We start from the raw sequence: 70,401 nt of genomic DNA, 5'->3' as shown, positions 1-70,401 counted from the left end.
TAATGGAACACTGGTCACTTTAATAATGGAACACTGGTCACTTTAATAATGGAACACTGGTCACTTTAATAATGGAACACCGGTCACTTTAATAATGTTTACATACTGCTTTACTCATCTCATATGTATATCATGTATTCTATTCCACTGTATATTAATCAATGCCACTCTGAAATTGCTCAATCTGATATAACAGTTGAAGTCAGAAGTTTACATACACTTAGGTTGGAGTCATTAAAACTAGTTTTTCAACCACTCCACAAATTTCTTGTTAACAAACTATAGTTTTGGCAAGTCGGTTAGGACACAAGTAATTTTCCCAGCAATTGTTTACAGACAGATTATTTCACTTGTAATTCACTGTTTCACAATTCCAGTGTGTCAGACGTTTACATACACTAAGTTGACTGTGCCTTTAAACAGCTTGGGAAATTCCAGAAAACAATGTCATGGCTTTAGAAGCTTCAGATAGGCTAATTGACGTAATTTGAGTCAATTGGAGGTGTACCTGTGGATGTATTTCAAGGCCAACCTTCAAACTCACCTCTGTGCTTGACATTGTGGGAAAATCTAAAGAAATCAGCCAAGACCTCAGAAAGATAATTGTAGACCTCCACAAGTCTGGTTCATCCTTGGGAGCAATTTCCAAGCACCTGATGGTACCACGTTCATCTGTACAAACAATAGTACGCAAGTATAAACACCATGGGACCACGCAGCCGTCATACCACTCAGGAAGGAGACGCATTCTGTCTCCTAAAGATTAATGTACTTTGGTGCAAAAAGTGCAAATCAATCCCAGAACAACAGCAAAGGACCTTGTGAAGATGCTGGAGGAAACGGGTACAAAAGTATCTATACCCACAGTAAAACAAGTCCTATATCGACATAACCTTAAGCTGCTCAGCAACGAAGAAGCCACTGCTCCAAAAGTGCCATTAAAAAGCCAGACTACGGTTTGCAACTGCACATGGGGACAAAGATCTTGCTTTTTGGAGAAATGTCCTCTGGTCTGATGAAACAACAATAGAACTGTTTGGCCATAATGACCATCGTTATGTTTGGAGGAAAAAGGGGGAGGCTTGCAAGCCGAAGAACACCATCCCAACCGTGAAGCATGGGGGTGGCAGCATCATGTTGTGGGGGTGCTTTGCTGCAGGAGGGACTGGTGCACTTCACACAATAGGTGGCATCATGGGGAGGGAAAATTATGGGGAAATATTGAAGCAACATCTCAAGACATCAGTCAGGAAGTTATAGCTTGGTCGCAAATGGGTCTTCCAAATGGACAATGACTCCAAGCATACTTCCAAATTTGTGGCAAAATGGCTTAAGGACAACAAAGTCAAGGTATTGGAGTGGCCATCACAAAGCCCTGACCTCAATCCTATAGAATATCTGCTAAATTGTGTATGTGACCATTAACATTGGTTTGAAGTTGCAGAATCCACTAATTTGAAGGCGTGTACTTTTGGCAATGTAGTGTATGTTTAGGGGGGTGGGAGAGCACTGACATGTGGAGCCTGTCAACAATTTAATGTTATTTGGATAGAGCCTGCCAACAATAGAATACTCTGACATACACTGTCAACTGTGGGACCTTTCCAAATAATGTCCAATCAATTGATTTCACCACAGGTGGACTCCAATCAAGTTGTAGAAACATTTCAAGGGTGATCAATGGAAACAGAATGCACCTGAGCTCCATTTAGAGTCTCATAGCAAAGTGTCGGAATACTTATGTAAATACAGTATTTCTCTGTTTTTTTAATACATTTTCAAAAATGTCCAGAAATATGTTTTCGCTTTGTCATAATGGGGTGTGTCGATTGCTGAGGAAACTGTTTCATTGCATCTGTTTTAGAATAAGGCTGTAACGTAACAAAATGTGAAAAAAGTTGAGGGGTCTGAATAGTTTCCAAAGGCGCTGTGTTCATGAATGAATGAATTGGTTGTTTTTGGAAATGTGTGTCTGTGTGTGGGGGGGCAGCATTTGTTAATAGCATAGGCGTGGGAGCAGAGTCATGAGAAACGGGACCATTCTCTTCCAGATAATCTCCCTCCGCCCCAATCTTCATTCCACCGTTATTACAGCTACGTGTGTGTGTGTGTGTGTGTGTGTGTGTGTGTGTGTGTGTGTGTGTGTGTGTGTGTGTGTGTGTGTGTGTGTGTGTGTGTGTGTGTGTGTGTGTGTGTGTGTGTGTGTGTGTGTGTGTGTGTGTGTGTGTGTGTGTGTGTGTGTGTGTGTGTGTGTGTGTGTGTGTGTGACTGTGTGTGTGTGTGTGACTGTGTGTGTGTGTGTGACTGTGTGTGTGTGTGACTGTGTGTGTCCTTCCTGTTACACACCATTACATAGGCCTATTTTTGGTTGGTTGTTTGTTCGTGTCTGCTCCCAGACGTCAGTCGATTCTGTTTCCAGAATATTGTCATCAGCGATCAAATATTTGCCCCTTGGTGTGAGGGAGGGAGGGAAGAGAGGGAGGCAGAGAAGGAGGGGATTGAGAAAGGAGGGGAGGGAAGGGAGGGAGGGAAGGGTGGGAGGTGGGGAAGGAGAGAGGGAGGCAGAGAAGGAGGGGATTGAGAAAGGAGGGGAGGGAAGGGAGGGAGGGAAGGGTGGGAGGTGGGGAAGGAGAGAGGGAGGCAGAGAAGGAGGGGATTGAGAAAGGAGGGGAGGGAGGGAGGGAGGGAAGGGTGGGAGGCGGGAAGGAGAGAGGGAGGCAGAGAAGGAGGGGATTGAGAAAGGAGGGGAGGGAAGGGAGGGAGGGAAGGGTGGGAGGTGGGGAAGGAGAGAGGGAGGCAGAGAAGGAGGGGATTGAGAAAGGAGGGGAGGGAAGGGAGGGAGGGAAGGGTGGGAGGTGGGGAAGGAGAGAGGGAGGCAGAGGAGGGGATTGAGAAAGGAGGGGAGGGAGGGAGGGAGGGAGGGAAGGGTGGGAGGCGGGGAAGGAGAGAGGGAGGGAGAGAAGGAGGGGATTGAGAAAGGAGGGGAGGGAAGGGAGGGAGGGAAGGGTGGGAGGTGGGGAAGGAGAGAGGGAGGCAGAGAAGGAGGGGATTGAGAAAGGAGGGGAGGGGAGGGAGGGAGGGAAGGGTGGGAGGTGGGGAAGGAGAGGGAGGCAGAGAAGGAGGGGATTGAGAAAGGAGGGGAGGGGAGGGAGGGAGGGAAGGGTGGGAGGTGGGGAAGGAGAGAGGGAGGCAGAGAAGGAGGGGATTGAGAAAGGAGGGGAGGGGAGGGAGGGAGGGAAGGGTGGGAGGTGGGGAAGGAGAGAGGGAGGTGGGGAGGGAGGGAAGGGTGGGAGGCGAGGGAGGCAGAGAAGGAGGGGATTGAGAAAGGAGAGGGGAGGGAGGGAGGGAGGGAGGGAAGGGTGGGAGGTGGGGAAGGAGAGAGGGAGGTGGGGAGGGTGGGAGGCGGAAGGAGAGAGGGAGGCAGAGAAGGAGGGTATTGAGAAAGGTGGGGAGGGGAGGGAGGGAAGAAGGGTGGGAGGCGGGGAAGGAGAGAGGGAAGCAGAGAAGGAGGGGATTGAGAAAGGAGGGGAGGGAGGGAGGGAGGGAGGGAAGGGTGGGAGACGGGGAAGGAGAGAGGGAGGCGGAGAAGGAGGAGGGGATTGAGAAAGGTGGGGAGGGAGGGAGGCATGGAGGGGAGAATGATTTTTGGTGGGAGGATGGGTTGTGTGTACTGGCGTTTTGCTGCTCCACTGTAGCTGGCCACTCATCACATGATGTGCAGCCATTTGCAAACTACTGGCAGCCCTATTCAGTAATATATCAGCCATTATTTCATAAAGCCTTTTTATCACACAACATGCAGGCAGGCAAGGTGAGACCGGTCCGACAGGGACTGACAGTTTCAGTTATGAAGGCAGAACATTTTGACACACATCCAGCTGTATGCAAAGTACAGGCAGCGCCGTTCAGGAATATGTCAGCCATTATTTCAAATAGGCTATGATTTTACACACACACACACACACACACACACACACACACACACACACACACACACACACACACACACACACACACACACACACACACACACACACACACACACACACACACACACACACACACACCTCTCTCTACCTCTCTCTCTCGCTCTCCCTCTCTCTTGGGGTCATGCAAGTTCGTCCTGTCAACAGATACACCAGCTGTAATCTAGATAACCTCTGCTCCTGGAGATAATAGACCGTGCAGCCTTTTGTTCCAGCCCAGCACTGACACAAATAATTAAGTAATCATGGTGCGAGATCCACCCACACTGCAGGGCCTGTTTGGACCAGAGTTGCCAGTCCCTGCTCTAGAGGTTCATCAAGTTTTAGTAGACAGTCAGTGGAACACAGAGAACTCTCTTCTCAGGAGGGGTCAGTGAGGGTTCTCTCACTGTTGATGATTCATTCATAAACACCTGAACTTTGACCCCGACCTACCTAGACCCATGTGGTTACATGAACACACACACACACTACGAGCACTGCCTTCTGTTCAACGGCTAATGTTCAAGTCATATTCTGGTTGAACACACTGTGTAACCCACTCAGCTTGATGTTCCCCGTGTGACCTGATCATAATGTTCAACTAACCATATCAATTGAGGCTAAATGTATTATGGTGTTCCCAGCTATCATTAAATGTCTCATAATGTGTAATGCGCTGCGTGTATTGCACTGTAAACCACACCTGGGTTCAAATCCTGTTTGAAATCTTTTACATACTTTGAGCCAGATGGGCAGAGTTTGCAGTTTTGGGACCATTCTGTTGATTCATTATGCCAGACAAGCTCAATCAAGCACAGATAAAGTATTTAAATGATTTTGAACATATTTGAACCCAGGACGTGTGTGTGGGGGGGGGGTGTATTGTGAATGCTGATGGCTGGACATGTAGAGCAGGTCAGACTAGAATAGTGTCTAGCTTTTCACCCCTCCTGTCTGGTTCTATTCTTTCTCTCTCTGACCTCCCCTACTTTAAACATACCACACATGGTGTGGAGGTGTGTAAACACGTGTCCTTTGTATACTCTGATGGTCTATTCAAGGGCTGTATGTCCTTTACATAGCTGAGCTGGGTCAGAGTGGCTGAGGAGGTTTCTGTTCTGACAGAGATCTGAGCTGGGTCAGAGTGGCTGAGGAGGTTTCTGTTCTGACAGAGATCTGAGCTGGGTCAGAGTGGCTGAGGAGGTTTCTGTTCTGACAGAGATCTGAGCTGGGTCAGAGTGGCTGAGGAGGTTTCTGTTCTGACAGAGATCTGAGCTGGGTCAGAGTGGCTGAGGAGGTTTCTGTTCTGACAGAGATCTGAGCTGGGTCAGAGTGGCTGAGGAGGTTTCTGTTCTGACAGAGATCTGAGCTGGGTCAGAGTGGCTGAGGAGGTTTCTGTTCTGACAGAGATCTGAGCTGGGTCAGAGTGGCTGAGGAGGTTTCTGTTCTGACAGAGATCTGAGCTGGGTCAGAGTGGCTGAGGAGGTTTCTGTTCTGACAGAGAGCTGAGCTGGGTCAGAGTGGCTGAGGAGGTTTCTGTTCTGACAGAGATCTGAGCTGGGTCAGAGTGGCTGAGGAGGTTTCTGTTCTGACAGAGATCTGAGCTGGGTCAGAGTGGCTGAGGAGGTTTCTGTTCTGACAGAGATCTGAGCTGGGTCAGAGTGGCTGAGGAGGTTTCTGTTCTGACAGAGATCTGAGCTGGGTCAGAGTGGCTGAGGAGGTTTCTGTTCTGACAGAGAGCTGAGCTGGGTCAGAGTGGCTGAGGAGGTTTCTGTTCTGACAGAGAGCTGAGCTGGGTCAGAGTGGCTGAGGAGGTTTCTGTTCTGACAGAGAGCTGAGCTGGGTCAGAGTGGCTGAGGAGGTTTCTGTTCTGACAGAGATCTGAGCTGGGTCAGAGTGGCTGAGGAGGTTTCTGTTCTGACAGAGATCTGAGCTGGGTCAGAGTGGCTGAGGAGGTTTCTGTTCTGACAGAGATCTGAGCTGGGTCAGAGTGGCTGAGGAGGTTTCTGTTCTGACAGAGATCTGAGCTGGGTCAGAGTGGCTGAGGAGGTTTCTGTTCTGACAGAGAGCTGAGCTGGGTCAGAGTGGCTGAGGAGGTTTCTGTTCTGACAGAGATCTGAGCTGGGTCAGAGGAAATTAATTGCTGACAGAAGTTAAATCTGTCATTCTAATCCTAATTCTTAATCCCTCTCCTCTCCTGTCTCTTTCCATCCCCTCCTCCACCTTTCCTCTCTTCTTTCTCTCTCCTTCCCTCTCTTCTTCTATCTCCTTCCCTCTCTTCTTCTATCTCCTTCCCTCTCTTCTTCTCTCTCCTTCCCTCTCTTCTTCTCTCCTTTCCTCTCTTCTTCTCTCCTTTCCTCTCTTCTTTCTCTCTCCTTCCCTCTCTTCTTCTATCTCCTTCCCTCTCTTCTTCTCTCTCCTTCCCTCTCTTCTTCTCTCCTTTCCTCTCTTCTTCTCTCCTTCCCTCTTTTCTTCTCTCTCCTTCACTCTCTTCTTCTCTCCTTCCCTCTCTTCTTCTCTCTCCTTCCCTCTCTTCTTCTCTCCTTTCCTCTCTTCTTCTCTCCTTCCCTCTTTTCTTCTCTCTCCTTCACTCTCTTCTTCTCTCCTTTCCTCTCTTCTTCTCTCCTTTCCTCTCTTCTTTCTCTCTCCTTCCCTCTCTTCTTCTCTCTCCTTCCCTCTCTTCTTCTCTCTCCTTCCCTCTCTTCTTCTCTCCTTTCCTCTCTTCTTCTCTCCTTTCCTCTCTTCTTTCTCTCTCCTTCCCTCTCTTCTTCTCTCTCCTTCCCTCTCTTCTTCTCTCTCCTTCCCTCTCTTCTTCTCTCCTTTCCTCTCTTCTTCTCTCCTTTCCTCTCTTCTTCTCTCTCCTTCCTCTCTTCTTTCTCTCTCCTTCCCTCTCTTCTTCTCTCTCCTTCCCTCTCTTCTTCTCTCTCCTTCCCTCTCTTCTTCTCTCTCCTTTCCTCTCTTCTTTCTCTCTCCTTCCCTCTCTTCTTCTCTCTCCTTCCCTCTCTTCTTCTCTCTCCTTCCCTCTCTTCTTCTCTCCTTTCCTCTCTTCTTCTCTCCTTTCCTCTCTTCTTCTCTCCTTTCCTCTCTTCTTCTCTCTCCTTCTCTTTTCTTCTCTCTCCTTCTCTCTCCTTCCCTCTCTTCTTCTCTCTCCTTCCCTCTCTTCTCTCTCCTTCCCTCTCTTCTCTCTCCTTCCCTCTCTTCTCTCTCCTTTCCTCTCTTCTCTCTCCTTCTCTCTCCTTCTCTCTCCTTCTCTCTCCTTCTCTCTCCTTCTCTCTCCTTTCCTCTCTTCTTCTCTCTCCTTCCCTCTCTTCTCTCTCCTTCCCTCTCCTTCTCTCTCCTTCCCTCTCCTCTCTTCACCTCTCTCCTTCTCTCTTCTTCACCTCTCCTCTCTTCTTCTTCTTTCTCCTTCCCTCTCTTCTTCTCTTCTCTCTCCTTCCCTCTCTTCTTCTCTCTCCTTTCCTCTCTTCTTCTCTCTCCTTCCCTCTCTTCTCTTCTCTCTCCTTCCCTCTCTTCTCTCTCCTTTCCTCTCTTCTCTTCTCTCTCCTTTCCTCTCTTCTTCTCTCTCCTTCCCTCTCTCCTTCCCTCTCTTCTCTCTCCTTTCCTCTTTTCTTCTCTCTCCTTTCCTCTCATCTTCTCACCACTTCCCTCTTTTCTTCTCTCTCCTTCCCTCTCGTCTCTCTCCTTCTCTCTCCTTTCCTCTCTTCTTCTCTCTCCTTCCCTCTCTTCTCTCTCCTTCCCTCTCCTGCTCTCCTCCTTCTCCTTTCCTCTCTTCTTCTCTCTTCTCTCTTCTTCACCTCTCTTCTTCTCCTCTCTCCTTCCCTCTCTTCTTCTCTTCTCTCTCCTTCTCTCTTCTTCTCCTCTCTCCTTCCCTCTCTTCTTCTCCTCTCTCCTTCTCTCTTCTTCTCCTCTCTCCTTCCCTCTCTTCTTCTCCTCTCTCCTTCCCTCTCTTCTTCTCCTCTCTCCTTCCCTCTCTTCTTCTCTTCTCTCACCTACCCTCTCTTCTTCACTCTTCTTTTCCCACCTACCCTCTCTTCTTCACTCTTCTTTTCCCACCTACCCTCTCTTCTTCTCTTCTTCCCTCTCCTCCCTCTCTTCTTCTCCTCACTCCTCTCTCTTTCGGTCTCTTCTTCTCTCTCCTTCTCTTCTTCTTTCTCCTGCCCTCTCTTCTTCTTCTCTTCTTTTCTCTCCTTCCCTCTCTTCTCCTCTCCTTCCCTCCCACTGTTTAGAGGGTTCCAGGGTCAATGTTGTATTTGAGTAAGGAATATGAGCGGGGGGAATTAACTGTGCTGTGTTGCTGCAGTTCACACATTCCTCACCTACTCTCCCCCCCCACAGCACCTTACCCTGCCAGCTCTGTGACAACACCATAGAGGCCTCCTCACCCTGTCTGTCTTTGTCCATCTACCTCTCTCTCTCTATTCCGGCCATCTCTCGGTGACGACACATTCAAAGAAGTCTGGGGTTCACGCCCTAAATCTCCTTGTCCCGTCCAGCCAGCTCTGTGACGACACATTCAGAGAGGTCTGGGGTTGTTCTTTGCCCCTAATCCGTTGTCTGTGTTTCCCTGTGTGTCGCTCAGGGTCGGGTGGAGGTGGAAGCCGGGAACGAGAACATGAAGTTTGAGACGGGACCCTTCTCCTACTACGGAGTCATGGCCCTCAGTGCTCCCACGTTAGGTGAGTCCTCTCTCTCTCTTCCATTACTCTGTCTGTTTCTCTTCTATCTCTCTCTCCTCCATTACTCTGTCTGTTTCTCTTCTATCTCTCTCTCCTCCATTACTCTGTCTGTTTCTCTTCTATCTCTCTCTCCTCCATTACTCTGTCTGTTTCTCTTCTATCTCTCTCAAACTCTGTTCTCTCTCTCCTCCATTACTCTGTCTGTTTCTCTTCTATCTATCTCTCCTCCATTACTCTGTCTGTTTCTCTTCTATCTCTCTCAAACTCTGTTCTCTGTCTGTTTCTCTTCTATCTCTCTCTCTTCCATTACTCTGTCTGTTTCTCTTCGATCTCTCTCTCCTCCATTACTCTGTCTGTTTCTCTTCTATCTCTCTCAAACTCTGTTCTCTCTCTCCTCCATTACTCTGTCTGTTTCTCTTCTATCTATCTCTCCTCCATTACTCTGTCTGTTTCTCTTCTATCTATCTCTCCTCCATTACTCTGTCTGTTTCTCTTCTATCTCTCTCAAACTCTGTTCTCTCTCTCCTCCATTACTCTGTCTGTTTCTCTTCTATCTATCTCTCCTCCATTACTCTGTCTGTTTCTCTTCTATCTCTCTCTCCTCCATTACTCTGTCTGTTTCTCTTCTATCTCTCTCTCCTCCATTACTCTGTCTGTTTCTCTTCTATCTCTCTCTCCTCCATTACTCTGTCTGTTTCTCTTCTATCTCACTCTCCTCCATTACTCTGTTTCTCTTCTATCTCTCTCTCCTCTATTACTCTGTCTGTTTCTCTTCTATCTCTCTCCTCTGTTACTCTGTCTGTTTCTCTTCTATCTCTCTCCTGTGTTACTCTGTCTGTTTCTCTTCTATCTCTCTCTCCTCCATTACTCTGTCTGTTTCTCTTCTATCTCTCTCTCCTCCATTACTCTGTCTGTTTCTCTTCTATCTCTCTCAAACTCTGTTCTCTCTCTCCTCCATTACTCTGTCTGTCTCTCTTCTATCTCTCTCTCCTCTATTACTCTGTCTGTTTCTCTTCTATCTCTCTCCTCTGTTACTCTGTCTGTTTCTCTTCTATCTCTCTCCTGTGTTACTCTGTCTGTTTCTCTTCTATCTATCTCTCCTCCATTACTCTGTCTATTTCTCTTCTATCTCTCTCTCCTCCATTACTCTGTCTGTTTCTCTTCTATCTCTCTCAAACTCTGTTCTCTCTCTCCTCCATTACTCTGTCTGTTTCTCTTCTATCTCTCTCAAACTCTGTTCTCTCTCTCCTCCATTACTCTGTCTGTTTCTCTTCTATCTCTCTCTCCATTACTCTCTGTCTCCTATCTCTCTCCTCTGTTACTCTGTCTGTTTCTCTTCTATCTCTCTCTCCTCCATTACTCTGTCTGTTTCTCTTCTATCTCTCTCTCCTCCATTACTCTGTCTGTTTCTATTCTATCTCTCTCCTGTGTTACTCTGTCTGTTTCTCATCTATCTCTCCTCCGTTACTCTGTCTGTTTCTCTTCTATCTCTCCTCCATTACTCTGTCTGTTTCTATTCTATCTCTCTCCTGTGTTACTCTGTCTGTTTCTCTTCTATCTATCTCTCCTCCGTTACTCTGTCTGTTTCTCTTCTATCTCTCCTCCATTACTCTGTCTGTTTCTATTCTATCTCTCTCCTGTGTTACTCTGTCTGTTTCTCTTCTATCTCTCTCTCCTCCATTACTCTGTCTGTTTCTCTTCTATCTCTCTCAAACTCTGTTCTCACTCTCCTCCATTACTCTGTCTGTTTCTCTTCTATCTCTCTCAAACTCTGTTCTCTCTCTCCTCCGTTACTCTCTGTCTCTCTTCTATCTCTCTCTCCTCCATTACTCTGTCTGTTTCTCTTCTATCTCTCTCCTCTGTTACTCTGTCTGTTTCTCTTCTATCTCTCTCCTCTGTTACTCTGTCTGTTTCTCTTCTATCTCTCTCTCCTGTGTTACTCTGTCTGTTTCTCTTCTATCTCTCTCTCCTCTGTTACTCTGTCTGTTTTAGTCTTCTATCTCTCTCAAACTCTGTTCTCTCTCTCCTCCATTACTCTGTCTGTTTCTCTTCTATCTCTCTCTCCTCCATTACTCTGTCTATCTCTCTCCTCTGTTACTCTGTTTCTCTTCTATCTCACTCTCCTCCATTACTCTGTCTGTTTCTCTTCTATCTCTCTCAAACTCTGTTCTCTCTCTCCTCCGTTACTCTGCCTCTCTTCTATCTCTCTCAAACTCTGTTCTCTCTCTCCTCCGTTACCTCTGCCTCTCTTCTATCTCTCTCAAACTCTGTTCTCTCTCTCCTCCGTTACTCTGCCTCTCTTCTATCTCTCTCAAACTCTGTTCTCTCTCTCCTCCGTTACTCTGCCTCTCTTCTATCTCAAACTCTGTTCTCTCTCTCCTCCGTTACTCTGCCTCTCTTCTATCTCAAACTCTGTTCTCTCTCTCCTCCGTTACTCTGCCTCTCTTCTATCTCAAACTCTGTTCTCACTCTCCTCCATTACTCTGTCTGTTTCTCTTCTATCTCACTCTCCTCCATTACTCTGTCTGTTTCTCTTCTATCTCTCTCAAACTCTGTTCTCTCTCTCCTCCGTTACTCTCTGCCTCTCTTCTATCTCTCTCAAACTCTGTTCTCTCTCTCCTCCGTTACTCTCTGCCTCTCTTCTATCTCAAATTCTGTTCTCTCTCTCCTTCACTCCAGTAGCATTTTACTCCCTTGGTTTCAGTGGCTTTCTGTTGTCAGTTGTCATGACTGTTGAGGATTGCCAAACTTCAGTGGGTAATGTGTTGAGATGTCTCACTGCTAACATCTAGTGGCCAGGAGATAGATTGACTATGCATATGTGGCCAGGAGATAGATTGACTATGCAGATGTGGCCAGGAGATAGATTGACTATGCAGATGTGGCCAGGAGATAGATTGACTATGCAGATGTGGCCAGGAGATAGATTGACTATGCAGATGTAGCCAGGAGATATACACTGATTATTCAAAACATTAGGAACACCTGCTTTTTCCATGACATAGACTGAACAGGTGAATCCAGGTGAAAGCTAATGATCCCTTATTCATGTCACGTTGTTAAACCCACTTTGATCAGTGTAGTTGAAGATGAATCGCATGAGTGGAAATGAAAACTGCCCTCAGAACAGTCTGTTGTGTTGCTGCCATGTTGTTGTCATGTTGTGTTGCTAACATGCTGTGTTGTCATGTGTTGCTGCCTTGCTGTTGTTGTCTTAGGTCTCTCTTTATGTAGTGTTGTGGTGTCTCCCTTGTCGAGATGTGTGTTTTGTCCTATATTTATATTTGATTTTTAATCCCAGGCCCCCAGTTCCGGCGGGAGGCCTTTTGCCTTTTTGTAGGCCGTCATTGTAAATAAGAATTTGTTCTTAACTGACGTGACTAGTTAAATAATGACATTTTGAAAGAAAACTTAGTCTCGCTGATTGGTCAGTTCACAGCACTGCTAAACCCTTGTTTCTGATTTCAAGGGGAGGAGGATTTCTAAGCATTGAGGCAATTGAGACATGGATTGTGTGTTTGTGCCATTCAGAGGGTGAATGAGCAAGACAACAGATTTGAAGTGATCAGTGTAGTTGTCAGTAGTTGAAAAGTGGTGTAGTTGAAAAGTGGTGTAGTTGTCGGAAGTTGATAACTGTGGTAGTTGACCCGTGTAGTTGACCCGTGTAGTTGACCCGTGTAGTTGACCAGTGTAGTAGTCAGTAGTTGGTGAGAGTAGTAGTGGTCGGTAGTTGATCGGCGTAGTGGTCTGTAGTTGATCAGCGTAGTGGTCGGTAGTTGATCGGCGTAGTTGACCAGTGTAGTTGACCGGTGTAGTTGACCGGTGTAGTTGATCAGTGTAGTAGTCAGTAGTTGGTGAGAGTAGTAGTGGTCGGTAGTTGATCGGCGTAGTGGCCGGTAGTTGATCGGCGTAGTGGTCGGTAGTTGATCGGCGTGGTCGGTAGTTGGTGATCGGCGTAGTGGTCGGTAGTTGATCGGCGTAGTGGTCGGTAGTTGATCGGGCGTAGTGGTCGGTAGTTGATCGGCGTAGTGGTCGGTAGTTGATCGGCGTAGTGGTCGGTAGTTGATCGGCGTAGTGGTCGGTAGTTGATCGGCGTAGTGGTCGGTAGTTGATCGGCGTAGTGGTCGGTAGTTGATCGGCGTAGTGGTCGGTAGTTGATCGGCGTGGTGGTCGGTAGTTGATCGGCGTAGTTGTCCGTAGTGGTCGGTAGTTGATCGGCGTAGTGGTCGGTAGTTGATCTGCGTAGTGGTCGGTAGTTGATCGGAGTAGTTGTCCGTAGTGGTCGGTAGTTGGCGTAGTTGTCCGTAGTGGTCGGTAGTGATCGGCGATCGTAGTGGCGGTAGTTGATCGGCGTAGTTGTCCGTAGTGGTCGGTAGTTGATCGTAGTGGTCGGTAGTTAATCTGCGTAGTGGTCGGTAGTTGATCGGCGTGGTGGTCGGTAGTTGATCGGCGTAGTGGTCGGTAGTTGATCGGCGTAGTGGTCGGTAGTTGATCGGCGTGGTGGTCGGTAGTTGATTGGTGTAGTTGATCGGCGTAGTGGTCCGTAGTTGATCGGCGTAGTTGTCCGTAGTGATCGGTAGTTGATCGGCGTAGGTGTCCGTAGTGGTCGGTAGTTGATCGGCGTAGTGGTCGTAGTGGTGTAGTTGATCGGCGTAGTGGTCGGTAGTTGATCGGCGTAGTGGTCGGTAGTGGATCGGCGTAGTGGTCGGTTGATCGTAGTTGCGTAGTGGTCGGTAGTTGATCGGCGTAGTGGTCGGTAGTTGATCGGCGTAGTGGTGTAGTTGATCGGCGTAGTGGTGTAGTTGATCGGCGTAGTTGTCCGTAGTGGTCGGTAGTTGATCGCGTAGTTGTCCGTAGTGGTCGGTAGTTGATCGGCGAGTGGTCCGTAGTGGTCGGTAGTTGATCGGCGTAGTGGTCGGTAGTTGATCGGCGTAGTGGTCGGTAGTTGATCGGCGTGGTGGTCGGTAGTTGATCGGCGTAGTGGTCGGTAGTTGATCGGCGTAGTTGTCCGTAGTGGTCGGTAGTTGATTGGCGTAGTTGATCGGCGTAGTGGTCGGTAGTTGATCGGCGTAGTAGTCCGTAGTTGATCGGCGTAGTAGTTGATCCGTAGTGGTCGGTAGTTGATCGGCGTAGTGGTCCGTAGTGGTCGGTAGTTGATCGGCGTAGTGGTCGGTAGTTGATCGGCGTAGTGGTCGGTAGTTGATCGGCGTGGTGGTCGGTAGTTGATCGGCGTAGTGGTCGGTAGTTGATCGGCGTAGTTGTCCGTAGTGGTCGGTAGTTGATCGGCGTAGTGGTCGGTAGTTGATCGGCGTAGTAGTCCGTAGTTGATTAGATCGTAGTTGATCGGCGTAGTTGTCCGTAGTGATCGGTAGTTGATCGGCGTAGGTGTCCGTAGTGGTCGGTAGTTGATCGGCGTAGTGGTCCGTAGTGGTCGGTAGTTGATCGGCGTAGTTGTCCGTAGTGGATCGGCGTAGTGGTCGGTAGTGGATCGGCGTAGTGGTCGGTAGTTGATCGGCGTAGTGGTCGGTAGTGGATCGGCGTAGTGGTCGGTAGTGGATCGGCGTAGTTGTCCGTAGTGGTCGGTAGTTGATCGGCGTAGTGGTCGGTAGTTGATCGGCGTAGTGGTCGGTAGTTGATCGGAGTAGTTGTCCGTAGTGGTCGGTAGTTGATCGGCGTAGTGGTCGGTAGTTGATCGGCGTAGTTGTCCGTAGTGGTCGGTAGTTGATCGGCGTAGTGGTCAGTGGTTGATCGGCGTAGTGGTCGGTAGTTGATCAGCGTAGTTGTCCGTAGTGTTGATCGCGTAGTGGTCGGTAGTTGATCGGCGTAGTGGTCGGTAGTTGATCGGCGTAGTTGTCCGTAGTGGTCGGTAGTTGATCGTAGTTGCGTAGTGGTCGGTAGTTGATCGTAGTGGCGTAGTGGTCAGTGGTTGATCGGCATAGTGGTCGGTAGTTGATCGGCGTAGTTGTCCGTAGTGGTCGGTAGTTGATCGGCGTAGTGGTCCGTAGTGGTCGGTAGTTGATGATCGGTAGTTGATCGGCGTAGTGGTCGTAGTAGTTGATCGGCGTAGTGGTCGGTAGTTGATCGGGTAGTTGTCCGTAGTGGTGGTAGTTGATCAGCGTAGTGGTCGGTAGTTGATCGGCGTAGTGGTCGGTAGTTGATCGGCGTAGTTGTCCGTAGTGGTGGTAGTTGATCGGCGTAGTGGTCAGTGGTTGATCGGCATAGTGGTCGGTAGTTGATTGATCGGTAGTTGATCGGCGTAGTGGTCCGTAGTGGTCGGTAGTTGATCGGCGTAGTGGTCCGTAGTGGTAGTTGATCGGGCGTAGTGGTCGGTAGTTGATCGTTGCGTAGTGGTCGGTAGTTGATCGGCGTAGTTGTCCGTAGTTGATCGGCGTAGTGGTCCGTAGTGGTCGGTAGTTGATCGGCGTAGTGGTCGGTAGTTGATCGGCGTAGTGGTCCGTAGTGGTCGGTAGTTGATCGGCGTAGTGGTCCGTAGTTGATCGGCGTAGTGGTCCGTAGTGGTCGGTAGTTGATCGGCGTAGTTGTCCGTAGTGGTCGGTAGTTGATCGGAGTAGTTGTCCGTAGTGGTCGGTAGTTGATCAGCGTGGTCGGTAGTTGATCGGGCGTAGTGGATCGGGTAGTTGATCGGCGTAGTGGTCGGTAGTTGATCGGCGTAGTGGTCGGTAGTTGATCGGCGTAGTGGTCGGTAGTTGATCGGCGTAGTGGTCGGTAGTTGATCGGCGTAGTGGTCGGTAGTTGATCGGCGTAGTGGTCGGTAGTTGATCGGCGTAGTGGTAGTGTTGATCGGCGTAGTGGGTAGTTGATCGCGTAGTGGTCGGTAGTTGATCGGCGTAGTGGTCGGTAGTTGATCGGCGTAGTGGCGGTAGTTGATCGGCGTAGTGGTCGGTAGTTGATCGGCGTAGTGGTCCGTAGTTGATCGGCGTAGTTGTCCGTAGTTGATCGGCGTAGTGGTCGGTAGTTGATCGCCGTAGTGGTCGGTAGTTGATCGGCGTAGTTGTCCGTAGTGGTCGGTAGTTGATCGGCGTAGTGGTCCGTAGTGGTCGGTAGTTGATCGGCGTAGTGGTCGGTAGTTGATCGGCGTAGTGGTCGGTAGTTGATCGGCGTGGTGGTCGGTAGTTGATCGGCGTAGTGGTCGGTAGTTGATCGGCGTAGTTGTCCGTAGTGGTCGGTAGTTGATTGGCGTAGTTGATCGGCGTAGTGGTCGGTAGTTGATCGGCGTAGTAGTCCGTAGTTGATCGGCGTAGTTGTCCGTAGTGATCGGTAGTTGATCGGCGTAGTTGTCCGTAGTGGTCGGTAGTTGATCGGCGTAGTGGTCCGTAGTGGTCGGTAGTTGATCGGCGTAGTTGTCCGTAGTGGTCGGTAGTTGATCGGCGTAGTGGTCGGTAGTTGATCGGCGTAGTGGTCGGTAGTGGATCGGCGTAGTTGTCCGTAGTGGTCGGTAGTTGATCGGCGTAGTGGTCGGTAGTTGATCGGCGTAGTGGTCGGTAGTTGATCGGAGTAGTTGTCCGTAGTGGTCGGTAGTTGATCGGCGTAGTGGTCGGTAGTTGATCGGCGTAGTTGTCCGTAGTGGTCGGTAGTTGATCGGCGTAGTGGTCGGTGGTTGATCGGCATAGTGGTCGGTAGTTGATCGGCGTAGTTGTCCGTAGTGGTCGGTAGTTGATCGGCGTAGTGGTCCGTAGTGGTCGGTAGTTGATCGGCGTAGTGGTCGGTAGTTGATCGGCGTAGTGGTCGGTAGTTGATCGGCGTAGTGGTCGGTAGTTGATCGGCGTAGTGGTCCGTAGTGGTCGGTAGTTGATCGGCGTAGTGGTCGGTAGTTGATCGGCGTAGTTGTCCGTAGTGGTCGGTAGTTGATCGGCGTAGTTGTCCGTAGTGGTCGGTAGTTGATCGGCGTAGTGGTCAGTGGTTGATCGGCGTAGTGGTCGGTAGTTGATCGGCGTAGTGGTCGGTAGTTGATCGGCGTAGTGGTCCGTAGTGGTCGGTAGTTGATCGGCGTAGTGGTCGGTAGTTGATCGGCGTAGTTGTCCGTAGTGGTCGGTAGTTGATCGGCGTAGTTGTCCGTAGTGGTCGGTAGTTGATCGGCGTAGTTGTCCGTAGTGGTCGGTAGTTGATCGGCGTAGTTGTCCGTAGTGGTCGGTAGTTGATCGGCGTAGTTGTCCGTAGTGGTCGGTAGTTGATCGGCGTAGTGGTCCGTAGTGGTCGGTAGTTGATCGGCGTAGTGGTCGGTAGTTGATCGGCGTAGTGGTCGGTAGTTGATCGGCGTAGTGGTCGGTAGTTGATCGGAGTAGTTGTCCGTAGTGGTCGGTAGTTGATCGGCGTAGTGGTCCGTAGTGGTCGGTAGTTGATCGGCGTAGTGGTCGGTAGTTGATCGGAGTAGTTGTCCGTAGTGGTCGGTAGTTGATCGGCGTAGTGGTCGGTAGTTGATCGGCGTAGTGGTCGGTAGTTGATCGGCGTAGTTGTCCGTAGTTGATCGGTAGTTGATCGGCGTAGTGGTCAGTGGTTGATCGGCATAGTGGTCGGTAGTTGATCGGCGTAGTTGTCCGTAGTGGTCGGTAGTTGATCGGCGTAGTGGTCCGTAGTGGTCGGTAGTTGATCGGCGTAGTTGTCCGTAGTGGTCGGTAGTTGATCGGCGTAGTGGTCAGTGGTTGATCGGCATAGTGGTCGGTAGTTGATCGGCGTAGTTGTCCGTAGTGGTCGGTAGTTGATCGGCGTAGTGGTCCGTAGTGGTCGGTAGTTGATCGGCGTAGTGGTCGGTAGTTGATCGGCGTAGTGGTCGGTAGTTGATCGGCGTAGTGGTCGGTAGTTGATCGGCGTAGTGGTCGGTAGTTGATCGGAGTAGTTGTCCGTAGTGGTCGGTAGTTGATCGGCGTAGTGGTCCGTAGTTGATCGGCGTAGTGGTCCGTAGTGGTCGGTAGTTGATCGGCGTAGTTGTCCGTAGTGGTCGGTAGTTGATCGGAGTAGTTGTCCGTAGTGGTCGGTAGTTGATCGGCGTAGTGGTCGGTAGTTGATCGGCGTAGTTGTCCGTAGTGGTCGGTAGTTGATCGGAGTAGTTGTCCGTAGTGGTCCGTAGTTGATCGGCGTAGTGGTCCGTAGTTGATCGGCGTAGTGGTCCGTAGTTGATCGGCGTAGTGGTCCGTAGTTGATCGGAGTAGTTGTCCGTAGTTGATCGGCGTAGTGGTCCGTAGTTGATCGGCGTAGTGGTCGGTAGTTGATCGTGTAGTAGTTGTCAGTATTTGATCAATCTAGTAGTGAGTAGCTGATCACTGTAGTCGTCAGTAGTTGATCAGTGTGGTAGTCAGTAGTTGATCTCTCTCGCTCTCTCTCTCTCTCTCTCTCTCTCTCTCTCTCTCTCTCTCTCTCTCTCTCTCTCTCTCGCTCTCTCTCTCTCTCTCTCTCTCTCTCTCTCTCTCTCTCTTTACCTCTCTTTACCTCTCTTTACCTCTCTTTACCTCTCTTTACCTCTCTTTACCTCTCTACCTCTCTTTACCTCTCTACCTCTCTTTACCTCTCTTTACTCTCTCTCTCTCTCTCTCTCTCTCTCTCTCTCTCTCTTTACCTCTCTCTCTCTCTTTACCTCTCTACCTCTCTTTACCTCTCTACCTCTCTTTACCTCTCTTTACCTCTCTCTACCTCTCTTTACCTCTCTTTACCTCTCTTTACCTCTCTTTACCTCTCTACCTCTCTTTACCTCTCTACCTCTCTTTACCTCTCTACCTCTCTTTACCTCTCTCTCTCTCTTTACCTCTCTACCTCTCTTTACCTCTCTACCTCTCTTTACCTCTCTACCTCTCTTTACCTCTCTCTCTCTACATCTCTTTACCTCTCTCTCTCTCTTTACCTCTCTACCTCTCTTTACCTCTCTACCTCTCTTTACCTCTCTCTCTCTACCTCTCTTTACCTCTCTCTCTCTACCTCTCTTTACCTCTCTCTCTCTCTTTACCTCTCTCTCTCTTTACCTCTCTCTCTCTCTTTACCTCTCTACCTCTCTTTACCTCTCTACCTCTCTTTACCTCTCTCTCTCTCTTTACCTCTCTCTCTCTCTCTCTCTCTCTCTCTCTCTCTCTCTCTCTCTCTCTCTCTCTCTCTCTCTCTCTCTCTCTCTCTCTCTCTCTGTCTCTGTCTCTCTCTCTCTCTCTCTGTCTCTCTCTGTCTCTCTCTGTCTCTGTCTCTCTCTGTCTCTCTCTGTCTGTCTGTCTCTCTCTGTCTCTCTCTGTCTCTCTCTGTCTCTCTCTGTCTCTCTCTGTCTCTCTCTGTCTCTCTCTCTCTCTCTCTCTCTCTCTCCTCCTTACAGATTATTTTGTCTCTCACTCACGTGTCTCTGTTTTATACTTCTCTCCTTTTTCATTTTCTCTGTTACCTGTTTGTTTTTTATCTGAGAATAATGTATCACTCATCTACAGCTCAAATCGAACAGAGATTCTCTCTTTGACTGTCAAATGTGAACATTGCATGCGACCTGTCAGTGTCTGTCAAACAATGGTTTATCTAAGTACTTTAACGTGTATATTTTCCACCTTGTTTACTCAAAACCACACCAGCCTGTGCTGTCGTTAGTGGGCTTTATGGATCTCTACTATCGTCTGGGCTTGATGTGGCCAGCTGGTAATACACTTGTGTCCCCCGGCGGCCGTTTCGTACATAAACCGTCCTCCATTCAGGCTGCAACAGCTTCGATTTCCTCCTTAACTAGATTTAATGTTGTGAAGGCGAGAAAGAAACAGTGAAAATATGCGTACTTTCCTTATGAAGCACAGTTTTCCACCACAATACTAGAGTGGCTAATGCCTAGGAAGGCCACTTCCTGATTTTTGCACCCCGCGTTCAGCTAGAGGTACAGACTGCTGTATATGTGAGACGTTTGGGACTAGCGTTCCTAGTTCGGGAGGAAATTGAATCCTTTGCAGCCTGAATGGAGGACGTTTTACGTACGAACCAGTCGCTGGGGGACATCAGTATAGTAATCCAGACTATAGTGAAGATCCCAAATCCCGTTTGGAGGTTTCCCGGATTCAGGAGGGAATTAGCAGGAAATACCGAATCCTCCAACCAGGATTTCTGGAAAACCAGGGATTTTATTGACATTTTCTAGAATTTGTAACCTTACTCATGTCCTCTGTCTGTCTCTCTGTGTCTCTCTGTGTCTCTCTCTTTCTCTCTGTTTGTGTCTGTCTGTCTGTCTGTCTGTCTGTCTGTCTGTCTGTCTGTCTGTCTGTCTGTCTGTCTGTCTGTCTGTCTGTCTGTCTGTCTGTCTGTCTGTCTGTCTGTCTGTCTGTCTGTCTGTCTGTCTGTCTGTCTGTCTGTCTGTCTGTCTGTCTGTCTGTCTCTGTCTGTCTCTCTCTGTCTCACCTCTCTCTGTCTCACCTCTCTCTGTCTCACCTCTCTCTGTCTCACCTCTCTCTGTCTCACCTCTCTCTGTCTCACCTCTCTCTGTCTCACCTCTCTCTGTCCCCTTCTGCCTCTCCTTCCTCTATTCTTCTTTACCTTCCTCTGTCTTCTCTATCCTCTTCTCCCTCCATCTTTCACTCCTTTCTGTCTTTCATGTCCTGCCTCCATCTCTCTTCTTTCTCTTTCATCTCCTACCTCCATCTCTCTTCTTTGTCTTTCATCTCCTGCCTCCATCTCTCTTCTTTGTCTTTCATCTCCTACCTCCATCTCTCTTCTTTGTCTTTCATCTCCTGCCTCCATCTCTCTTCTTTGTCTTTCATCTCCTACCTCCATCTCTCTTCTTTGTCTTTCATCTCCTACCTCCATCTCTCTACTTTGTCTTTCATCTCCTGCCTCCATCTCTCTTCTTTGTCTTTCATCTCCTACCTCCATCTCTCTTCTTTGTCTTTCATCTCCTACCTCCATCTCTCTACTTTGTCTTTCATCTCCTGCCTCCATCTCTCTTCTTTGTCTTTCATCTCCTGCCTCCATCTCTCTTCTTTGTCTTTCATCTCCTGCCTCCATCTCTCTTCTTTGTCTTTCATCTCCTACCTCCATCTCTCTTCTTTGTCTTTCATCTCCTACCTCCATCTCTCTTCTTTGTCTTTCATCTCCTACCTCCATCTCTCTTCTTTGTCTTTCATCTCCTGCCTCCATCTCTCTTCTTTGTCTTTCATCTCCTGCCTCCATCTCTCTTCTTTCTCTTTCATCTCCTACCTCCATCTCTCTTCTTTGTCTTTCATCTCCTACCTCCATCTCTCTTCTTTGTCTTTCATCTCCTGCCTCCATCTCTCTTCTTTGTCTTTCATCTCCTACCTCCATCTCTCTTCTTTCTCTTTCATCTCCTACCTCCATCTCTCTTCTTTGTCTTTCATCTCCTGCCTCCATCTCTCTTCTTTGTCTTTCATCTCCTACCTCCATCTCTCTACTTTGTCTTTCATCTCTCTTCTTTGTCTTTCATCTCTCTTCTTTGTCTTTCATCTCCTGCCTCCATCTCTCTTCTTTGTCTTTCATCTCCTCCCTCCATCTGTTTCTCTCATTTCTGTATTTCCTCTCCTTCATCTGTCTCTCTCAGTGGTGTCATCTCGTCCTCGTCACCTCTCTCTAAAGCGGTTCTCTCTGTTCTCCAGGTTGCCAGGTAACCTCCGGCATGTCTGGGCACTGGGGAAACATTTAACTGTAACACCCACTACTTTATTCTACTTTATGTAGTTGTTTAATATAAAATGGTAGTGACTAGTGAGTAGTCTACAGAATCATCAGCATCAGTCACACACAACCCTTCACCAATCAAAAACGCTAACAAACACTAACGATGCGAGGAAATGTCCTAAATGACTTCTGTTTCTAGCCTTCATCTGCAATTTAAATCAACAAATCTCAAGCTACCTGCTGACTCTCACTAGCTTTGGTGGAGTGTGTGTTGTACCAAAGGACAACCGACACCCTCTTGATAATACCAGGTAATGTGTCTTCCTGCCTGCAGAGGGCAGTGGCGGGCAGTTTGATGTTATTAGTGGTTACCTACCTTTTTAAGGCTTTGGGGTTGGCAACTGGGCTAAGACTGGCACTGCCCCTTCTCTACCTGGCATCACAGGCCAGAGTTTATGTCGCAGAAACTGGAAGCTGGGTGTCTTCTCTACCTGGCATCACAGGCCAGGGTTTATGTCGCAGAAACTGGAAGCTGGGTGTCTTCTCTACCTGGCATCACAGGCCAGGGTTTATGTTGCAGAAACTAGAAGCTGGGTGTCTTCTCTACCTGGCATCACAGGCCAGGGTTTATGTCGCAGAAACAGGCCAGGATTTATGTCGCAGAAACTGGAAGCTGGGTGTCTTCTCTACCTGGCATCACAGGCCAGGGTTTATGTCGCAGAAACTGGAAGCTGGGTGTCTTCTCTACCTGGCATCACAGGCCAGGGTTTATGTCGCAGAAACTGGAAGCTGGGTGTCTTCTCTACCTGGCATCACAGGCCAGGGTTTATGTTGCAGAAACTGGAAGCTGGGTGTCTTCTCTACCTGGCATCACAGGCCAGGGTTTATGTTGCAGAAACTGGAAGCTGGGTGTCTTCTCTACCTGGCATCACAGGCCAGGGTTTATGTTGCAGAAACTGGAAGCTGGGTGTCTTCTCTACCTGGCATCACAGGCCAGGGTTTATGTTGCAGAAACTGGAAGCTGGGTGTCTTCTCTACCTTGTTATTGACTGAGTGGTCGACAAGTGGATCTTCAGCTATTGGACACTGCATTACTATGTGTTCACGCCACGCCATGCACCTCATCTTCCACACACACACACACACACACACACACACACACACACACACACACACACACACACACACACACACACACACACACACACACACACACACACACACACACACACACACACACACACACACACACACACACACACACACACACACACACACACACACACACACACACACACACACACACACACACACTTCTTCAGACTGGTTGGTGTGTATTTGCCAGCTCTGAAGGTCAGGTCCAGCTGTGGGACGTCTGTAAGGTTTTTAAGAAATCCACGTGGATACATTTTAGTGAGGCACTGACATGGCATCATGTTATTCAATGTGTGCCAAATATTGTGAGCAGTGTGAAATTAACAGATTTCACATTTTTGAGGTGTGTAGAAACTGGTATTAAATATTCTGTCTCTAACAGGTCTGTCTCTCGCTAACAGGTCTGTCTCTCGCTAACAGGTCTGTCTCTCGCTAACAGGTCTGTCTCTCTGACAGGTCTCTCTCTCTCTGACAGGTCTCTCTCTCTCTAACAGGTCTGTCTCTCGCTAACAGGTCTGTCTCTCGCTAACAGGTCTGTCTCTCGCTAACAGGTCTGTCTCTCGCTAACAGGTCTGTCTCTCGCTAACAGGTCTGTCTCTCGCTAACAGGTCTCTCTCTCGCTAACAGGTCTGTCTCTCGCTAACAGGTCTCTCTCTCGCTAACAGGTCTGTCTCTCGCTAACAGGTCTGTCTCTCGCTAACAGGTCTGTCTCTCGCTAACAGGCCTGTCTCTCGCTAACAGGCCTGTCTCTCGCTAACAGGTCTGTCTCTCGCTAACAGGTCTCTCTCTCTCTGACAGGTCTCTCTCTCTCTGACAGGTCTCTCTCTCTCTGACAGGTCTCTCGCTCTCTCTGACAGGTCTCTCGCTCTCTCTGACAGGTCTCTCTCGCTCTCTCTGACAGGTCTCTCTCGCTCTCTCTGACAGGTCTCTCTCGCTCTCTCTGACAGGTCTCTCTCGCTCTCTCTGACAGGTCTCTCTCGCTCTCTCTGACAGGTCTCTCTCGCTCTCTCTGACAGGTCTCTCTCGCTCTCTCTGACAGGTCTCTCTCTCTGACAGGTCTCTCTCTCTGACAGGTCTCTCTCTCTGACAGGTCTCTCTCTCTGACAGGTCTCTCTCTCTGACAGGTCTCTCTCTCTGACAGGTCTCTCTCTCTGACAGGTCTCTCTCTCTGACAGGTCTCTCTCTCTGACAGGTCTCTCTCTCTGACAGTCTCTCTCTCTCTCTCTGACAGGTCTCTCTCTCTCTCTCTGACAGGTCTCTCTCTCTCTCTCTGACAGGTCTCTCTCTCTCTCTCTGACAGGTCTCTCTCTCTCTCTGACAGGTCTCTCTCTCTCTCTGACAGGTCTCTCTCGCTCTCTCTGACAGGTCTCTCTCGCTCTCTCTGACAGGTCTCTCTCGCTCTCTCTGACAGGTCTCTCTCGCTCTCTCTGACCGGTCTCTCTCTCTCTCTCTGACAGGTCTCTCTCTCTCTCTCTGACAGGTCTCTCTCTCTCTCTGACAGGTCTCTCTCTCTCTCTCTGACAGGTGTCTCTCTCTCTCTCTGACAGGTGTCTCTCTCTCTGACAGGTGTCTCTCTCTCTCTGACAGGTCTCTCTCTCTCTGACAGGTGTCTCTCTCTCTCTCTGACAGGTCTCTCTCTCTCTCTGACAGGTCTCTCTCTCTCTCTGACAGGTCTCTCGCTCTCTCTGACAGGTCTCTCGCTCTCTCTGACAGGTCTCTCGCTCTCTCTGACAGGTCTCTCGCTCTCTCTGACAGGTCTCTCGCTCTCTCTGACAGGTCTCTCGCTCTCTCTGACAGGTCTCTCGCTCTCTCTGACAGGTCTCTCGCTCTCTCTGACAGGTCTCTCGCTCTCTCTGACAGGTCTCTCGCTCTCTCTGACAGGTCTCTCGCTCTCTCTGACAGGTCTCTCGCTCTCTCTGACAGGTCTCTCGCTCTCTCTGACAGGTCTCTCGCTCTCTCTGACAGGTCTCTCTCTCTCTCTGACAGGTCTCTCTCTCTCTGACAGGTCTCTCTCTCTCTGACAGGTCTCTCTCTCTCTCTGACAGGTCTCTCTCTCTCTCTGACAGGTCTCTCTCTCTCTCTGACAGGTCTCTCTCTCTCTCTGACAGGTCTCTCGCTCTCTCTGACAGGTCTCTCGCTCTCTCTGACAGGTCTCTCTCTCTGACAGGTCTCTCTCTCTCTCTGACAGGTCTCTCTCTCTCTCTGACAGGTCTCTCGCTCTCTGACAGGTCTCTCGCTCTCTGACAGGTCTCTCTCTCTCTGACAGGTCTCTCTCTCTCTGACAGGTCTCTCTCTCTCTGACAGGTCTCTCTCTCTCTGACAGGTCTCTCTCTCTCTCTCTCTGACAGGTCTCTCTGTCTCTCTAACAGGTCTGTCTGTCTCTCTAACAGGTCTGTCTGTCTCTCTAACAGGTCTGTCTGTCTCTCTAACAGGTCTGTCTGTCTCTCTAACAGGTCTGTTTCTCTAACAGGTCTGTCTCTCAGGTCTGTACTCTCTCTAACAGGCCTCTCTCTACTAACATCTACTAACAGGCCTCTCTCTACTAACAGGCCTCTCTCTACTAACAGGTCTCTCTCTACTAACAGGCCTCTCTCTACTAACAGGCCTCTCTACTAACAGGCCTCTCTCTACTAACAGGCCTCTCTCTACTAACAGGCCTCTCTCTACTAACAGGCCTCTCTCTACTAACAGGCCTCTCTCTACTAACAGGCCTCTCTCTACTAACAGGCCTCTCTCTACTAACAGGCCTCTCTCTACTAACAGGCCTCTCTCTACTAACAGGCCTCTCTCTACTAACAGGCCTCTCTCTACTAACAGGCCTCTCTCTACTAACAGGCCTCTCTCTACTAACAGGCCTCTCTCTACTAACAGGCCTCTCTCTACTAACAGGCCTCTCTCTACTAACAGGCCTCTCTCTACTAACAGGCCTCTCTCTAACATGGATGGATATGTGTGAGTTTGGTTGTGTGTTAGCTCTGACTAGTTCCTTCTCCAGACCATGTCTCTTGTCTCTCTCTGTCCGTCCCATTGACATGTCCGGTGCTGAATGAACTGGCCTCTAGAAGGCAGCTTTGCCTGGTTCTTCCATTATTCACAGTTAGCCTTCCATTTCATCAACAGTTTTACCTGTGTTAGTGTGTTTACATTTTTTGCCATACCTTTTTGTTTGTGTGCATCTGCACGTGTGATTATTTTCTCACTCTAACGCTACGAGCCTGTGTGTGTTTCAGAGTTCTTCTTGTTGCTCACTCTAACGCTACGAGCCTGTGTGTGTTTCAGAGTTCTTCTTGTTGCTCACTCTAACGCTACGAGCCTGTGTGTGTTTCAGAGTTCTTCTTGTTGCTCACTCTAACGCTACGAGCCTGTGTGTGTTTCAGAGTTCTTCTTGTTGCTCACTCTAACGCTACGAGCCTGTGTGTGTTTCAGAGTTCTTCTTGTTGCTCACTCTAACGCTACGAGCCTGTGTGTGTTTCAGAGTTCTTCTTGTTGCTCACTCTAACGCTACGAGCCTGTGTGTGTTTCAGAGTTCTTCTTGTTGCTCACTCTAACGCTACGAGCCTGTGTGTGTTTCAGAGTTCTTCTTGTTGCTCACTCTAACGCTACGAGCCTGTGTGTGTTTCAGAGTTCTTCTTGTTGCTCACTCTAACGCTACGAGCCTGTGTGTGTTTCAGAGTTCTTCTTGTTGCTCACTCTAACGCTACGAGCCTGTGTGTGTTTCAGAGTTCCGCTCCCCATCACACATCAGTGGTTTGAACAGGACATCGTCTCTCAGCGCTGCAGATCGGACGGAGTCTGTGTCTGTCGGCGGCAGTAACAGCCAGCTCAACACTCAGTTCACTGTCCCCTCACCGTCATACACACCCGACTTTTACGTACGAGCTCTCTCAGACCTGCAGTTCGTCAAGGTGAGGATACCCGACCATACATTGATACCTCCTGCACTGAGCTTTAATGATTTGTTGAGGAGACAGACTGTGTGTGTAGGCTTTTGTCCTATCACTACATTACAACACCTTGATACTCTCCCTCTTCTCTCTCCCCCTCTCTCCCTCGCTCTCCCCTCTCTCCCTCGCTCTCCCCTCTCTCCCTCGCTCTCCCCTCTCTCCTCGCTCTCCCCTCTCTCCTGCTCTCCCCTCCCCTCGCTCTGTGTGTGTAGGCCCTCACTACTCCCTCGCTCTCCCCTCTCTCCCTCTCTCTCCCTCTCTCCCCTCTCCCTCGCTCCTCCCTCTCTCCCTCGCTCTCCCCTCTCTCCCTCGCTCTCCCCTCTCTCCCTCGCTCTCCCCTCTCTCCCTCGCTCTCCCCTCTCTCCCTCGCTCTCCCCTCTCTCCCTCGCTCTCCCCTCTCTCCCTCGCTCTCCCCTCTCTCCTCTCGCTCCCTCCCTCTCTCCTCGCTCTCCCCTCCCTCCTCCCTCGCTCTCCCCTCCCTCCTCTCTCGCTCTCCCTCCTCTCCCCTCGCTCCCCCCTCTCTCCCTCGCTCCCCCCTCTCTCCCTCGCTCTCCCCTCTCTCCCTCGCTCTCCCCTATATTTTTACCTCGCTCTCCTCCTCCCTCCCCCTCTCCCTCTTTCTTTCTCTCCCTCTTTCTTTCTCTCCCTCTCTCTTTCCCTCCCTCTCTTTCTCTCCCTCTCTTCCCTCCCCCTCTCTCCCTCTTTCTCGTTCTCCTTCTCTCTTTTTATCTCTTTCTCTCTATCCCTCACCGTATCCCTCTTCCCTCTCTCTCAGATCACACGTGCCCAGTACCAGAACGGTCTGATGGCGTCTCGTCTGGATTCCTCCCCCCAGTCACCTGATTGCGGCCACCCCCGTCTGGAGGGTACCCCGCCCCCTGTGGGCACCGCCAACGTCTTCTTCCTAGCTGACGACAACCCCACTCCGGAGAAAAGCCCCCTCCTGGCTGACGAGACCACCTCTCTCCTCAACGAGCAGAACTCTCTGCCTCACAACCACCACCACAACCCATCAGAGAACAGCATATGACACACACACTAGTACACACACTTATATATGTGCGTTTACACACACTACCAGGGACTGAGGAGACTGTGTGTGAGCGCGCGCTAACACACACACACACACACACACACACACACACACACACACACACACACACACACACACACACACACACACACACACACACACACACACACACACACACACACACACACACACACACACAGACATTATGCCAAACTGTCTTGAGGAACGACTCTCTCCCCCCATTTTAAAAGTCAACCCTGTGGCTGGTAGTGTGTACAGTGTCAGCTATCCCCACTGTACCCCCTCTTCCAGCATGGTCAGCTATCCCCACTGTACCCCCTCTTCTAGCATGGTCAGCTATCCCCACTGTACCCCCTCTTCCAGCATGGTCATCTATTCCCACTGTACCCCCTCTTCCAGCATGGTCAGCTATTCCCCACTGTACCCCCCTCTTCCTGCATGGTCATCTATTCCCCACTGTACCCCCTCTTCTAGCATGGTCAGCTATCCCCCACTGTACCCCTCTTCCAGCATGGTCATCTATTCCCCACTGTACCCCCTCTTCTAGCATGGTCAGCTATCCCCACTGTACCCCTCTTCTAGCATGGTCAGCTATTCCCCACTGTACCCCCTCTTCCAGCATGGTCATCTATTCCCCACTGTACCCCTCTTCCAGCATGGTCATCTATTCCCCACTGTACCCCCTCTTCTAGCATGGTCAGCTATCCCCACTGTACCCCCTCTTCTAGCAGAGTCAGCTATCCCCACTGTACCCCCCCCTCTTCCAGCAGAGTCAGCTATCCCCACTATATCCCCCCCTCTTCCAGCATCGTCAGCTATCCCCACTGAAACCCCTCTTCTAGCATGATCAGCTATCCCCACCGTACCCCTCTTCTAGCAGAGTCAGCTATCCCCACTGTGTACCCCCTCTTCCAGCATCGTCAGCTATCCCCACTGTACCCCCTCTTCCAGTATGGTCAGCTATCCCCACTGTACCCCCTCTTCCAGTATGGTCAGCTATCCCAACTGTACCCCTCTTCTAGCATGTTCAGCTATCCCCACTGTACCCCCACTGTACCTTCTCTTCTAGCAGAGTCAGCTATCCCCACTGTACCCCCTCTTCCAGCATGGTCAGCTATCCCCACTGTACCCCCTCTTCTAGCAGAGTCAGCTATCCCCACTGTACCCCCTCTTCCAGCATCGTCAGCTATCCCCACTGTACCCCCTCTTCTAGCATGATCAGCTATCCCCACCGTACCCCCTCTTCCAGCAGAGTCAGCTATCCCCACTGTACCCCCTCTTCCAGCAGAGTCAGCTATCCCCACTGTACCCCCTCTTCCAGCATCGTCAGCTATCCCCACCGTACCCCCTCTTCTAGCAGAGTCAGCTATCCCCACTGTACCCCCTCTTCCAGCATCGTCAGCTATCCCCACTGTACCCCCTCTTCCAGCATCGTCAGCTATCACCACTGTACCCCTCTTCTAGCATGGTCAGCTATTTCCCACTGTACCCCCTCTTCCAGCAGGGTCATCTATTCCCCCTGTACCCCCTCTTCTAGCAGAGTCAGCTATCCCCACTGTACCCCCTCTTCTAGCAGAGTCAGCTATCCCCACTGTACCCCCTCTTCCAGCATCGTCAGCTATCCCCACTGTACCCCCTCTTCTAGCAGAGTCAGCTATCCCCACTGTACCCCTCTTCTAGCAGAGTCAGCTATCCCCACTGTACCCCCTCTTCCAGCAGAGTCAGCTATCCCCACTGTACCCCCTCTTCTAGCATGATCAGCTATCCCCACTGTACCCCCTCTTCTAGCAGAGTCAGCTATCCCCACTGTACCCCCTCTTCTAGCATCGTCAGCTATCCCCACTGTACCCCCTCTTCCAGCATCGTCAGCTATCCCCACTGTACCCCCTCTTCTAGCATGATCAGCTATCCCCACCGTACCCCCCTCTTCTAGCAGAGTCATCTATCCGCCACTGTACCCCCTCTTCTAGCAGAGTCATCTATCCGCCACTGTACCCCCTCTTCTAGCAGAGTCAGCTATCCCCACTGTACCCCTCTTCTAGCAGAGTCAGCTATCCCCACTGTACCCCCTCTTCTAGCAGAGTCAGCTATCCCCACTGTACCCCCTCTTCTAGCAGAGTCAGCTATCCCCACTGTATCCCCACCCCTCTTCCAGCATGGTCAGCTATCCCCACTGTACCCCCTCTTCTAGCAGAGTCAGCTATCCCCACTGTACCCCCTCTTCTAGCAGAGTCAGCTATCCCCACTGTACCCCCTCTTCCAGCATCGTCAGCTATCCCCACTGTACCCCCTCTTCTAGCATGATCAGCTATCCCCACCGTACCCCCTCTTCTAGCAGAGTCAGCTATCCGCCACTGTACCCCCTCTTCTAGCATGGTCAGCTATCCCCCACTGTACCCCTCTTCCAGCATGGTCAGCTATCCCCACTGTACCCCCTCTTCTAGCATGGTCAGCTATCCCCACTGTACCCCCTCTTCTAGCAGAGTCATCTATCCGCCACTGTACCCCCTCTTCCAGCAGAGTCAGCTATCCCCACTGTACCCCTCTTCTAGCAGAGTCATCTATCCGCCACTGTACCCCCTCTTCCAGCAGAGTCAGCTATCCCCACTGTACCCCCTCTTCTAGCAGATTCAGCTATCCCCACTGTACCCCCTCTTCTAGCAGAGTCAGCTATCCCCACTGTACCCCTCTTCTAGCAGAGTCATCTATCCGCCACTGTACCCCCTCTTCCAGCAGAGTCAGCTATCCCCACTGTACCCCCTCTTCTAGCAGAGTCAGCTATCCCCACTGTACCCCTCTTCCAGCAGAGTCAGCTATCCCCACTATACCCCCTCTTCCAGCATCGTCAGCTATCCCCACTGAAACCCCCTCTTCTAGCATGATCAGCTATCCCCACCGTACCCCTCTTCTAGCAGAGTCAGCTATCCCCACTGTACCCCCTCTTCCAGCATCGTCAGCTATCCCCACTGTACCCCCTCTTCCAGTATGGTCAGCTATCCCCACTGTACCCCCTCTTCCAGTATGGTCAGCTATCCCAACTGTACCCCCTCTTCTAGCATGTTCAGCTATCCCCACTGTACCCCCACTGTACCTTCTCTTCTAGCAGAGTCAGCTATCCCCACTGTACCCCCTCTTCCAGCATGGTCAGCTATCCCCACTGTACCCCTCTTCTAGCAGAGTCAGCTATCCCCACTGTACCCCCTCTTCCAGCATCGTCAGCTATCCCCACTGTACCCCCTCTTCTAGCATGATCAGCTATCCCCACCGTACTTCCCCTCTTCCAGCAGAGTCAGCTATCCCCACTGTACCCCCTCTTCCAGCAGAGTCAGCTATCCCCACTGTACCCCCTCTTCCAGCAGAGTCAGCTATCCCCACCGTACCCCCTCTTCTAGCAGAGTCAGCTATCCCCACTGTACCCCTCTTCCAGCATCGTCAGCTATCCCCACTGTACCCCCTCTTCCAGCATCGTCAGCTATCACCACTGTACCCCCTCTTCTAGCATGGTCAGCTATTTCCCACTGTACCCCCTCTTCCAGCAGGGTCATCTATTCCCCCTGTACCCCCTCTTCTAGCAGAGTCAGCTATCCCCACTGTACCCCCTCTTCTAGCAGAGTCAGCTATCCCCACTGTACCCCTCTTCCAGCATCGTCAGCTATCCCCACTGTACCCCCTCTTCTAGCAGAGTCAGCTATCCCCACTGTACCCCTCTTCTAGCAGAGTCAGCTATCCCCACTGTACCCCTCTTCCAGCATCGTCAGCTATCCCCACTGTACCCCCTCTTCTAGCATGATCAGCTATCCCCACTGTACCCCCTCTTCTAGCAGAGTCAGCTATCCCCACTGTACCCCCTCTTCTAGCATCGTCAGCTATCCCCACTGTACCCCCTCTTCCAGCATCGTCAGCTATCCCCACTGTACCCCTCTTCTAGCATGATCAGCTATCCCCACCGTACCCCCTCTTCTAGCAGAGTCATCTATCCGCCACTGTACCCCCTCTTCTAGCAGAGTCATCTATCCGCCACTGTACCCCCTCTTCTAGCAGAGTCAGCTATCCCCACTGTACCCCCTCTTCTAGCAGAGTCAGCTATCCCCACTGTACCCCTCTTCTAGCAGAGTCAGCTATCCCCACTGTACCCCCTCTTCTAGCAGAGTCAGCTATCCCCACTGTACCCCTCTTCCAGCATGGTCAGCTATCCCCACTGTACCCCTCTTCTAGCAGAGTCAGCTATCCCCACTGTACCCCCTCTTCTAGCAGAGTCAGCTATCCCCACTGTACCCCCTCTTCCAGCAGTCAGCTATCCCCACTGTACCCCTCTTCTAGCATGATCAGCTATCCCCACCGTACCCCTCTTCTAGCAGAGTCAGCTATCCGCCACCGTACCCCCTCTTCTAGCATGGTCAGCTATCCCCCACTGTACCCCCTCTTCCAGCATGGTCAGCTATCCCCACTGTACCCCCTCTTCTAGCATGGTCAGCTATCCCCACTGTACCCCCTCTTCTAGCAGAGTCATCTATCCGCCACTGTACCCCCTCTTCCAGCAGAGTCAGCTATCCCCACTGTACCCCCTCTTCTAGCAGAGTCATCTATCCGCCACTGTACCCCTCTTCCAGCAGAGTCAGCTATCCCCACTGTACCCCCTCTTCTAGCAGATTCAGCTATCCCCACTGTACCCCTCTTCTAGCAGAGTCAGCTATCCCCACTGTACCCCCTCTTCTAGCAGAGTCATCTATCCGCCACTGTACCCCCTCTTCCAGCAGAGTCAGCTATCCCCACTGTACCCCCTCTTCTAGCAGAGTCATCTATCCGCCACTGTACCCCCTCTTCCAGCAGAGTCAGCTATCCCCACTGTACCCCCTCTTCTAGCAGAGTCATCTATCCGCCACTGTACCCCTCTTCCAGCATGAGTCAGCTATCCCCACTGTACCCCCTCTTCCAGCAGGTCATCTATCCCCCACTGTACCCCCTCTTCTAGCAGAGTCATCTATCCCCACTGTACCCCCTCTTCTAGCAGAGTCAGCTATCCCCACTGTACCCCTCTTCTAGCAGAGTCATCTATCCCCACTGTACCCCTCTTCTAGCAGAGTCATCTATCCCCACTGTACCCCCTCTTCCAGCAGAGTCAGCTATCCCCACTGTACCCCCTCTTCTAGCATGAGTCATCTATCCCCACTGTGCCCCTCTTCCCAGAGTCAGCTATCACCCCTTCTCTTAGCATGGTTAGGTATCCCCACTGTACCCCTCTTCTAGCATGGTCAGGTATCCCCACTGTACCCCTCTTCTAGCATGGTCAGCTATCCCCATTGTACCCCCTCTTCTAGCAGACTCGGCTATCCCCCACTTTACCCCCTCTTCCAGCATGGTCAGCTATCCCCCACTGTACCCCCTCTTCTAGCAGAGTCATCTATCCCCACTGTACCCCTCTTCTAGCAGAGTCATCTATCCCCACTGTACCCCTCTTCTAGCAGAGTCATCTATCCCCACTGTACCCCCTCTTCCAGCAGAGTCATCTATCCCCCACTGTACCCCCTCTTCTAGCAGAGTCATCTATCCCCGTAGCGTAAAATCAACGTCAATTTCTGGTTGATATTTAACTGACGTTTGCTTTTTCGGTCCTGCTTTCTGTTCAGTTGTCTCATCAAAAGCCTTTACTTTTCATTTTAGCATGTTTTTAATGATACACTGTGACTATGAACCCCCCTAATGTTTGAATTACACCCTATGAATAGGAACCTGCTTGACCAATTGATGCGGAATGATGTCATGAGTTGTATCATACATGGTATGTGACATGGGCTAAAGCCATTCAGATTTTAAAATAATATTACACTTACGAACACGCTATGCAGACACATCGATCACTGACTACCACAACTTCTTCAAACATGAATGAGGTGTCATTGTGTGACAATCTGTGGTCTATTTTTGTGTATTCTTTTTTTCTGTTGTCAGAAATGGCGAGGCCTGTAAACCGATACCGTGTGTGTAAAATCAGGAAGTGCAATTCAAAGATTAAGAGCTAAAGCGCGGTAGTGCCTGTCAAATATCATCTTGAGAAATACTTGACATGTTTCCAAAGATGTTGCATCACTGGGAATTCTGTTCCTTGTTCGGTTCTGGGATATCCATAACAACAAAGACCCAAGTCTGAATCCAAAATGGCCCCCTATTTCCTAAATAGTGTTCTACTTTTAAAGGAGGTGGGGAAATAATAGATTAAGTTCATTGTGACTTAACAATATGACGAGCCGAGATGATAAAAGAAACTATCTCACATCTGAAAGTCCTCGAAATGTAAGCAGGCTTTACATCACAGGATATTTTGATTGACGATATTAAGAAATTATAGAATCAAAACTTCTTTCATTTCACCTGAGGAAACAACATGCTCACTCTCCATTTAGCTCTATGATCTCGGACGTCTTCAGAAATGAAGTTTCATTTCCGAGGCCTTTAGGAAGAAAGTTTGTGATTTAAACATTCAGTAGATGCAGTGGTGTAGTGCAATTTGGATTTTTTTAATGATGTCAATTTCTCAATCAAAGTTTGTACCGACAGATGTAGCCTATTGAATATTGTGGAATAGGCCCACATACAGTGGGGCAAAAAAGTACTCAGTCAGCCACCAATTGTGCAAGTTCTCCCACTTAAAAAGATGAGAGAGGCCTGTAATTCATCATAGGTACACTTCAAGTATGACAGACAAAATGAGGAAAAAAATCCAGAAAATCACATTGTAGGATTTTTAATGAATTTATTTGCAAATTATGGTGGAAAATCAGTATTTGGTCACCTACAAACAAGCAAGATTTCAGGCTCTCACAGACCTGTAACGTCTTCTTTAAGAGGCTCCTCTGTCCTCCACTCGTTACCTGTATTAATGGCACCTGTTTGAACTTGTTATCAGTATAAAAGACACCTGTCCACAACCTCAAACAGTCACACTCCAAACTCCACTATGGCCAAGACCAAAGAGCTGTCAAAGGACACCAGAAACCAAATTGTAGACCTGCACCAGGCTGGGAAGACTGAATCTGCAATAGGTAAGCAGCTTGGTTTGAAGAAATCAACTGTGGGAGCAATTATTAGGAAATGAAAGACATACAAGACCACTGATAATCTCCCTCGATCTGGGGCTCCACGCAAGATCTCACCCCGTGGGGTCAAAATGATCACAAGAACGGTGAGCAAAAATCCCAGAACCACCTAGTGAATGACCTGCAGAGAGCTGGGACCAAAGTAACAAAGCCTACCATCAGTAACACACTATGCCGCCAGGGACTCAAATCCTGCAGTGCCAGACGTGTCCCCCTGCTTAAGCCAGTACATGTCCAGGCCCATCTGAAGTTTGCTAGAGAGCATTTGGATGATCCAGAAGAAGATTGGGAGAATGTCATATGGTCAGATGAAACCAAAATATAACTTTTTGGTAAAAACTCAACTCGTCGTGTTTGGAGGACAAAGAATGCTGAGTTGCATCCAAAGGACACCATACCTACTGTGAAGCATGGGGGTGGAAACATCATGCTTTGGGGCTGTTATTCTGCAAAGGGACCAGGACGACTGATCCGTGTAAAGGAAAGAATGAATGGGGCCATGTATCGTGAGAGATTTTGAGTGAAAAACCTCCTTCCATCAGCAAGGGCATTGAAGATGAAACGTGGCTTTCAGCATTACATTTACATTACATTTAAGTGATTTAGCAGACGCTCTTATCCAGAGCGACTTACAAATTGGTGCATTCACCTTATGACATCCAGTGGAACAGCCACTTTACAATAGTGCATCTAAATATTTTAAGGGGGAGGGGGTGAGAAGGATTACTTTATCCTATCCTAGGTATTCCTTAAAGAGGTGGGGTTTCAGGTGTCTCCGGAAGGTGGTGATTGACTCCGATGTCCTGGCGTCGTGAGGGAGTTTGTTCCACCATTGGGGAGCCAGAGCAGCGAACAGTTTTGACTGGGCTGAGCGGGAACTGTACTTCCTCAGTGGTAGGGAGGCGAGCAGGCCAGAGGTGGATGAACGCAGTGCCCTTATTTGGGTGTAGGGCCTGATCAGAGCCTGGAGGTACTGAGGTGCCGTTCCCCTCACAGCTCCGTAGGCAAGCACCATGGTCTTGTAGCGGATGCGAGCTTCAACTGGAAGCCAGTGGAGAGAGCGGAGGAGCGGGGTGACGTGAGAGAACTTGGGAAGGTTGAACACTAGACGGGCTGCGGCGTTCTGGATGAGTTGTAGGGGTTTAATGGCACAGGCAGGGAGCCCAGCCAACAGCGAGTTGCAATAATCCAGACGGGAGATGACAAGTGCCTGGATTAGGACCTGCGCCGCTTCCTGTGTGAGGCAGGGTCGTACTCTGCGGATGTTGTAGAGCATGAACCTACAGGAACGGGCCACCGCCTTGATGACAATGATCCCAAACACACCGCCCGGGCAATGAAGGAGTGGCTTCGTAAGAAGCATTTCAAGGTCCTGGAGTGGACTAGCTAGTAAATACAAAGGGTATATAACAAAATATTGAGAAACTTTTGTTATTGACCAAATACTTAGTTTCCACCATAATTTGCAAATAAATTCATTAAAAATCCTACAATGTGATTTTTCTGGATTTTTTTCTCTCTCATTTTGTTTGTCATAGTTGAAGTGTACCAATGATGACAATTACAGGCCTCTCTCATATTTAAGTGGGAGAACTTGCACAATTGATGGCTGACTAAATACTTTTTGCCCCACTGTATATTGTTAGGACATTTTTCTATTTTTGAATACCCTCAAAAACCAAACTAGGCATACCTAATTTAAAAATAAGCCATCGCTGTCGATCATGAATGATAATATCAGAAAGTGACATTCCAATGTTGAGAGCGAAAGCAGGGTAGTCAAGTATCATCTTGAGAAATCCTTGACGTGTTCCCACACGTTGCAACACTGGGAATTCCGTTGCTGATCCGGTTCTGTAAGATCCATAACAGCGAAAGACCCAGGATGCGTTTGAAATGGAGCCCTATTCCCTACGTAGTGAACAAATGTTTTATTCGACCAGGGTTCATATTCCCCTATACGCCCAGGTCAAAAGTAGCGTGTTGTACAGGGAATAGGATTGGCATTTCAGACACACCCCAGATATACATTGGGATGGTTCTGGGCTGTAGTCAACATTCTAATGCCATGTGTTTCACCCAGTTTACAGGGCTGGTTAGGATTGATTTACTGTTACACCACCTTTTTTTCAGAGTACAGTAGTTATTCTTTCCAGGTTTTATTGAGCCAAACACAATTTACTAGAATAATACTTGTTTTGTGGTATATTATTGAACATACTGACCGGATATTAAGCATAGCTCCATAGGGAGCCTACATATTATAGACATAGTCCTGATATTTTAGTGAATTGGGGAGATTCCCCTGAACGAGTCTTAACAATGTCTAACACCTTATTGGCAAGGGTAAAGGCTAATATAGTAGTAGGAAGTTGGACACAGCCCAAGAGTCTGCTCGTCTGAACTGGAAATCTATCCAGCTGCCAGATTCTAGACTCTCGTGACATCATACAGGAAGTGAGGAAATAATGTAGTCAGTTCCTTGTTATTTCACAATATGGTGAGGAATTTTCTCACATCTGAAAGTCCATGAAATGTAAGCAGGCATCGCAGAATATTTGATTGACAATATTAGGAAATTAAAGAATAGAACCAAAATGTTGATGTCAAAGGGAAACATAGAAACTCAGACATCTTTAGAAATGGTTGAAGTTTAGTTTCCTAGGACTTTAGGAAAAAAGGTAATGATTAAAACACAGCATATTGTATTAGCACTTACATTTGCATTATATGACATTTCAGTCATTTAGCAGAGGCTCTTATCCAGAGCGACTGACAGTCAGTGCATTCATCTAAGTTTAGTAGGAAAAAACAACCACAGATGATATCACAGTCATTTCCAGTGTAGACCCGTCCAGTAGTGGATTTAGGTATAGGTGACATGGGCAGCCGTCCAGGTCGGCATCTTGCCGGGGCGACACGGGCGCCCGCACAAAAACATTTGGAACAGTGACATTCGCGCGATCGGTTTTCTATCGCTCATTTGCAGGTCACGTCAATGATATCATGTCACTGTGTGGGATTGTGGGTCAGTTAACCTTGTCGAAGTGGGTGCCCTGATTCGAGTTTGTGAGCTAGGCAGGTTACTGCCTGGGAAGGTCTCCCACTCAGAAGTACGAGATGGGGAGGGGGCGGGGGTAGATTGACCTCAGGTCTCTCCACTGGTAGTCCGAGGTAGGGGGCGGGGGTAGGTTGACCTCAGGTCTCTCCACTGGAAGCCAGAGGTAGGGGGCGGGGGTAGGTTGACCTCAGTTCTCTCCACTGGTAGTCCGAGGTAGGGGGGCGGGGGTAGGTTGACCTCAGGTCTCCCCACTGGAAGCCCGAGGTAGGGGGGCGGGGGTAGGTTGACCTGAGGTCTCCCCACTGGAAGCCCGAGGTAGGGGGGCGGGGGTAGGTTGACCTGAGGTCTCCCCACTGGAAGCCCGAGGTAGGGGAGCGGGTGAATATATCAAATAGCGAGCCTCTAACTTTGTACAGTACTAATGAAATTAGTAAAATCTGTCACACTATGAAATGCTACCAAATAAACCACAATTCATTCATAATACTGTGAATATATAGTTTCACAGACATATTGTTGCATTTTTTTCTGGTTTGTGTGAAATCGTTAAGAATAATATAAAACCAGTCTGCACACTACCAAGGTGAATTGGCTTAGTCATGACTCAGTGTTGTGGGATGAGTAATGTATTGATGATCGGGAGCCAAATCAACACATATTTGTTTCTATTTGTCTTTGTTACTTCTTTTTTGTTGTCTTATTTTTGTATTTATATAGTTTTATATGTTATGATTTATTTATTTGTGTTGTTCCAAATGTCTGAATAAAATGAAGGTTAGTGGAGAACGGTGCGTTTCTATTTTGGTGGGGGGGGGGGGGGGTTGAAGGAGAGGTTCATCCAGGGAGCCATACAAGATAGAACTGGCACTGAAAACCGTCTTAGAAAATAGCCGTTATCAACACGTTTAACGTTAAAGTGTAGCATAATGTATGAGAAGTCCTGTAGAAAAGGAAGTTATGGAAGGTATATTATAATACAGACATGTACATGTGTCTCGTAACTCATTTTACGTAGCGTTGACATGAACAATATTTAATATTTTGTTCATCCAGTAATATTGAGATCTGACATACAATTTCTCAGGGAATCCTGGCCAAGAACAGCATGAAAACACAACATGAATTCTTTGAATAAAGTATATTGGCAATATTACAAAACAATTAAACCCCATCCCCCCATCCTGTTGGGTGTGAGTCCAGTATTTCATCACCAAAGTCATTAGAAAATACCTTGTCACTCATTGGTCTGGTGAGACTAAACCATCGTCCTTCCTCCTGTGTACGTAGAGGGGAATTTCTGGAGAGTGTGCCCAGGATGTATATAAGACATACAGGTTACCACATGTAGTCAGAAAACATTGTTCAGAGAACAAGTTGGGACTCACAACAAGGACCAAGGACTAGAAACAAGACGTTTGTACCTTCTATCTACAAACTACCAAACAGCCAACTACAAACCTATTCATCCAGGTAAATGAAATGTAGAGTCTGCTTTTATTCACATTGGCAACCATAAACTTACTCTTACTGTACGGCTGACCATGTATTATGTTGTTGATCTGTTGTGGCAGTCTTTATTTCTGTATAGTGTTTAGTAAAAACTTTTATTTAGGACTAACTGTATATATGATTGCCTGTTTACACCAGATCTCTGAATGTGTTTTCAGATCTTGGCCATCTTTAAGCAACTGACTAAGCATGATACAATCTATGATGGACAGGAGTTTTAAAAGATCTGTTTTTATTTTCCAGATCTAACTACAAAGACAATATGGAATTTGAGTCAAACTGCAGTCTAATGAAGGTGAGTCCCAACTTAGACATGATGATAAGACAGACCTACAATATTCAGGCACGACAGACATTCAAATGTTATTATACAGTAAATGTTAAAACAGGAGAAAGGAACAAAAAAGACCAACCACAATTCTCCAGACACTGATGCAACAATGTTAGATGAATGTTAAAAGGACTTTCTCTGTCCTGCTCAGAACACCTCTGCCAGTGTAGCATGGAGCTCCAAACTGCCTCAGGGTCTGGATGTGGAGATATCCCATCACCCCATCACCCTGCGCTGTGTGGCCAACCTCATCATCGCCATGGAGAGGCTAAATGGTGGCAAGGGGTTTACCCTGGGAAGAGATGAGAGCCTGTTAAATTTCTTGCTGGAGAGCGCAGTGGAAGGTAGGTCAAAGATCACTGGACTGGATTAGAGGAGCCCCTTTGGGGCGAGCCTGGCCCCATGTCTGATTGTACTGTCTTGCTTCTGATGACAATGACCATAGGAGTTGACAAGACAGCACAAACAGAACAGGGTATTTTCAATGTGTACCACTATAATACCATTCGCTATCACTACTGGGCTATGTTCCAATGTTCACACTATAGAATAACACTTAGAATGCATGCCCAACACATCGCTTAATTCTAACTGGCATACTGCTAGTGTGGATATCTTAGCACAACTCACGGACTAGTAGTTCTGGAATTCAATCAAGCGTATTTATTCAAGTCATTCACTCATCTCCTACATGCTTTCTCCTCTCTCTCTCTCTCCTCATCAAAACATATAGTGTTGGAGTTGGAGTCGGCGCGCACTGAAGCCAGCAGCAGAGCTGCAGGGTTCAGCAGTAAAGGAGAGTATGAGTGTAGTGTCACTGACTCTGAGAATAAGTGCTGGGTGCTCAACGAAGAGTCTATGGAGCTGCATGCTATGATGCTGCAGGGAGGCAGCAGCTACCATAAAGGTATGTTAACAACCAAGGCTCTGTACCAATTTGCATTTGTCTTAACATAGTGCGTTACATTTTGCCAAAGAATTTTGAGTGTGTTCTTTGGTGACCATAGATCATTAAATTAATGAAATTACAATTTGCCTTGGGGCACTAAGCAGGGGCACTTCCTATGAATCTGAAATAATTGGAAAGGTTAGGTACATATGAGCAATATGAGATTCAGTGGAGAGGTTAAAACCAACCCCACCCTGAGACTGACAGATAGGTAGCGTACTTAGTTCAGAGTTGAGTTCTGATGAATGATGCTGACTGACTCTCTTCTCCTTTCCTCTTTCCTCAGTGCATTTGAACCTGTCTACGTACATCACGCCTGTCCCCAGTGAGACTAAAGCAAGACCTGTAGCCCTGGGCATCAAGGGATCCAACCTCTACCTATCCTGCATCACATCAGAAGGCACGCCCACCCTGCACCTAGAGGTAAATAGCACTACTACTGCTGAATCTATTGTGATTCAGTATTGATAGATAGGATAATTGGCTGTTGAGGCTGGAGTTGTTTGAGTCAGACCTGGACTGTATCATGCACCACGTAGAGATGGCCATGGAGATGGTGTCTGAGCTGAAGAATGGTGACATCATCATCATTGTGTCTGAATCATATGTGGAATGTAAAAGGTTGAGATGCAATGTAATTAAAGGAAACTGCCAGAGAGACCAAGAGAGACCCTGGTGAAATGTGACTGGGAATGGGATGCAGCGAGGATGACTATTAGTCCTGGAGAGTGACAGTGTGTCGGCTTGTTCCAACCAATTATGTGTTGATTATATAAGTCATTGGTTCCAACAGCCACAAACTCAAACCAATAGCCAGAGTAACATTTCTATCCACCCCTGGTGTATGACATTTGACCCCTGGTGTATGACATTTGACCCCTGGTGTATGACATTTGACCTTTAAGTCCGTTTTGAGTCAGACCATTGATTTGAACCCCCTGACCATCTATCTCTCTCTCTCTCCAGGAGGTGGCAGACAAGGAGCAGCTGAAGTCCATCAACCATGAGAGCGACATGGTGCGCTTCCTCTTCTACAAACAGGACACCGGAGTTGACATCAGTACCCTGGAGTCTGCCCATTACAGGAACTGGTTCATCAGCACGGCCATACAGCAGGACAACACCAAGATGGTGAACATGTGCCAGAGGGCAACCCCCAACCGCTTCACCACATTCACTGTCCAGCGCCACAACTAAGGTGGGTGCCGAAACGGACACCACAGATCTCTCATAGAGATCCTATATAATTCAATGTTATTTTTTATTTTTGTTGAACCTTTATTTAACTAGGCAATATAGATTCTATATGTGATTCTATAGGACCTTTGTGGTCAGGGCTGGATTGTCACTTTTATTTGTATGTTTGTAAGACACAATAACTTCTTCAGTGTGTGTGTGTGTGTGTGTGTGTGTGTGTGTGTGTGTGTGTGTGTGTGTGTGTGTGTGTGTGTGTGTGTGTGTGTGTGTGTGTGTGTGTGTGTGTGTGTGTGTGTGTGTGTGTGTGTGTGTGTGTGTGTGTGTGTGTGTGTGTGTGTGTGTGTGTGTGTACTACTAGAGCAATTCACCATTGTGGTGTATTGACTTGGTCAAAGTTTACCACTAGATGGCGCCGTTGAGTCAGATTGTGGCAAGCGCCCATGATATTTATTGTACCGTATTTATTGCTGAATGCCAAAATTAACTGTAATTACATCTACTCTACTAATCATAATATTGTTCTACTATTTATTCATGTATTTATATTTCAGTGATTATACTTATTTATCATTGTATTTATTTGTCAATATGTTGATGTTGCACTGATTCATTGATGCATGCAAACATTTGAATTGTCCTACATATCTGCTCCTTTGAATAAATATTCAAATGAAAATTGATGTTCTCTGTCATCGATTATTATGGTTGGCTACTGTAATAACATGGTTATTGGAAGAACAATGTGAAGAATCAGACAACATCCATCAAATACCAGAACCACACCAAGAACAAATATGAGAGGTATACCTACATTATACCAGTAATAATATCAGTGGTGTAAAGTTAAACTACTTTAAAGTACTACTTAAGGAGTTTTCTGGGGTATCTGTACTTCAGTACTTATATTTTTGACAACTTTTCCTTTGACTTCAATACATTCCTAACGAAAATACTGTACTTTTTTACTCAATACATTTTCCCTGACACCCAAAAGTACTTGTTACATTTTGAAAACTTAGCAGGACTGGAAAATGGTCCAATTCACTCACTTATCAAGAGAACATTCAGGCTCTTAAACATCCTAATGTTGAGATGGAATTGTTCATCAGTAAAGCAGAAGCCAAGGGATTAGTAAGAACAGAGGTTACAAATGAGTGGCAAGAGTTGTGGATCAGGAAGAGTAAGGGAAGACACCTGTATAAGATCCAGGAAAAGGTGGGGACTGGGACACACTGAGACTGGGACACACAAGGCTGAGACTGGGACACACAAGGCTCAATAGTAAGTTGAAAGTGGTGGGGAAACATGATCATCACAGTCACACCTCTCAGATGGAGACAGTTGAACATGTTCTCTTTCAGTGCCAGAAATACATGAGACAAAGGGAGCGATTGCTATTAGATTTGAGGAGTAATGAGGTTGAATAGCCTGGATTAAGTGAACTGCTGGGGAAATCTTCAGGGGATGATTTGAAATCCTACCCAATAATCTCGTCTCCCTAACTAAACTAAAAACATAATTAAAAACTACATCACCTAAAGATTTCCCCCAAAATGCACTTAATCCTGGCTCTTCAACCCCACTACTCCTCAAATCTAATAACAATCGCTCCCTTTGTCTCATATTTCTGGCACATGTTCCACATGTTCCATCATCTCCTCCTGACAATGATCACACCTCCCAGTCAGATGTTCCCCACCACTTTCAATGTTACCATCCATATAAAACCTACAGAATTAAAAGAAGCATTGGAGTAGCTGTCTGATTGGGCGTGGTTTTTCTTTTTCAAATATTTGAACGAGCCAATGGGAGAAGAGTTGCGTTGCCCCGGCAATTTCAAAACAGACCACGAAATAGATGAAGTCGGTTTGTTTATGTTAGCTCGCTAGCAAACCATAACTTGTGTTCCACTAAAATAGCGAAAAATTTAGCTAGCTACACTAAAATAACATGTCTCAAGTGACTAGATTACAAATAGCAATGGACGCGGAAGAAATTGTTGCCCAACTTAACAGAAAAGGTATGGTGTAGCTAACATTAACTAATATTCCGCAAGCTCTATTATTTGCTTGCTAACAATGCCTGCTAGCTTGTTAGCAGTCTTCTTCAGCTTACTAACTATAGTTGTCGTTAGTCATAATACAATGTAAACAATACGTTTTTTATTTATCATTCGGTCAAGTTGCAGTGGAAAAACTAGATATAGGCTTGGGTACACACTAACGTTAGCTTAGTTCAGAGGAAACTTATAGTCTTTTGGGACATTGGGCTGTCTTATTGACTCCCTAAACGAGTAACGTTAGCGTAACTAGCTAGAACCATCACCTGTTAGAACAACAATGTTGCAGCTAGGGCTAGCTGTCTGACTTTGGCCGGCTAATTTAATGGTAATGTTAACTAGCTAGCTATCTTTGCCACCATTGACCAAATAGTGGTAATGTTAATTAGCTAGCTATCTTTACCACCATTGACCAAATAGTGGAGGAGTAAATTTAGGGTTTGTTTTAAAGTTGCTTCTTGTCTTTCACAGAATTGCGCAAGCAGCAGTTGATAGAGTACTTAGCAGCAAAAGGAAGACTGAAGCCACCAAACCCAAAGTAAGATATCATCATGGCTTGACGGCTATCTTCTTGGCCATTATATAGCCTATATAAGATGATTCATTCATTCAAGGTTTATACAAATGTCTATATGTTTATACAAAATCAGTCAAACAAACAATAGTCCAAACCCCATGTCTACCATATATGGTTTAAAAGTTGCCGAAGATTTACTCTGAGAATTTAGCGTTAATGGAATTGTTATGATCCAAATCTGGTCATTGCTCTGCGGCAGCTGCTAACTACGAACTGACAAACTATGCAGACAGAGTTCAGTGTGTCAAATCGGAGGGCATGCTGTCCGGTCCTCTGGCAGTCTCTGGGGGTGCCACAGGGTTCAATTCTCGGGCCGACTCTTTTCTCTGTATATATCAATGATGTTGCTCTTGCTGCGGGCGACTCCCTGATCCACCTCTACGCAGACGACACCATTCTATATACTTCCGGCCCGTCCTTGGACACTGTGCTATCTAACCTCCAAACGAGCTTCAATGCCATACAACACTCCTTCCGTGGCCTCCAACTGCTCTTAAACGCTAGTAAAACCAAATGCATGCTTTTCAACCGATCGCTGCCTGCACCCGCATGCCCGACTTGCATCACCACCCTAGATGGTTCCGACCTTGAATATGTGGACATCTATAAGTACCTAGGTGTCTGGCTAGACTGTAAACTCCTTCCAGACTCATATCAAACATCTCCAATCGAAAATCGAATCAAGAGTCTGCTTTCTATTCTGCAACAATAATAATAATAATATATGCCATTTAGCAGACGCTTTTATCCAAAGCGACTTACAGTCATGTGTGCATACATTCTACGTATGGGTGGTCCCGGGGATCGAACCCACTACCCTGGCATTACAAGCGCCATGCTCTACCAACTGAGCTACAGAAGGACCACAAAGCCTCCTTCACGCCGCCAAACTTACCCTAGTAAAACTGACTATCCAACCGATCCTCGACTTTGGCGATGTCATCTACGAAATTGCTTCCAACATTCTACTCACCAAACTGGATGCAGTTTATCACAGTGCCATCCGTTTTTTCACGAAAGCACCTTATACCACCCACCACTGCGACTTGTATGCTCTAGTCGGCTGGCCCTCGCTACATATTCGTTGCCAGACCCACTGGCTCCAGGTCATCTACAAGTCCATGCTAGGTAAAGCTCCGCCTTATCACAGTTCACTGGTCACGATGGCAACACCCATCCGTAGCACGCGCTCCAGCAGGTGTATCTCACTGATCATCCCTAAAGCCAACACCTCATTTGGCCGCCTTTCGTTCCAGTACTCTGCTGCCTGTGACTGGAACAATTGCAAAAATCGCTGAAGTTGGAGACTTTTATCTCCCTCACCAACTTCAAACATCTGCTATCTGAGCAGCTAACCGATCGCTGCAGCTGTACATAGTCTATTGGTAAATAGCCCATCCATTTTCACCTACCTCATCCTCATACTGTTTTTATTTATTTACCTTTCTGCTCTTTTGCACACCAATATCTCTACCTGTACATGGCCATCTGATCATTTATCATCACTCCAGTGTTAATCTGCAAAATTGTAATTATTCGCCTACCTTTTTTCTACTGTGTTATTGACTTGTTAATTGTTTACTCCATGTGTAACTCTGTGTTGTCTGTTCACACTGCTATGCTTTATCTTGGCCAGGTCGCAGTTGCAAATGAGAACTTGTTCTCAACTAGCCTACCTGGTTAAATAAAGGTGTTCTCAACTAGCCTACCTGGTTAAATAAAGGTGTTCTCAACTAGCCTACCTGGTTAAATAAAGGTGTTCTCAACTAGCCTACTTGGTTAAATAAAGGTGTTCTCAACTAGCCTACCTGGTTAAATAAAGGTGTTCTCAACTAGCCTACCTGGTTAAATAAAGGTGTTCTCAACTAGCCTACCTGGTTAAATAAAGGTGTTCTCAACTAGCCTACCTGGTTAAATAAAGGTGTTCTCAACTAGCCTACCTGGTTAAATAAAGGTGAAAAAGAAAGAAAAAAAACATCTAGTGGCTGCAGGTTCGTGAGTGAAAACATGGCATTTTTCAAAATTAAATCTGCTGAATAGAAAACGGAATAGCTTTGTAAATAAATTATTAACCCTAACGGACTGAATTGCAATATCCATCCTCCGCAAAGACAATCGGTTCTTGTTTGCATTGTATATTATTATTATTATTCTGTGAATTTTACATGGCGGTTGGTAACCAACTTTAAACTGCATTAATGCCACCAACTGGACTGGGGTGTGGATCAGAGACAGTGAAGGTCTAAATCCTACCCAATAATCTTCTCCACCTAAGGAAACAAAATACATAATTAAATACTTCATCCCCTGAAGATTTCACTTAATCCAGGCTATTCAACACTCATTATTCCTCAAATCTAATAACAACCGCTCCCTTTGTCTCATGTATTTCTGGCACTGAAAGAGAACATGTTCAACTGTCTCCATCTGAGAGGTGTGACGATGATCATGTTTCCCCACCACTTTCAACGTACTGTTGAGCCTTGTGTGTCCCAGTCTCAACCTTGTGTGTCCCAGTCTCAGCCTTGTGTGTCCCAGTCTCAGCCTTGTGTGTCCCAGTCCCCACCTTTTCCTGGATCTTATACAGGTGTCTTCCCTTACTCTACCTGATCCACAACTCTTGCCACTCATTTGTAACCTCTGTTTTTACGAATCCCTTGGCTTCTGCTTTACTGAAATGATGAAAGCCAAGGATCTGGAGGTGAATCATCTCCAAATGATACCATCTCACAACCCCTTAAATGAAAGGGATACAACCAAGAGAGGCGCCGTTTAAACTAGTAACGGTCACAGCAAATGAACGTTCTTATTTCATCAACACTGTCAAGTACTAGTATGTTAACGTTGTTCTCTACAATATTATAATCTAATGATTATTGGCACTTTGGGACATCGGCTGATGTAAAAGGAGAAAAAAAGGGCTTGATAAATAAATTCTATGAATTATATGTAATTTATAATGACATCAGGCAACGAGAATGACGTTTTCACATTCATTTTGGTGCTCCCTCTTGAATTGCCCTGTTTTTCTAGACTTGGTATTGTATTGCAGCAAGTGAAAGACCTAGTATTAACTAGTTGCAATATGTTTTATCCATAGTCTTTTGTAAATAATGTCCCATCACACTTGACTGATTTCAGACCTTATCTTCGAGATGCCGTTAAAGCAAAGCAGATCACCATGTCTACCGTGAAGGATGATGTAAGTATTGTAGCCAATCACTTTCCTCTCCTTGACACCATCTCTCGCAAAGCAAACCTGGCAGTTTGCTCACTATCAATTATATAGTGAGGCTTCAATTATAGTAGGTACCGTGTGGCTCATTTGATTGGACACGGCGCTTGCAATGTCAGGTTTGTGGTTTTGATTCCAACGAGGGACCAGTATGGACATTTTTAAATTAAGAAGTGTGTACTCACTACTGCATCTGTTAAGTGACATCTAAAATACTTTTTAACTGACACGTTGAGGTGTCTTTAAGCAGGAAATAGTTACGAACTATATCAACTGATATTGTTTTGTAATTACAGCTGGACCCGGGAAAAGAGAACCGGGGTCCAAATGCTCTCAAGATGAAAAAGAGAGTGGTGAAGGTTCAACCTCTGATGGCCAACGCCGTTTCCCAAACCACAGGCACCTTCTGCAGTACCACCAACAAACAGAGCTCCGCCAACGGTCTCCTCTCTGCAACATCGAGTACCGCACGTCTCAACGTGCTCAAAGGCATTACAAAGCCTTCTGCGGTTGCCCCAAGTCACTCAACCAGCCTGAAGACGGCTCCAGCCAGATCACAATCCACTGTCCCTACCAAAAGATGCCCAGGCACCACCAACCAACCCAGACCCCAGCCTAATCCAACAGTTAAAGTCGGCAACACACGCCCTAGCTCAGCCATACCCCTGGCAAGCGCTGGTAGAACACATTCAGCCAACACAACCAGACCAAAGTCAAATATTACTGGGAAACCCGCTAACACTCTCCACACAGTCGGCACGCGGCCCAACACAGCCGGCACGCGGCCCAACACAGCCGGCACGCGGCCCAACACAGCCGGCACGCGGCCCAACACAGCCGGCACGCGGCCCAACACAGCCGGCACGCGGCCCAACACAGCCGGCACGCGGCCCAACACAGCCGGGACGCGGCCCAACACAGCCGGCACGCGGCCCAACACCGGTAGTGCCAGAATGAGTCCGAGCACATTGGTTAAAACCAAGACAAGTCTTGTGTCTGTCCAGATGCAGCCTAGAAGCACCACCGTCCCTGCTCCAGCATCAGTCTCCTTCACCCCCCTGGTCTTGAACAGAGCATGCCCAAGCACCAGCCCAGTCCCAGCTGTGACCCAAAAGCCACCAGTTACTACTCAGAGGAGAACAAATCCCTTCACTGGCGTGAGTGAGACTAACCAGAGGACAACTGCCTTGGCTGCGGACAATGGGCAAAGGAGGAGCCAAGCTGTGAGCAGGACTGATTCCAAACCACTCCCAGAGAGATCCAGTAAACCAGCAGGGCAGAAACAACCTGTCACTGGACCTAAACCCATCATCCAAGGCCCTGCTGGTCCTGGGCACAAGACTGCAGCTTCGAAGCCAGGTGATATTCAGAGGGCTGGATCACAGCACAGGGCCGAGGCTAGAGGAGCAGGAGCCAGCACTCGGATATGGAAGGCTGCCTCTCGAGCCTCCACCGGGATAACAGGAAGCCAATGGCAGAACACGGCTCTGAGTAGGGCCATGCATGCAGCTGTGGCTGCGATGGGACAGAAAAGCAGCGCCGAGGAAAACCGAGACATGGAGAGCGGGTCGGCAGACACCGACACCAAGAATGAACCCAATGCTCTATCGCCCTCATCAACATCTCCGGCGTGTTGGCCTAGGCCTCACAGCAGCACAGCAAGTGGTGTGTGGATCCCCCAGACGGTGCCTCGCTCTGCCAAAAAGTCCAGCCATGGCCAGGAGGAGGTGGGGTGGGAGGCTGGTGTTGGCCTTAAGACACCCAGAGACCAGGCCAGGGTCGTGCCCAAGACCGAGGGTCGCAGGAAGATGACAGCTGCCCAGGAAGAGAGAATGTCAGTTTTTTAATTTTTTTATTGTCAATTAGATAAGTACTAGGAGGTAGAATAAGGTAAATTTCAATTTTTGTGATTTTAGCAGACAATCTTATACAGAACAACTTGAAGTCTTAAAATATTAAACTCTAGACTGGTTGAATTTTTTATTATTTTTTTATAAGGCCTTGAATTACACAGTGCACATAACTACTGTGATTTTGTTTGTTGAAATAACAAAATAACACCAAGATAACATTGTCATTTCACTTCAGTAAAAGGTATGTGTGTTGGTATCGTAGCATGTGAATGTGCTGGGTCTTTTCCATTATACCACCATATTCTTTCCACCCAGCACCTCATTTAATATTGTGGTTGAATTGGACTACAAACATCTGACTTTACCCCAACATTTTACTGAACAACCTTATATTCCACTCTGTGTGTGTCTTCAGGCAGAAGCTCCAGGAATGGCGTGAGAACAGGGGCATCTCCTACAAGCGTCCCCCCATGCCGGTGAGGCCTCCTCGGGTGCGGCGCACCTTGGCCATTCCTCAGGCTTACTGGGACGGTATGGAGGAGGAAGTTGAGGCCAGGTCTCTGGTTGAAGCTGTGGACCGGTGCCTGGCTGACTGCATCAAACTGCTGAATGAGGTGTGGTAGAGGAATGGGTTGGGTTAGATTACATGAATTGACAGGAGTTGAAAATGTATGACTAATCAACTGTCAATTGTGATCTGCCTGGAGCCGTCTTCAGGCTGGTTGAGTGACTTGGGGTAACCGCAAGTCACTCAAATCCCGAGCTTCAAATCCCGAGCTGACAAGGTACAAATCTGTCCTTCTGCCCCTGAACAGGCAGTTAACCCACTGTTCCTAGGCCGTCATTGAAAAATAAGAATTTGTTCTTAACTGACTTGCCTGGTTAAATAAAGGTAAAATAAATCAATAACAACTGGGGGGGTTGATTGTTGCTCTGTTGGCGTTGTGGCTGTTCACATCGCGTTTTCCCTCACTCAGCCCCCCTCACTCAGCCCCCCTCACTCAGCCCCCCTGACTCAGCCCCCCTCACTCAGCCCCACCTCACTCAGCCCCCCTCACTCAGCCCCACCTCACTCAGCCCCACCTCACTCAGCCCCCTGACTCAGCCCCCTCACTCAGCCCCACCTCACTCAGCCCCACCTCACTCAGCCCCACCTCACTCAGCCCCCCTCACTCAGCCCCCTCACTCAGCCCCCCTCACTCAGCCCCACCTCACTCAGCCCCACCTCACTCAGCCCCCTGACTCAGCCCCACCTCACTCAGCCCCCCTCACTCAGCCCACCCGCACATTCTCCTGACCAGCAACACTAAGCCCACCCTCACATTCACCCGACCGGCAACACTCAGCCCACCTCACTCAGCCCACCCGCACATTCTCCCGACCGGCAACACTCAGCCCACCTCACTCAGCCCACCCGCACATTCTCCCGACCGGCAACACTAAAGCTGCCAGTCGTCAGCAAGACACTTTTTCGTAGCTATTAAGTAGTAGATTACCAAATTCCCATTAAAAATAGTAATTAAATAGAATTGTGTAGTAATGTATAATAATAATATAATATATGCCATTTAGCAGACGCTTTTATCCAAAGCGACTTACAGTCATGTGTGCATACATTCTACGTATGGGTGGTCCCGGGGATCGAACCCACTACCCTGGCGTTACAAGCGCCATGCTCTACCAACTGAGCTACAGAAGAATGTGAATAGGTAATATCCCTAAACTCTCATCATCACTACTCAAATGACAAAATCATCAGTACTGACTTTACCCCTCATGTACATGTTGTTGAGTAGAACTTGTAAGGGAGTGATGAATACTAGGTTCATTTCTTCATGGGGAAATGCCATCTGGTGGCAAGTAGGAACTATTGCATTTTTTGTATAATTTTTGTCCTTGAATTTGACTTGCCACTGTCTATATGAACCCTGTAGAAATTCTGTTAGCTTTCTCATACCAGCAACCAGTGTGTTTCCACTAGAGGTCGACCGATTAATTGGAATGGCCGATTAATTAGGGCCTATTTCAACTTTTCATTACAATCGGAAATCTGTATTTATGGGCGCCGATTTTGCTCATTTGTTTTTTATTTAACTAGGCCAGTCAGTTAAGAACACATTCTTATTTTCAATGACGGCCTAGGAACAGTGGGTTAACTGCCTTGTTCAGGGGCAGAATGACAGATTTTCACCATGTCAGCTCGGGGGATCCAATCTTGCAACCTTAACTAGTCCAACACAATAACGACCTGCCTCTCTCTCATTGCACTCCACAAGGAGGCTGCCTGTTATGCGAATGCAGTAAGCCAAGGTAAGTTGCTAGCTAGCATTAAACTTATCTTATAAAAAACAATCGATCATAATCACTAGTTAACTACACATGGTTGATGATATTACTAGATATTATCTAGCGTGTCCTGCGTTGCATATAATCTGACTGAGGATACAAGCATACAAATTTCTAAGTATCTGACTGAGCGGTGGTAGGCAGAAGCAGGCGCGTAAACATTCATTCAAACAGCACTTTCATGCGTTTTGCCAGCAGCTCTTCGTTGTGCGTCAAGCATTGCGCTGTTTATGACTTCAAGCCTATCAACTCTCAAGATGAGGCTCGTGTAACCGAAGTGAAATGGTTGGCCAGTTAGCACGCCCTAATTGTCGTTGTGTTGCTGGTTCGAGCCCAGGGAGGAGAGGGATGGAAGCTATACTGTTACACTGGCAATACTAAAGTGCCCATAAGAACATCCAATAGTCAAAGGTTAATGAAATACAAATGGTATAGAGGGAAATGGTCCTATAATTCCTATAATAACTACAACCTAAAACTTCTTAACTGGGAATATTGAAGACTCATGTTAAAAGGAACCACCAGCTTTCATATGTTCTCATGTTCTGAGCAAGGAACTGAAACTTTAGCTTTCTTACATGGCACATATTACTTTCTTCTCCAACACTTTTGTTTTTGCATTATTTAAACCAAATTGAACATGTTTCATTATTTACTTGAGGCTAAATTGATTTTATTGATGTATTATATTAAGTTAAAATAAGTGTTAATTCAGTATTGTTGTTATTGTCATTATTACAAATGTAAAAAAAATCTGCCGATTTAATCGGTATCGGCTTTTATGGTACTCCAATAATCGGCATCGGCTTTTAAAAATTATAATTTGTCGACCTCTAGTTTCCACTGCTTTTCCAGTTACTGTTCTGCCTGTCTAACGTCCAGTCTAGACCACGTCCCGTGTGTCTCAGTTGGTAAAACATTGCACTTGCAACGGTTGTTGGTTCAATTCCCACGGGGTACCAGTACAATAATATATGCCCTCACTACTGTAAGTCGCTCTGGATGAGTGACTGTTACTGGATCCCTTCTGTGACATTCCTCTGGGACCGATGGGGTGGTGCATTTCAGTGGAAGAGACCAGCACAGCAGCTGAATGTAGACGCAGCCCTTCTTACACAATGTGGTTCGAGGTTGCTTGGCCAGTTGCTTTGTGTGTTGTGTGCTTTGTGTGTCGCCATTAGTCCAACACATGGTCAGGTCAGATGATGTAGTTTCTATTATTCAGGGAATAATGGCCTAGTAAAACAGACAGGGCTTTGGTCAAAAGTAGTGCACTACTTAGTGCGGTGGTTCTCTACCCTTTCCTTAGGGACCCACAGATGTTTCGCAATTTTGCTGTCGCCAAATGGCTCACCTTGGTGATTCAGTGAGTCGGGTGTGGTTAGTAGAGAACCACTGATGTAGGGCATAGGGTGACATTTGGAACACAGCCTCTGCCTTCACTACGAGAGCAAGACACTTGACGGAACAGGTATATTGTTCCGCAGGTGCTATTCATTTGTGGTGCAACTCTTCCAGGTTGTGTAAGACATGTACGTAAACTCAACAAAAAAAGAAACATCCTCTCATTGTCAACTGCGTTTATTTTCAGGAAACTTAACATGTAAATATTAATAAGTAATGTCGTTATCATTAGTAGGCTTTGTATAGCAGCCTTGTATAACCACCCCTTCGAGCTGTAGGCCTAAGAACGCGTCCTGTTAAGTCTTCAAACAGTAACTTACTTAGGCCTATATTTCTATATAAACTCAGCAAAAGAAGAAACGTCCTCTCACTGTCAACTGCGTTTATTTTCAGGAAACTTGATGTGTGTAAATATTTGTATGAACATAACAAGATTCAACATCTGAGACATAAACTGAACAAGTTCCACAGACATGTGACTAACAAATGGATTAATGTGACCCTGCACAAAGGGGGGGTCAAAATCAAAAGTAACAGTCAGTATCTGGTGTGGCCACCAGCTGCATTAAGTACTGCAGTGCATCTCCTCATGGACTGCACCAGATTTGCCAGTTCTTGCTGTGAGATGTTACCCCACTCTTCCACCAAGGCACCTGCAAGTTCCCGGACATTTCTGGGAGGAATGGCCCTAGCCCTCACCCTCCAATCCAACAGGTCCCAGACATGCTCAATGGGATTGAGATCCTGGCTCTTTGCTGGCCATGGTAGAACAGACATTCCTGTCTTGCAGGAAATCACACACAGAACGAGCAGTATGTCTGGTGGCATTGTCATGCTGGAGGGTCATGTCAGGATGAACCTGCAGGAAGGGTACCACATGAGGGAGGATGATGTCTTCCCTGTAACACACAGCGTTGAGATTGCCTGCAATGACAACAAGCTCAGTCCGATGATGCTGTGACACACCGCCCCAGACCATGACGGACCCTCCACCTCCCAATCGATCCCGCTCCAGAGTACAGGCCTCGGTGTAACGCTCATTCCTTCGACGATAAACGCAAATCCAACCATCAACCCTGGTGAGACAAAACTCGTCAGTGAAGAGCACTTTTTGCCAGTCTGTCCGGTCCAGCGACGTTGTTGCCGATGATGTCTGGTGAGGACCTGTCTTACAACAGGCCTACAAGCCCTCAGTCCAGCCTCTCTCAGCCTATTGCAGACAGTCTGAGCACTGATGGAGGCATTGTGCATTCCTGGTGTAACTAAAGTAGTTGTTGATGCCATTCTGTAGCTGTCCCGCAGGTGTGGTGTTCGGATGTACCAATCCTGTGCAGGTGTTGTTACGTGGTCAGCCACTGTCTCCCTGTAGCGCTGTCTTAGGCGTCACAGTGCGGACATAAAAAAATATATATTATTATTATTTCAGCTTTATTTAACCAGGTAGGCAAGTTGAGAACAAGTTCTCATTTACAATTGCGTCCGGGCCAAGACAAAGCAAAGCAGTTCGACACATACAACAACACAGTGGAGTAAAACAAACATACAGTCAATAATACAGTAGAAAAATATGTCTATATACAATGTGAGATAAGGGAAGTAAGGGGAAAAAAGGCCATGGTGGCAAAGTAAATAAAATATAGCAAGTAAAACACTGGAATGGTAGATTTGCAGTGGAAGAATGTGCAAAGTAGAGAGAGAAATAATGGGGTGCAAAATAAATAAATACAGTAGGGAAAGAGGTAGCTATTGGGGATAAATTATAGATGGGCTATGTACAGGTGCATTAATCTGTGAGCTGGTGAGGGAGAAGTGTTTCCAGTTTCAGAGATTTTTGTACTTCTTTCCAGTCATTGGCAGCAGAGAACTGGAAGGAGAGGCAGCCAGAGGAAGAGTTGGTTCTGGGGGTGACCAGAGAGATATACCTGCTGGAGCGAGCGCGTGCTACAGGTGGGTGCTGCTATGGTGACCAGCAAGCTGAGATAAGGGGGGACTTGACCTAGCAGGGTCTTGTAGATGACCTGGAGCCAGTGGGTTTGGTGACGAGTATGAAGTGAGGGCCAGCCAACGAGAGCTTACAGGTCGCAGTGGTGGGTAGTATATGGGGCTTTGGTGACAAAACGGATGGCACTGTGATAACCTGCATCCAATTTGTTGAATAGAGTGCTGGAGGCTATTTTGTAAATGACATCGCCAAAGTCGAGGATTGGTAGGATGGTTAGTTTTACAAGGGTATATTTGGCAGCATGAGTGAAGGATGCTTTGCTGCGAAATAGGAAGCCAATTCTAGATTTAACTTTGGATTGGAGGTGTTTGATGTGAGTCTGGAAGGAGAGTTTACAGTCTAACCAGACACCTAGGTATTTGTAGTTGTCCACATATTCTAAGTCCGAACCGTCCAGAGTAGTGATGTTGGACGGGCGGGCAGGTGCAGGCAGCGATCGGTTGAAGAGCATGCATTTAGTTTTACTTGTATTTAAGAGCAATTGGAGGCCACGGAAGTCGAGTTGTATGGCATTGAAGCTCGTCTGGAGGGTTGTTAACAGTGTCCAAAGAAGGGCCAGAAGTATACAGAATGGTGTCATCTGCATAGAGGTGGATCAGAGACTCACCAGCAGCAAGAGCGACATCATTGATGAATACAGAGAAGAGTCGGTCCAAGAATTGAACCCTGTGGCACCCCCAGAGAGACTGGACGAAAACAGGCCCTCCGATTTGACACACTGAACTCTATCAGAGAAGTAGTTGATGAACCAGGCAAGGAAATCATTTGAGAAACCAAGGCTATCGAGTCTGCCGATGAGGATGTGGTGATTGACAGAGTCGAAAGCCTTGGCCAGGTCAATGAATACGGCTGCATAGTAATGTTTCTTATCGATGGCGGTTAAGATATCATTTAGGACCTTGAGCGTGGCTGAGGTGCACCCATGACCAGCTCTGAAACCAGATTGCATAGTGGAGAAGGTGCAGTGGTATTCGAAATGTTCGGTAATCTGTTTGTTAAATTGGCTTTCGAAGACCTTAGAAAGGCAGGGTGGGATAGATATAGCTCTGTAGTAGAGGTCGACCGATTTATGTTTTTAAAATTTTTATACCGATTATTGGAGGACCCAAAAAAAAAAGCTGATACCGATTAATCGAACAATTTTTTTATTTTTCAAATGTATTTATCTGTAATAATGACAATTACATCAATACTGAATGAACACTTATTTTAACTTAATATAACACATCAATAAAATAAATTTAGCCACAAATAAATAAACATGTTAAATTTGGTTTAAATAATGCAAAAACAAAGTGTTGGAGAAGTAAAAGTGCAATATGTGCCATGTAAGAAAGCTAACGTTTAAGTTCTTTGCTCAGAACATGAGAACATATGAAAGCTGGTGGTTCCTTTTCACATTGTCACGAACCGGCTCAAAGCCCGTTAACAAAAGGGAGACAACGTGGAGATAAGGCGTAACAAAATATATATTTATTAACGAAAGCAACTAAGAAAAATAAACAATGGTGTGTGTAATCAGTAGTGTAAGTGAGTGTTTTGCTTGCATGAATGTGATAATGCAGGGTGTTGAAAAGATGCTAAAGCAAACAACTCAAAAACCACCAAGAAACACAAAATCTATAAAGGTGTCTGCATGGAGAGCGTCTCCTCCATGAATGGGGAAGTGGTGTATTTATCCTGGGAGACACCGGGCCCAGGTGTTTCCCATGTAGCTGACGACCCTCCCAACTCCGCCCAACGGCATCCTAATAAGGAAACAACAAAGAGAGAATAAGGCAGACAGAGTGGGATGGTCGTCACAACATCCGTCTTCAATATTGGATGTTCTTATAGACACTTTAGTATTGCCAGTGTAATTGTATTTTTATTTTTATTTTTCACCTTTATTTAACCAGGTAGGCTAGTTGAGAACAAGTTCTCATTTGCAACTGCGACCTGGCCAAAATAAAGCATAGCAGTGTGAACAGACAACACAGAGTTACACATGGAGTAAACAATTAACAAGTCAATAACACAGTAGGAAAAAAAAAAGGCAGTCTATATACAATGTGTGCAAAAGGCATGAGGAGGTAGGCGAATAATACAATTTTGCAGATTAACACTGGAGTGATAAATGATCAGATGGTCATGTACAGGTAGAGATATTGGTGTGCAAAAGAGCAGAAAAGTAAAAAAAAAAAAAAAAAAAACAGTATAAAAACAGTATGGGGATGAGGTAGGTGAAAATGGGTGGGCTATTTACCAATAGACTATGTACAGCTGCAGCGGTCGGTTAGCTGATCGGATAGCTGATGTTTGAAGTTGGTGAGGGAGATAAAAGTCTCCAACTTCAGCGATTTTTGCAGTTCGTTCCAGTCACAGGCAGCAGAGTACTGGAACGAAAGGCGGCCAAATGAGGTGTACGCTGGTATAGCTTCCTTCCCTCGCCTCGCACCTCCCTGGGCTCGAACCAGGAACACAAAGACAACAGCCACACTTGAAGCATCGTTACCCATCGCTCCACAAAAGCCGTGGCCCTGCAGCACAAGGGGAATAACTACTCCAAATCTAAAAGCGAGTGACGTTTGAAACGATATTAGCGCGCACCCCGCTAACTAGCTAGCCATTTCACGTCGGTTACACCAGCCATTAGGCTGATAGGCTTGAAGTCATAAACAGCACTGTGCTTGCGAAGAGCTGCTGGCAAAACACACAAAAGTGCTGTTTGAATGAATGCTTACAAGCCTGCTGCTGCCTACCATCGCTCAGTCAGACTGCTCTATCAAATCATGGACTTAATTATAACATAATAACACACAGGAATACGAGCCTTTGGTCATTCATATGGTCCGGAAACTATAATTTCAAAAACAAAACGTTTATTATTTCAGTGAAATACGGAACCGTTCCGTATTTTACCTAACGGGTGGCATCCCTAAGTCTAAATATTCTTGTTACATTGCACAACCTTCAATGTTATGTATGTCATAATTACGTAAAATTCTGGCAAATTAGTTCACAATGAGCCAGGCAGCCCAAACTGTTGCATATACCCTGACTCTGCGTGCAATGAACGCAAGAGAAATGACACAATTTCACCTGGTTAATATTGCCTGCTAAACTGGATAAGTAGTTTTAACTAGTGATTATGATTGATTGTTTTTTATAAGATAAGTTTAATGTTAGCTAGCAATTTACCTTGGCTTCTACTACATTCGCGTAACAGGCAGGCTACTCGTGGAGTGCAATGGTTAGAGCGTTGGACTAGATAACTGCGGTTGCAAGATTGGAACCCCTGAGCTGACATGGTGAAAATCTGTCGTTCTGCCCCTGAACAAGGCAGTGAACCCACAGTTCCTAGGCAGTCATTGAAAATGAGAATCTGTTCTTAACTGACTTGCCTAGTTAAATAAAAGGTATAAAAAAAAATCTTAAAATCGGATATCGGCGCCCAAAAATACAGATTTCCAATTGTTATGAAGACTTGAAATCGGGCCGAATTAATCGGCCATTCCGATTAATCGGTCGACCTCTAATCTGTTCACATATGGTGTCCAAAGCACAGCTGGGGGCAGAGGGTGGTCTATAGCAGGCGGCAACGGTGAGAGACTTGTTTTTAGAGAGGTGGATTTTTAAAAGTAGAAGTTCAATTTATTGCCCTGGCCACATCTGCGGTCCTCATGCCTCCTTGCAGCATGCCTAAGGCACGTTCACGCAGATGAGTAAGGACCCTGGGCATCTTTCTTTAGGTGTTTTTCAGAGTCAGTAGAAAGGCCTCTTTAGTGTCCTACATTTTCATAACTGTGACCTTAATTGACTACCGTCTGTAAGCTATTAGTGCATTAACAAGTAGGCATGGTAGCCTAGTGGTTAGAGCGTTGGACTAGTAACCGGAAGGTTGCAAGTTCAAATCCCTGAGCTGACAAGGTACAAATCTGTCATTCTGCCCCTGAACAGGCAGTTAACCCACTGTTCCTAGGCTGTCATTGAAAATAAGAATTTGTTCTTAACTGACTTGCCTAGTTAAATAAAAAATAAAATAAACAATGAAGATCTGTGAAGCTATTTGGATTTATACTAATTATCTTTGAAAGACAGGGTCCTGAAAAAGGGCTGTTTATTATTTTGCAGATTTTACATAACCTAGGGCTACTAACGTCACCTGATGGACTTCTCCTTGGTTTTTTTGCCATGGAGGAATTTTGTGTGTGAGGTGTGCGATTTTAATTTCTCGTAGCAAGATTAGTGAGGGGGAACATGATCCATAAATGATCAATTTGGTTATATATTTCAATATGTTTTTTGCGCTAGTTGGCTGTACCTTCACCAAAATGTTTCCTTCATAGCTTGTTCTCCATTATCTTTTTAAATAGTGAGCCCATTTTCTTTTCAGCACTTCTTTCCATGACTTATCAAAAGTCGTTTTCTCATGGCTCTCTTGTCCCTTTGCAGCAGACATATGGTGAGCAATATGTTTGGAACATGTAATATAATTGGGATAAGTATAGTATTGTTAGGTACCTGGAAATTCCCAGCCCTGGCATGAATAGAACTTCCTCAAGTTCACATGGAAGCAATAACAAATAGTTTCCCGTAGCAATTTTGAAGCCATTAAGTTGTTTACAGTAATGCGATGGGAAAGTGACTAGCCATTTTGTGTTTTTTTTTTTTGTTGCTTGAAGACCATTCAAAAAGTTCCCATGGTATTGTAAACTGACTATGGTTGTCTCTGCTCTGTTTTCCAGTCTAGTAACATGACCTGTGGTTGTCCTGGAAAGGAGGTGTGCGTCACGATATCTCCTTTCGCCGGAGGTGTGCGGTTATTTCCAAATTTGTGAAGCCATTAATTTCCTTTCAAGTCAGTGAAAGGGAACACTTGCATACTTTGGGAGGAAGCCAAGATAATTTGGACGTAACCTCACTACTTTCTGTTGTTTGATCTTTTCCAACACACACCGTAAACCTCGAGACCAAACAGAAGAGTTGGTTGACCCCTCATCTTTCCAGCCTGGTCTGCCTGACGGCCCCCCTTTACTGAATAGCACATTAGGCCATCATTAGCTGTAGGCTACTGATAATAGCTCACCTAATATTTGTGTAATTTGTTAACAGCCTTAAAGATTTGGGTAAACAGACTTAAATGTGTCTGACTTTTTCTGTGTCTGACTCTGCTTTGTCTATACTGATGTTTAGCCTGTTTTATCACAGTGGGAATAATTCCACTGTTTGTATTCGGCCATATTCCCAGTCACCTTGCCATGGTTAAATGCGGTGGCTCGCGCGACTGCTCCCATCTATCCACGGTATGATGCAATCCCTGATGTCTCTCTGGAAGGAAATCCTCACCCTGAGCTCGTCAACTTTATTATCCAGACACTGAACATTTCGTAATATACTCTGAAGTTGTGGGTGGTATGCACGCCCCCTGAGTGGGACTAGAAGTTTACTTAGAGTACGTCTTCTCCACTGGTAATGTTTTGAATCAGCCTTTGGAATCAGTTCAATTGCCTGGGGGGGTTTTGAACAAAGGATAAGATTTGGGAAGTTGTACTCCTCAAATTTGATTAGTCACATACACATGGTTAGCAGATGTTGATGCGAGGGTAGCGCAATGCTTGTGCTTCTAGTTCCGACAATGCAGTAATAACCAACAAGTAATCTAACTAACAATTCTAAAACTGTCTTATACACACAAGTGTAAGGGGATAAAGAATATGGACATAAGATATATGGTGAGTTACCGCCGCTCTGATATCCAAACGTTCTTCCCGGGCTGTATGTAATAACACAACATTTGCGGTATTTACTTTGTATTATTTCCTACATTATTAGGCAAGTAGAGTGGCCAAGGGGCTAGAAGCACGGCTGCCCTCTATCGACGCCATCTATGTTTCTGACTGCTCCTGTGTCTGACTGACTGCTCCTGTGTCTGACTGACTGCTCCGGTGTCTGACTTTCTGTGTTTCTGACTGTTTCCCCCACCCCCTATAGGGCTGCCAGTCCTCCCAGGTGCAGGAGATGCTGTCCACTGTGCCCATGGCCGAGAAGTTTTCCAAGTACTGGATCTGCCAGGCCCGTCTGATGGAGCGCCAGGGCAACCTGGAGGTGCTGCCGCTGTTTGAAGAGGCTGTACGAGTGGTGTTAGAGGTATAGCATACTCCCTTTACCTCACCCCTCGCTCTCTCTATACCTCTCCATCTCTATACCCCATGCCTCTCTATCTGCTGCCCCTGTTAGAGGAGGCAGGCCTAGTCTTCCTACAGGTGAAAATTACTCTCTCATCCCTCTGCTCTGTTTTTCTTTTATCATTCTCTCTCCTTCCCCACCATGGGGAATCTTAGTCTAGCAACATCAATCCTCTCTCTCTAGCTCTGTGTGTGTGTGTGTTTGATTAGACCTTTGAAGAATTCTCTAAACTAAATTTAGAGCTGCCTACTTTGGTATCTATTTAATTTAAACTAGCAATATGATGGTTTGGCATCTATTTCCTCTCTTTCAGCCAGTAGACGAGCTGCGGACTGTTGTGTTTGAGATGCTGAAAAAGAAGGAAGAGACAAAAGGTAATGAGGAAACTAGAAAGGCAGCAACATCCCCAATAAGTGTCTCTGTCTCGATTAATCTCGATTCCTCACATCCTATCTCCTTGCCACTTTCTCAAAAGGTATTGGAGAAGGTCAGAGGGGAGGGACCTTGGACCTTCTCCAATATGGTTGAGAAGGAAGTGAGGAAAGACAAATTGAGATAGAAATTTGAACCAGTCTGCATTTGATTCCCCATCTAAACTTCATGCCCCTACAAGGTCTGTCTCACTAATGTGGCAGTGTTTACACTTGTTTAGGATACTTTGTTCCTGCCAAAACCAGCACGTACCTCTAGGAAGACACACTGCTCTGTCCATGGCTTTCTCTTTCTGTTGGCCGTACCAGGGTCACACATCTTGAAAATGTTCAAATCAGGTTGCTGCTGTATTTGCTGTTATAGAAAATATGAACTAAATATTCTTTCCACTGTCAAGATTTGTGGAAGGAATCCAACCGAGGCTCAAATCCTAAAAGAATGTATTATAGCTATTGCCTTGCTGTTCCATGTGTTGAGTCAGTTCCAGTAGTCTTATCGTATGTTAATCATGTTGTCGTCATGGATTTATGGGGGAAAAGTAATAATGGGGGGGAAAGTGTCCAGACATGCAGTAAATAGCTGCGGTTCATAATTACTGAACATCTGCTGAAAGCACCGAGACGTTTGATTTCACAAGAGAGCAGGTTTCTGACTCGTGTTACTAGTGAATAATATCATTGAGAGGGGTTAAGTATGGATGTCGTCGTTGTTATTATTCGTGTCAGGAGTAGAGGTCGACCAAGAGGACAAAGAATGTTGCATCCAAAGAACACCATACCTACTGTGAAGCATGGGGGTGGAAACATCATGCTTTGGGGCTGTTTTTTTCTTTTTTTCCCTTTTTTTCTTTTTTAAATTTCTTGCTCATAACATATGAAAGCTGGTGGTTCAATATTCCCAATTCTTCAATATTCCCAGTTAAGTAGTTTTAGTTTGTAGTTATTATAGGAATTATGACGCGTTGACTATTTCTCTCTACAATTTGTATTTCATATTGGATGTTCTTATAGGCACTATAGTATTGCCAGCCTAATCTCGGGAGTTGATAGGCTTGAAGTCATAAACAGCGCTGTGCCTCAAGCATTGCTAAGAGCTGCTTGCAAACGCAGTAAAGTGTTGTTTGAATGAATGCTTATGAGCATGCTGCTGTCTACCACCGCTCAGCCTGACTGCTCTATCAAATCTAGACTTAATTATAATATAATAAACACAGAAATACGAGCCTTTGGTCATTAATATGGTAAAATCTGGAAACTATCATTTCGAAAACAAAACGTTTATTCTTCATTTTATCGAACGGGTGGCAACCCTACGTCTAAATATTGCTGTTACATTGCACAACCTTCGATGTTATGTCCTAATTATGTACAATTCTGGGAAATGAAATTCGGTCACACAGTTCGCAACGAGCCAGGCGAAGTCATCTATCCCCCACTGTACCTCCTCTTCTAGCAGAGTCAGCTATCCCCACTGTACCCCCTCTTCCAGCATGGCACGATGTCATTATTGGTCTGTCTGACTGCAATGTCTGTGTGTTTCTGCAAAGTGTGTGTGTGTGTGTGTGTGTGTGTGTGTGTGTGTGTGTGTGTGTGTGTGTGTGTGTGTGTGTGTGTGTGTGTGTGTGTGTGTGTGTGTGTGTGTGTGTGTGTGTGTGTGTGTGTGTGTGTGTGTGTGTGTGTGTGTGTGTGTACGTACACACTGTAACAGAGTTAGGGACAGAGATCAAAGAAGACGACAGAGATGTCAGAAGCTGTGCTGTTTGAGAGAAGGACTAGGACCATGTGGAGGAAGGGGCAGAGGTATGAGGGAGCAGAGCGAGATGGAGCATAGAGAGGATGTGACTTGGTCGTGGCGTTGGGCTCAATAGGACTGAGAGAGGTCCCTGATGACCCTTTTATATCGATTAACTGTTGTTTTTCTTCTCACTTTTATATAAAAAGATCATCACCGTTTCAGATATAGACAGGTCGTAGCTAGGTACAGATGCCTACAGGGAGAGGTGTGTGTGTGTGTGTGTGTGTGTGTGTGTGTGTGTGTGTGTGTGTGTGTGTGTGTGTGTGTGTGTGTGTGTGTGTGTGTGTGTGTGTGTGTGTGTGTGTGTGTGTGTGTCCTCCGCCTTGCTGTTTCCTGGTCTGCTCTGTCTCCACTGTAAAGCCACACCACTCAGGGAGACTCAAACAAACAGATAGAAGCACCAACAACAACCGCATGTGTCGTAACCCCCCAACCATTAACTAACGGCAACTATACAGCTAAAGACCAATCAGAACAAAGCATGTCAAAGAGGAAACTAATATATGTTATAAATATGTAATATTACTATATTGAAAAAGAAAATGCTATTTATTTAATTCCATTTGTGGTGAGAGAGGGGGGAAAGTGTCTTGGTTTGTATTTTTGGATATTCATGTCAAGGTGTATAGTAGATTAGTGGTCTTTATGAGTTTCCTCAGGCTTTTATGGGGAAGGTGTAAGACAGATAGTGTTTTAGCTCGGGCCTTCTCCTTTTCCCCCAAAGATGCCAATGGATTCATCAGGGATGGACCACCAGTGTGTGTTGTAAGACAATCAATGTGATGATGATGATGATGATGATGGTGAATGTGACATGTGTAGGGTACATTACTATAACGGGGACTGAGCCCTTTCTTGCTTTCAGATGGACTGGGGACTGGGGAATGGGGACTGGGGTGAGAGGTCCCGGTCTAAGATTTTGTGGTGGAAAAACTGAAAGGTTTGTTTCTGTCTGTGTGACCAAGTGACAATCGGAACAGTAACCTAATTAGAAAAATGCCTCCTGTCCTGACAGATATATATATATATATATGTGTGTTTATAATTGACTATTTATTTTGCATAAAATTCAAGTTGTATATTTTTGAGATTTTTTTTCCGGTTTTTTTTCGCATTGTAAATTTTGTCTGTGTTTTATAATCTAGCATTTTCATTGAGAATATTGTCATTATCACGATGAGATTCTTTTTAAATGTAGCAGTTGAACGCGGTGGTTGACAGCCAGTCCAGTGCACAGTGAATCCGTTTTACGCTTTGGGTCTTCTAGACCCATCTCATCAGTCCTAAATCATATCTTATATTTCCCAGACCTGTCCTGCACATTTGCCCATGTATCAATCTATTAAATAACACTGTGACATTATCATTTTACCAAGTCTATAGTAGTTGTCCAAATTAACAGCATTGTTATACCAAATAATCAATTAATCTTTCCTCTCAATTTGATATTAAATGTTTTACATACAAAACAAAGCACAGTACCACTGCAGGTTCCACAAAAAGGACACAGTCACCAAAGGGATATATTCTGTGAAGTAATATCTTTGTGCTGGACTGGTATGGGCCAACCCTCAACTCCTTTAAAACAAGTGTTCACATTGATCATGGAACCAGAACTGGCCTGGACTCTCCTGAAGGGGAATGATCAAGCACTTTTTTTCTACAACATTATTTTTCATTTTTAATAGTTGGGATGTGGTGTAGTTATGAATCCAAATGATGTGGATGAATTCTGTGGAGAAAAAAATAAATAAAAATCTCTTTTTTTTCTTTTTTAAAAATAAATTGGAATGATTCAGGGTTCAAAAGTTATGTTGAACTGTACGCCTTGTTCAGAGCAAATGTGACTCTGATTGGTCTAGACAGACACAGGGAATATTAAAAATGACTTCAAATATATGTTTCCCTGTGACATCAATGCATGATTTAAGATAATTCTTATTTTGTTTTGCACACTCGTGGATGTAAAAGCATAGGATTGATGTAAACATTGGCAAAAGGGAGTTTCCACCATGTGCTAAATCCATGCAAGAGAATACGCAAGTGCACACTTGTGGAGAATTGTAGAAGGATAGGATTTGGTCTGACAGTAGCTCTCCAGGAACAGGGTTGGAGTGGAAAGCTACAGGAGGGTAGCTCTCTAGGAACAGGGTTGGAGTGAACCTACAGGACAGTAGCTCTCCAGTAACAGGGTTGGAGTGGAAACCTACAGGACAGTAGCTCTCTAGGAACAGGGTTGGAGTGGAAACCTACAGGAACAGGGTTGGAGTGGAAACCTACAGGACAGTAGCTCCCCAGTAACAGGGTTGGAGTGAACCTACAGGACAGTACCTCTCCAGGAACAGGGTTGGAGTGGAAACCTACAGGACAGTACCTCTCCAGTAACAGGGTTGGAGTGGACCTACAGGACAGTACCTCTCCAGGAACAGGGTTGGAGTGGAAACCTACAGGACAGGGTTGAGTGGAAACCTACAGGACAGTAGCTCTCCAGTAACAGGGTTGGAGTGGAAACCTACAGGACAGTACCTCTCCAGTAACAGGGTTGGAGTGGACCTACAGGACAGTACCTCTCCAGAGGCTTTACAGATTGCACCATAGAAATGTAAAGGTCATTTTAAATTCAGCCGCCATACAGTGCATTCGTAAAGTATTGATTGATTAAATTGTATTTTTTCCTCGTCAATCTACTCACAATACCCCATAATGAAATCAGACCCTTTACTCTGTATTTTGTCGAAGCACCTTTGGCAGTGATTACAGGCTTGAGTCTTCTTGGGTATGACGCTACAAGCTCGGCACACCTTTATTTGGGGAGTTTCTCCTGTTCTTCTCTGCAGATCCTCTCAAGCTCTGTCAGGTTTGATGGGGAGCGTCGCTGCACAGCTATTTTCAGGTTTCTCCAGATATGTTTGTTTGGGTTCAAGTTTGGACTCTGGCTGGGCCACTCAAGGACATTCAAAGACTTGTCCCGAAGCAACTCCTGCGTTTTCTTGGCTGTGAGCTTGGGTTGTTGTCCTGGTGGAAGGTGAACCTTCGCCCCAGTCTGAGGTCCTGAGCGCTCTAGAGCAGGTTTTCATCAAGGATCTCTCTGTACTTTGCTCCATTTTAGCTTTGCCTTGATCCTGACTAGTCTCCCAGTCCCTGGTGCTGAAAAACATCCCCACAGCATAATGCTGCCACCACCATGCTTCACCGTAGAGATGGTGCCAGGTTTCATCCAGATGTGAAACTTGGCATTCAGTTCAATCTTGGTTTCATCAGACCAGAAAATCTTGTCTTTTGTCAAACTCCAAGCGAGCTGTCATGTGCCTTTTTACTGAAGAGTGGTTTCTGTCTGGCCACTCTACCATAAAGGCCTGATTGGTAGAGTACTGCAGAGATGGTTGTCCTTCTGTAATGTTTTCCCATCTCCACAGAGGAACTCTGGAGCTCTGTCAGAGTGACCATCGGGTACTTGGTCATCTTCTTAACCAAGACCCTTCTCCCCTGATTGGTCAGTTTGGCCGGACGGCCAGCTCTATGAAGAGTCTTGGTGGTTCCAAAAAAAATTCATTTAAGAATGATGGAGGCCACTGTGTTCTTGGGGACCTTCAATGTTGCAGACATTTTTTGTTACCCTTCCCCAGATCTGTGCCTCGACACAATCCTGTCTCTGAGCTCTTCGGACAATTCCTTTGACCTCATGGCTTGGTTTTTGCTCTGACATACACTGTCAACTGTGGGACCTTATATAGACAGGTGTATGCATTTCCAAATCATGCCCAATCAATTGAATTTCCCACAGGTGGACTCCCAAGGCGTAGAATCATCTCAATGATGATCAGTGGAAACAGTATGCAAATGAGCTCAATTTCAATTATCATAGCAAAGTGTCTGAATACTTATTTCTGTTTTTAATTTTTAATACATTTGCAAACATTTTGAAAAACCTGTTTTTGCTTTGTCATTGTGGGGTATTGGGTGTAGATTGAGGAGAAAAAAATATTTGATCAATTTTAGAATAAAGCTGTAACCTAATGAAGAAAGTAAGGGTCTGAATACTTTCTGAATTTAAAGTCAAACTATATGTAGCAACTAAAAATTATAGTTTTAAGTTAGGATTCACCCCTTAGAAAAAAAGGGACAAACCTTTTACCCTCTGTAGTATAACTAGTTATTGTTCTGGGTAGAACCCTTCCACGGGGTGGCAGGGTAGCCTAGTGGTTAGAGCGTTGGACTAGTAACCCCCCGAGCTGACAAAGTACAAATCTGTCGTTCTGCACCTGAACAAGGCAGTTAACCCACAGGCCGTCATTGAAAATAAGAATTTGTTCTTAACTGACTTGCCTGGTTAAATAAAGGTCAAATAAAAATCAAACCTACAGAACCCTTTTAGAGTTTAGCCAGCCAGTACTCTCATCTGTTGTGGACTTTAAATCAAACCGTATAGTCAGTCACTCTCAAGAAGACTTACCTTCACACACTCCACCAGAAAATACTCTATTCTTTTCATTTCAGGTCTTTACAGATCCTCCTGTCTCCCTTCAGAAAGCAGATCAACCGTGGATTGTTTTAGTTTTCTATCTATCTGGGTCTGTAGAGATTGCTATTATGTGTCCTAAATGGTACCCTCTTCCCTATATAGTGTGCTACTTTTGACAAGTGCCCTCTGGGAATGGGGTGCCATTGGGGACACAACACGTGTCCAGTCCAGTCCAGTCCAGTCCACCCCCAACCTGACCCCACACCAAAGTGTACATGGTTTGGGTTCAGTATGCGCATTGAGTCTCTGGTCGCTTATTTTTGTACCTCAGAACACCGTCAGTAATCGCGGTAAAGCAATCGTGATCATTATTGTCTTTATGGGGTGAGCCGATGGAGTGACTTGTTTATGAATTGGCTGAAACATGTAGTCTGGTCCCCGGTCTGTTTGTGCTTTTATGTAAACCCCTTGTCCTGCTAATGTTTGATATGACAAGTAATTAACCTGTTAGCACAAATCAATCTGGGGCCAGGTTATAAAAACGTAAGTCCTCTGTTTTCTCTGGTACGCTTTAATGTAAATAATAATGTGTACATATTGTTTTATAATTACTGTCTTAGCGTGTTTTGAAGATGAAGAATGTTAATAAACCTGATTATTTTTCTGGTTTTACGTTTGATTTAGTCCTGATTTCTTCTCAAATGACTACGATCGAAAGTGTGTATTCTTTACTTTTAAAGTTACGTAGCGTAAAATCAACGTCAATTTCTGGTTGATATTTAACTGACGTTTGCTTTTTCGGTCCTGCTTTCTGTTCAGTTGTCTCATCAAAAGCCTTTACTTTTCATTTTAGCATGTTTTAATGATACACTGTGACTATGAACCCCCCTAATGTTTGAATTACACCCTATGAATAGGAACCTGCTTGACCAATTGATGCGGAATGATGTCATGAGTTGTATCATACATGGTATGTGACATGGGCTAAAGCCATTCAGATTTTAAAATAATATTACACTTACGAACACGCTATGCAGACACATCGATCACTGACTACCACAACTTCTTCAAACATGAATGAGGTGTCATTGTGTGACAATCTGTGGTCTATTTTTGTGTATTCTTTTTTTCTGTTGTCAGAAATGGCGAGGCCTGTAAACCGATACCGTGTGTGTAAAATCAGGAAGTGCAATTCAAAGATTAAGAGCTAAAGCGCGGTAGTGCCTGTCAAATATCATCTTGAGAAATACTTGACATGTTTCCAAAGATGTTGCATCACTGGGAATTCTGTTCCTTGTTCGGTTCTGGGATATCCATAACAACAAAGACCCAAGTCTGAATCCAAAATGGCCCCCTATTTCCTAAATAGTGTTCTACTTTTAAAGGAGGTGGGGAAATAATAGATTAAGTTCATTGTGACTTAACAATATGACGAGCCGAGATGATAAAAGAAACTATCTCACATCTGAAAGTCCTCGAAATGTAAGCAGGCTTTACATCACAGGATATTTTGATTGACGATATTAAGAAATTATAGAATCAAAACTTCTTTCATTTCACCTGAGGAAACAACATGCTCACTCTCCATTTAGCTCTATGATCTCGGACGTCTTCAGAAATGAAGTTTCATTTCCGAGGCCTTTAGGAAGAAAGTTTGTGATTTAAACATTCAGTAGATGCAGTGGTGTAGTGCAATTTGGATTTTTTTAATGATGTCAATTTCTCAATCAAAGTTTGTACCGACAGATGTAGCCTATTGAATATTGTGGAATAGGCCCACATACAGTGGGGCAAAAAAGTACTCAGTCAGCCACCAATTGTGCAAGTTCTCCCACTTAAAAAGATGAGAGAGGCCTGTAATTCATCATAGGTACACTTCAAGTATGACAGACAAAATGAGGAAAAAAATCCAGAAAATCACATTGTAGGATTTTTAATGAATTTATTTGCAAATTATGGTGGAAAATCAGTATTTGGTCACCTACAAACAAGCAAGATTTCAGGCTCTCACAGACCTGTAACGTCTTCTTTAAGAGGCTCCTCTGTCCTCCACTCGTTACCTGTATTAATGGCACCTGTTTGAACTTGTTATCAGTATAAAAGACACCTGTCCACAACCTCAAACAGTCACACTCCAAACTCCACTATGGCCAAGACCAAAGAGCTGTCAAAGGACACCAGAAACCAAATTGTAGACCTGCACCAGGCTGGGAAGACTGAATCTGCAATAGGTAAGCAGCTTGGTTTGAAGAAATCAACTGTGGGAGCAATTATTAGGAAATGAAAGACATACAAGACCACTGATAATCTCCCTCGATCTGGGGCTCCACGCAAGATCTCACCCCGTGGGGTCAAAATGATCACAAGAACGGTGAGCAAAAATCCCAGAACCACCTAGTGAATGACCTGCAGAGAGCTGGGACCAAAGTAACAAAGCCTACCATCAGTAACACACTATGCCGCCAGGGACTCAAATCCTGCAGTGCCAGACGTGTCCCCCTGCTTAAGCCAGTACATGTCCAGGCCCATCTGAAGTTTGC

General features: G+C 46.5%; 3 protein-coding genes across 9 annotated transcripts in view; all 3 read left to right on the top strand.

Annotated features, from left to right (window-relative positions):
• The window catches only part of LOC124036609 (metal transporter CNNM4-like), an 85,263-nt gene extending 57,535 nt beyond the window's left edge, over window positions 1-27,728 (top strand). The window contains exons 5-7 of the mRNA XM_046351409.1: window positions 8,548-8,644; window positions 26,111-26,295; window positions 27,110-27,728. Of these exons, the coding sequence (XP_046207365.1) occupies window positions 8,548-8,644; window positions 26,111-26,295; window positions 27,110-27,364 (537 nt within the window). The 3' untranslated portion in view covers window positions 27,365-27,728. The remainder of the gene's footprint in view (window positions 1-8,547; window positions 8,645-26,110; window positions 26,296-27,109) is intronic.
• An 11,131-nt stretch (window positions 27,729-38,859) lies between these two features.
• Window positions 38,860-41,714, top strand: LOC124035294 (interleukin-1 beta-like). The gene is made up of 6 exons (XM_046348754.1): window positions 38,860-39,013; window positions 39,296-39,347; window positions 39,535-39,727; window positions 40,117-40,290; window positions 40,619-40,755; window positions 41,299-41,714. The coding sequence occupies exons 2-6, from the start codon at window positions 39,315-39,317 to the stop codon at window positions 41,527-41,529; spliced, it is 768 nt and encodes a 255-aa protein (XP_046204710.1). The 5' UTR covers window positions 38,860-39,013; window positions 39,296-39,314; the 3' UTR covers window positions 41,530-41,714.
• A 1,649-nt stretch (window positions 41,715-43,363) lies between these two features.
• Window positions 43,364-68,533, top strand: LOC124036608 (cytoskeleton-associated protein 2-like). Of its 7 annotated transcripts, none has more exons than XR_006838932.1 (9): window positions 43,364-43,549; window positions 44,060-44,126; window positions 47,307-47,367; window positions 47,697-49,234; window positions 49,669-49,867; window positions 54,851-54,950; window positions 60,979-61,134; window positions 61,487-61,547; window positions 67,897-67,974. XR_006838932.1 is itself a non-coding variant. In XM_046351405.1 (8 exons), the coding sequence occupies exons 1-8, from the start codon at window positions 43,480-43,482 to the stop codon at window positions 67,998-68,000; spliced, it is 2,256 nt and encodes a 751-aa protein (XP_046207361.1). In that variant the 5' UTR covers window positions 43,364-43,479; the 3' UTR covers window positions 68,001-68,533. The 7 variants fall into 7 exon arrangements, 5 of the variants coding, with proteins under 5 accessions (XP_046207361.1, XP_046207362.1, XP_046207363.1 ...); XR_006838933.1 differs by lacking the exon at window positions 67,897-67,974 and adding an exon at window positions 61,826-62,445; XM_046351405.1 differs by lacking the exon at window positions 54,851-54,950 and having other exon boundaries at window positions 67,897-68,533.
• The last annotated feature ends 1,868 nt before the right edge of the window (window positions 68,534-70,401 follow it).

This window comes from Oncorhynchus gorbuscha, linkage group LG05, assembly GCF_021184085.1.
Source record: "Oncorhynchus gorbuscha isolate QuinsamMale2020 ecotype Even-year linkage group LG05, OgorEven_v1.0, whole genome shotgun sequence".
Classification (NCBI taxonomy): Eukaryota; Metazoa; Chordata; class Actinopteri; order Salmoniformes; family Salmonidae; genus Oncorhynchus; species Oncorhynchus gorbuscha.
This window is presented reverse-complemented; position numbering and strand designations above follow the sequence as displayed.

Bases quoted from the DNA above. Each gene is read 5' to 3' on its own strand.
- LOC124035294 (XM_046348754.1), top strand. From the start codon at position 39,315: ATGGAATTTGAGTCAAACTGCAGTCTAATGAAG. The intron at 39,348-39,534 runs GTGAGTCCCAAC...TGTCCTGCTCAG, and splicing joins CAAACTGCAGTCTAATGAAG to AACACCTCTGCCAGTGTAGC. The intron at 39,728-40,116 runs GTAGGTCAAAGA...CAAAACATATAG, and splicing joins GCTGGAGAGCGCAGTGGAAG to TGTTGGAGTTGGAGTCGGCG.
- LOC124036608 (XM_046351403.1), top strand. From the start codon at position 43,480: ATGTCTCAAGTGACTAGATTACAAATAGCAATGGACGCGGAAGAAATT. The intron at 43,550-44,059 runs GTATGGTGTAGC...TGTCTTTCACAG, and splicing joins TGCCCAACTTAACAGAAAAG to AATTGCGCAAGCAGCAGTTG. The intron at 47,368-47,696 runs GTAAGTATTGTA...TTGTAATTACAG, and splicing joins TGTCTACCGTGAAGGATGAT to CTGGACCCGGGAAAAGAGAA.